At 42.2% G+C, this 61113-nt stretch overlaps 1 protein-coding gene across 2 annotated transcripts; it reads right to left on the bottom strand.

Moving 5' to 3' along the window:
• Positions 1-1997: 1997 nt before the first annotated feature.
• Positions 1998-56675, bottom strand: mastl (microtubule associated serine/threonine kinase-like). Of its 2 annotated transcripts, XM_078227687.1 has the most exons (13): positions 56582-56675; positions 56218-56466; positions 49952-50089; positions 49122-49261; positions 45825-45913; positions 45536-45642; positions 41544-41685; positions 40900-41066; positions 36348-37697; positions 21767-21905; positions 10120-10233; positions 8148-8249; positions 1998-3064 (listed from the first exon to the last, which is right to left on the bottom strand). In XM_078227687.1, the coding sequence occupies exons 2-13, from the start codon at positions 56386-56388 to the stop codon at positions 2907-2909; spliced, it is 2817 nt and encodes a 938-aa protein (XP_078083813.1). In that variant the 5' UTR covers positions 56389-56466; positions 56582-56675; the 3' UTR covers positions 1998-2906. The 2 variants fall into 2 exon arrangements, with proteins under 2 accessions (XP_078083813.1, XP_078083814.1); XM_078227688.1 differs by lacking the exons at positions 56218-56466; positions 56582-56675 and adding an exon at positions 49406-49466 and having other exon boundaries at positions 49952-50015.
• Between the last annotated feature and the right edge of the window lie 4438 nt (positions 56676-61113).

Below are 61113 nucleotides of genomic sequence, written 5' to 3'. Positions count from 1 at the left end.
ACATATCATCATTTCTAGGAGTAGCTACCTCCCTGTAGCTTCTATCTATAGCTGCCTCTGCCTCCCGAATGATCCCGAGTTCATCCAATTCCAGCTCCAGATCCCTAACACGGTCTTCAAGGAGCTGGAATTGGGTGCACTTCCTGCAGGTGTACTCAGCCGGGACACTGGTGTCCCTCACCTCAAACATCCCACAGGAGGAACATTGCACTGCCTGCACTGACATCCCTCTACTTCTCTTACTAAGAAATGAAAGAAAGAGAAAGAAAAAAAAGCTTACCTGCTCTCACTCCAAGTCTTTTTTTTAGGTTAGAGGAGGGGGGACTCTACAGGTGTAGAGTCTCGGGTTACCTCCCCGTTCAAATTTATTGGGCAAAAAAAAACCTTCCCAGGCCTCCCCGTGGCCTACTTCCGGTTTCCTGTTTAACTGAAAAAAAAAAACCTCTGCTAAAAGGTAAAACAAAAATCACTCCTACCCTCAGCCAGTAGACATGAATCGCTCACTCTCTACTTTGCTCCAGTGGAACAATGAGGTCGATCCTCTCAGGCAAGTAACTTTTTTTAAAAAACCTTCCCAGGCCTCCCCACGGCCTACAATGACTACTTAATGAAGTACTGGAAGTACTGTAGATACCTGTGGAACTACATGCATGATATCATGCGACAAAAGAAAATGGTCATACAAAAGGAAGATTGTGAAATCATAAATTACTAAAGAATCACACTAACGTAATGGTACAAGTCAACTACCCCTAAAGACTGGTGTAGCTGAATATTGCTGAAATTCTGCGTTGGAATGATAAATGGTAAGGAAGGATTTGTAGTTAAGGGTATTTATGAATAAACACTTGTTTTAAATGTTGGGAAAAGAATCATATCATAAAGCTCATCATAGCTGTGCTGTCAATAATTTTGAGCATCTCTATTACATCTCCCCATAAACTTCCCTGCCCTCAGGAAAACAATCAATCCTTTTCTTGTCTCTCCAAATAAATCAGCGGATCAATTTCTTGCATCATATATCATGTTCCTGTAAAGGAGCAGTAAACACTTCTATTTCTAAATCACAGTGAGGCATAAGTTCATACTGTTAAATGCATTCTTCCAAAAGTACTGTAGCACATCTTGTAGCTTATATAGAGCATACAGAATGCACATATCAATAAATTAGAAGTTACAATGAATGACCCATAGTTACTGAGGATCTTAAAAATATTGAGAGTTTTTTTTTACATTCAAGGACAATGACAATATCAGTTGTATCTGATTGTTAATACTCAAACACAATTAATTCATTACATCCTGTACAGCAGAGAATTCTACACTCCAGCCATAAAATCTATGAATGGCAAGCTAAATACATTCAAATCACAAAGATCAGGAGCAAACTCCTTTATAGTCTGCAGAAATCTAAAACACTCAACAATCCATGAATTAAAGATTTTTATTTAAGTCATCGTTGTACTTTGCACACAATTCATACAGATAGTCTGGCACAAAACAAAGTGTAAGAGTAGATTTTCCCTGATGCACCGGACTGTTAAGTTATTACTACATCACTCTTGAGAAGGCAGTGTCTGATCTGCAAATTCTTAATTAATAAATTGGACAAGGAAAACATTCAATGATACATATTTATAATCACTTTTGCTTGATATCAAAGAACTTAAGACAGGTTGACATGTCAAACAATGCAGTAACTGAGAACAGAAATTTGTAGCTTTCCTTTTAAATTCAGAGACCTCAAGCCAGCAGAAGCATGAGACAGTTAACTGCATCCTTTATGTATGTTCATACTGGTTGCTAGTAAGAGACCACAACCAGTAAGTAACACAAATTTCCATTCTGGCAGAGATAACAAAATGAGCAAATCAATATACAGAAATATACAGAAAGATAGGGACAGTAAAGTTTTAGGACTTGGTAATACAAGCAAAATTAAAACCAACTACATTACCAGTGATTAAAACCACTGCAGTATTTTGCTGTCCACTGTAGCTGTTAATTGTAAAAATAAAGTGCATTTAATTGAGGGAGGAGAGTATTCATTTTAGGGATAGCCTGCAAGTCTTTTGGTTTGTAACAAACTCCATTGTTCAAATACATGAAAAATGGGAAATTTCATAGAAAATGGTTAAGGAAAATCCAGAGGACAAGGCATCTTAGCCAACTTTTACAAAATGGCCAAAACAAATCCCAGGATCATTCCAATTAAGTAAAGAAATATGTTCCCAACTGAAAGGATATAATATTATTCCCAAGTCATGTTTGTAAAGTGCAGCAAAGACAGTTATGTCAAATTCTTAAAATGCAGTATTCTGCTTCTCGTTTAAAGAGTTAAAATACTTTAGGCAGTCTGCTACACAGGTGACTTTCCCAAAAGGGAGTTTGCTTGAATGCTCCATTCAGATATTAGTTGTCAAGTGTTTGAAGAATGTGCAATGTTCTAGCTACTATGCTTTCAATATAAATATTGGCGAAGTGTTCCAGCTTATTAAATTCACTCATTACAAGGTACTGTAAATGTTCTACCAACTAATTCAATATTCATGGAGGTATCAATTTATTTTTTCTGCCCTTTTTCACTGGGGCTGTGAAGTGCAGCCAATGGTGGTGGCCTTCCAGTGCCCTCCAAACTGGAGGAGGTGGAACAATAAAGCAGCTCAGAGATCCCAATTTTCTTTTGCCATTTTCTGCCAAGAATAAACAGGCCTTACTTCAGAAACATAATTTTGAGCTGGGAATTAAGAAGGCAATCATGAATATGGTAAAAGTAACAAAATATAGCTTTCACTGGCACCAGACACTAAGTACACATTCACGAGTCTAGTATTACTACAACATACAAGTTAGTGCATTTTTCCCTATCCTCCCTTATGGTGTTACCATTCAGCAAATTGTAGAAGCTACAAACTGAATCCTGAAATGATGAGGTTTTGAGCGTTATTTCTGGCTTCAAAATATGTTGTATCTGTTTCATCATCTGGCTGTGGTACAAAGGGCATAGGACAATTCTGCAGATTGTCCCAGTCCATATCCAGGAAGAGGGGATGCTTCTTGAGCTCTGAAAGATAAAACCCAAAATTTTGTTGCTTTTTCTGGGATGAAGCTGCCTCGCGATTGGAGTTAGGGAAGAAAAAGAGATATGTTGAATAATGGAAGCAAGGAAATGCTGGGACAGAGTACTTCCCTGTCCCTACAGAGTAATCTGCATTTTTATAATGAATACATATTTTAATAAAATGTCTATCAAGATTTATGTAAGAACATGAATTCACAGACAGGCTGCTTCACAATAGAAATAAGAGCCAAACCCAGGAAACAATGGTAATTGCTGTAAGGGTTTTAAACATGCTAATTCAAGTGGATCCAGAACCTGAACTTTTGAGTATTTCTTTTTATTTATTCTTTTGTGGGATGTGGGCATTGCTGCAAGACCCAACATTTGTTGCCTATCCCTAGACACGTTTCAACTAAGTGGTTTGGTAAGCCATTTCAAAAGGCAGGTGGGCATAGTGTTAATGTCACTGGACGAGTAATCCAGAGGCTCAAGCTGATGTTCTGGGGACATGGACTCAAAACCCACCACAACAGCTGGTGGAATTTGAATTCAACTACTAAATCTGGAATTAACAGCAGTCGAATGGTGACTACAAAACCGTATCAAAAAATCCAATCTGGTCCACTAATTAACACTAGGGAAGGAAATCTGATGTTTGTACCTGGACTGGCCGACATGTGACACTAGACCCACAGCAATGTGGTTTACTCTTAAAGGCCCTCTGAATTGGCAAGTAATTCATCAATGGCCTTCCTTCCAGAAGGTCGGAAGTGGTGATGTACACTGTTGACTGCACAACTTTCAGCACCATTCACAACTCCTCAGATACTGAAGCAGTTGATGTCCAAAAGACCTGGACAATATCCAGGCTTGGGTTGAAAGGAGGCAACTAACATTCGCGTCACACATGTGCGAGGCAATGACCATCTCCAACAAGAGAGGATCTAACCATCTCTTCATGGCATTCAATGGCATCACCGTCACTGAATCCCCCATCAACATGCTGGGGGAATTACCATTAATCAGAAACTGAACTGGGCTAGCCACATAAATACTGTGGCTGCAAGAACATGTCAGAGGCTGGGAATCCTGCAAAGAGTAACTCATCTCCTGACTCCCAACAGCTGGTCACCAACTACAAGGCACAAGTCAGGAATGTGCTGGAATACCCTCCACTTGCCTGGATGTGTGCAGCTCCAACAATACTCAAGGTGGTCAATACTATCCAGGACAATTCAGCTCACTCGATTGACAGCCCAAACACCTCAATAAACATTCACTCCCTCCACTATAGATGGATAGTGGCAGAAGTGTGTACCATCTACAAGATGCATTGCAGCAACTTGCCAAGGTGTCTTCAACAGCACCTTTCAAACTCATCACTGCTGAACCACCCAGAAAGACAAGGGCAAAATGCATGGGAACACCACCATCTTTAAGTTTCCCTCTAAGTGACCAGTGACCATAATTCCATTAGTTTTAAGATAGCTAAGAAGAATGACAGGTCTGGCCCAAAAGTTAAAATTCTAAATTGGGGCAAAGCCAATTTTGATGGTATTCGACAGGAATTTTCAAAAGTTGATTGAGGGAGTCTGTTGGCAGACAAAGGGATGGTTGGTAAGTGGGAGGCTTTCAAAAGTGTGTTAACCAGGGTTCAGGGTAAACACATTCCTCTTAGAGTGAAGGGCAAGACTGGTAGAAGTAGGAAACCCTGGATGACTCAGGATATAGAGGCCCTGGTCAAAAAGGAGGAGGCAAATGACATGCATAGGCAGCTGGGATCAAGTGGAACCCTTGAAGAGTGTAGAAGTTGTCGGAGTAGAATTAAGAGAGAAATCAGGAGGGCAAAAAGGGGACATGAGATTGCTTTGGCAGATAAGGCAAAGGAGAATCCAAAGAGCTACAAATATATAAAGGGCAAAAGAGTAACTAGGGAGAGAATAGGGCCTCTTAAGGATCAACAAGGTCATCTATGTGTGGATCCACAAGAGATGGGTGAGATCATAAATGAATATTTCTCATTGGTATTTACTGTTGAGAAAGGCATTGATGTTAGGGAACTTGGGGGAAAAAAATATAGTGATTCTTGTGCAGTGTACATATTTTAGTTTAAGTTTAATTTATTAGTGTCACAAGTAGGCTTACATTAACACTGCAATGAAGTTACTGTGAAAATCCCCAAGTCACTACTCTGGCGCCTGTTTGGGTACACTGAGGGAGAATTTAACATGGCCAATGCACCTAACCAGCACGTCTTTCGGACTGTGGGAGGAAACCGGAGCACCCAGAGGAAACCCACCCAGACACAGGGAGAACGTGCAAACTCCGCTCAGACAGTGACCCAAGCCGGGAATTGAACCCAGGTTCTTGGTGCTGTGAGGCAGCAGTGCTAACCACTGTGCTGGAAGTCTTAAAGCACATCAAGGCAGATAAATCCCTGGGACCTGATAAAATGTCCCTGGGAGGAAATTGTGGGTCCCCTAGCAGAGATATTTGACTCATCGACAGCCACAGGTGAGGTACCTGAAGATTGGAGGGTAGCAAATGTTGTGCTTCTATTTAAGAAGGGCTGCAGGGAAAAGCCTGGGAACTACAGACCATCTGTAGTGGGTAAGTTGTGAAAAGGTATTCTGAGAGACAGGATCTACAGGCATTTAGAGAGGCAATGTCTGATTAGGGATAGTCAGCATGGCTTTGTGAGTGGAAAATCATGTCTCATGAATTTGATTGGAGTTTTTTGAAGGGGTGACCAAGAAGGTAGATGAGGGCAGTGCAGTCGATGTTGTCTACGTGGACTTTAACAAGGTATCACATGGTAGGTTGTGGCAGAAGGTTAAAATCTCATGAGATCCAGGGTGAGGTAGCCAATCAGATACAAAATTGGCTTGATGACAGAAGATGGTTGTTTTTCAAACTGGAGGCCTGTGATCTGCACTGTGCCTCAGGGATCGGTCCTGAGTCCACTGTTATTTATATTAATGATTTGGATGAGTATTTAGGAGGCATGGTTAGTAAGTTTGCAGATGACACCAAAATTGGTGGCATAGGGATAGTGAAGAAGGTTATCTAGGATTGCAATGGGATCTTGATCAATTGGGCCGATGAATGGCAGATGGAGGTTAATTTAGATAAATGTGAGGCGATGCATTTTGGTAGATTGAACCAGGGCAGGACCTACTCAGTTAATGGTAGGACATTGGGGAGAGTTACAGAGCAAAAAGATCCAAGAGTACAGGTTCAAAACTCCTTGAAAGTGGAGTCACATGTGGACAAGGTGATGAAGAAGGCATTCGGCATGCCTGATTTCATCGGTCAGAACATTGACGTCTTGCTGAAGTTGTACAAGACATTGGCACGGCCACACTCGGAAAATTGTGTCCAGTTCTGGTCACCCTATTATAGAAAGTTTATTATTAAACTAGAAAAAATTTATTAGGATGCCACAGGGACTTGATGGTTTGAGTTACAAGGAGAGGCTGGATGGATTGGGACTTTTTTCCCTGCAGCGTAGGAGGCTTAGGAATGATCTTATAGAGGTCTATAAAATAATGAGGGGCATATATGAGGTAAATAGCTAACATCTTTCCCCAAAGATAGGGGAGTCTAAGACTAGAGGGCATTGGTTTAAGGTGAAAGGGGAGAGATAGAAAAGGGTCCAGAGGGGCAATTTTTTCACTGAGGGTGATGAGTGTCTGGAATGAGCTGCCAGAGGCAGTATTAGAGGTGGGTACAATTTTGTCTTTTAAAAAGCATTTAGACAGTTACATGGGTAAGATGGGTATAGAGGGATATGCATGGGTCAAATGCGGGCAATTGGGGCTAGCTGCGTGGTAAAAATTGGGTGGCATGGACAAGCTGGGCCGAAGGGCCTGTTTCCATGCTGTAAACCTCTATGACTCTAAGTCACTCACCACTTGGAAGCATATTACCATTCCTTCACTGCCACTGGGTCAAAATCCTCAAACTCCCTCCCAAATAGCACTGTGGATGTTCCTACAACACATGGACTGCAATGGTTCAAGAAAACAGCTCACCACCACCTTCTCAAGAGTAATTAATAATGAGCAATAAATGCTGGCCTAGCAACACACAGATCCCATGAACAAACATAAACCATTTTTTAAAAGTTTGGAGTCATCCACATGGCTGTGGGCCTGGAGTCACATGCATGCCAAACTCAGTAAGGACAACAGATTTCCTTCCCTAAAGGACACTAGTGAATCAATTGGGTTTTTGCGAGACTAGCATTATATTCCAGACTTTATTAATTGAATATTCGTTCAGTATTGAGTACACTTGTAGAAATCTCAAATGCTGGTATTACTATTTACAAGCAAGGGAAAATACAAGATTTCCCAACTTTTCATAGAAGGAGGCCATTCGGCCCATCAAGTCTGCACTGTGTCCTTGACAGAGCCTCTTATCCAGGTCCTGTCCCTGTAACCGCACGTATTTACCCTGCTAATCCCCCCATACCTATACATTTTGGGACACTAAGGGGCAATTTAGCATGTCCAATCAACTTAACCCGCACATCTTTCAACTGTGGGAGGAAACCGGAGCATCCGGAGGAAACCTACGTAGATACGGAAAGAATATGCAAACTCCACACATACAGCTACCCAAGGCCAGAATTGAACCCGGGTCCCTGGAACTGTGAGGCAGCAGTGCTAACCACTGTGCCACCATGCCGCCCATTTTCAACTTTTGAAAATGAATTAATATGCAATCACCTTTTATTGACATCTTAGTAATTCCCTACAGGACTTGGCTCTCACATTCAGTAACTTTAATTCAATCTATTCAATGCAATGAAATGCCATTTTCACAAAGTTACTAATTCAGACAGCATCATCTGGTTACTGTCATTTAACCATGCATTAGCACCTCATCTGAAGTACGTGTACCATTTCTACTGAAATAAAGGCAAATGCCATTAACCTCACCATTTTTTTGACAGCAAAATTGGAGTGTTTTTTTCTGCAGTATATAGCACCTCATTCAGATACTTATTCTTAAAGTATGAAATAATGCCACTTTCTCCAAATAAATTTCTTCAAATGTCCCAGTTTCAAAAAAGTCATACCTTTCAATCCAGCTCTCTTGAAGCATTCGATTGTCAGCAGAATATCAATTGCATTATGGGCATTTTTAGATAATTCTTCTTCACCCCCTGGCCAAGGTATATCTACAAAATAAAATGAAAGTTTTGAAAATTGACATCAGCAACAGTGTGTATTTATATAGCCCCTTTACTGTAGTAAAACACCCCAAGACACTTCAGAAGAGCAATATCAAAAAAATTTACCACTGAACCACATAAGTAACTATTAGGGCAGATAAAGGCATGTGTTGCAGATTGTTTAATAAGAATTTTTAAATTGAGACATTGTTCAAATGAGAATCAGTTTAGGTCAGCGAGCATAGGGGAGATAGGCAATCGGAACTTAGTGTTAGGGCACAGGCAGTGGCGTTTTAGATGACCTCAACATCACGACCGAAGGTGTACTCATGAAAACAATCATATAAACTATTAAATTGAGAGTAAGAAATGGCCAGTGGCAACAGAGCCATTAGTGAGCCATTGAGGCCTGTTGCCTCAAATAGCTACACTCTTAATCTCTGCAGTAATGACAAAGGGCTTCCAGCCTGAAACTTTAACTGTGTCTTTCCAGAAATGAACTCCTTACTGTGTTTATCCCAGTCCAATGCCGGCATCTCCACATCTTTCCAGAAATGCCTGTCTTGCTAAGTATTTTGAATATTTTCTGTTATATTTCAGATTTCTGGCCTCTGCAGCATTTTGCATCAGTTCAAAGCCTACTCCAGGATTTGAGCACAAATTTGAGGCTGAAATGCAGTACCCAAGGAGAGCCATACTTCAAACTAAGTGTTAGATAGAAGCTCCATCTGCCCATTCTAGTGTGATGGAGGGAGATGTTTAGAGTAGGAACTTCATTGTGCCCTCACTTAATAAGCCTGAGGCATCCCAGGCCCTCAGGTCTCATTAAATGAGCACCTGTTGAATATCACCAGCTAAGAGTGTTTAAATTTCAGGCAGTTGTGTCATCTGCAACAGCCCTCAGAAGAAGGAAAAACGATCAATGGGAATGGGGAAGGAAAAGAGATAGCTCTGTGAATTTAACATGAATTCAGAAAAGCAGTCCTGCTCTTCTTGGCCCCACATTATCATTTTATTGTTGGTTAGACCACGTGGTTTTACTGAATGCAGCTGGTTCTACTAAAGGCAACCTAATTTTGCATAGGGATGTCCATCAGCCATTTGGCCCTTTAGATGCATAGGCAGGCAGCTTAAAGCTGGCTTCAGGCATATATTTTAACATCGACACTAATATGATGGGTAACATATTGAGGCACCATTGAAACTGTTGGCCATTGACTCTTATTTCGTTCACTGAAATGCAGAGATATAGACAAACATTTTGTACGAAGCAAGATCCCACAAATAGCAAAGCACTTTTGAAGCTTTTAAGGGACATAATAATGCATTATAAAAGAGAAATTCTTCTGAACTTTCCAGCAGCTATATTCTGAATTTGCTAATACAGCTCGATATCCCCTTGCACCCTTTAGGGTAGACTGTTGGAACACTTGGCAGAACATAGTGAGATGGGGGCTAACCACTGCTCTCACCTAGTTCCATTCAGATTTATCCAATTGTGGCTAGATAATTGCCACCAAATGGCTTTTCTTCCCATGCAGTTATCTCGGTTGTCTCCAAAGGCTCGACTCCTGGACACCTACTTCTCATCTGCTTGCTGCCTCTCAGCGAGATCAGCCACAAAATGTCAGTTTCCACACCTACACTGATGATATCCAGCTTTACATCACCACCTCCACCTTTTTTTGATCTATCCACTATCTTTAGATTGTCAAACTGCTTATTTCGACATTATCAGGAAAACAGAGTTAGTTTTAAGGGATTTACATCTGCATGGACAAACATTACCCATGCCCGAGACCCTAGAGCTTTGGAATGCAGACTCTTGAGAATTGCCTAGCAACCTTTTAAAGAGAAATGCACCAAAAGTTTATACCTCTGTTCAAGATATTCTGAAAGACCTGTTGTGGTGTTTCATCATTGAAAGGGGGAATGCCAGTCAGAAACTCAAACAAGCACACACCAAGGGCCCACCAATCCACAGCAGGACCTAAGACATAATAAAAAACAGATTATACACAACTTTCAATTATATTAAAACTGAGCTTTACAAAAATGAATAGATATAGAAACTCCAATTATGCATCAGGTCAGTTGGAATTCATAAAGATATTGAGCATTTCACAAACTTGAACCCATCTTTTCTCTTTTTGGATGCCAATGGGCTTGCAATTTTTAAAGTTCCGTATTAAATGTTGTTTCCACACTGAGCTCATAGTAATTTTTGTATCAATAAAAATCATTGGGAGATGATTCAGTGCTTTCACTTATTATTTCTGCCCACAAACATAATGCACAAAAACCTTTTTCGCTGCAATTTGAAGAAACTGATTACATTGGTGTGGATATGGGCTGAGTCACAGAATAATGTGTACTTATTTTTAAAACCCGAGATAACGCCCCCCCCAATCTTTCAAGTCTTATTTTGTATAGTTTCTTTATTCCAAGGATGTGAGCATTGCTGGCACAGCCGGCATTTGTTGCCCATCTCTAATTATGCTTGAGAAGGTGGTGGTGAGGCACTTTCTTGGAATACTGCAGTTCATCTAGTCCACCCACAGTGTATTTTGGATAAAAGTTCTAGATTTTGGATTCGCTACTGTGAATTAATGGCAATATAATTCCAAGTCAGGATGATATGTGGCTTGAAGGAGAACTTCTAAGTGCTGGTATTTCCATGCACCTCTTGCCCTTCTACTTCAAGGTGACAAAGATTGCAGGTTTGTTGAAGGAGCCATGGGAAATCACTACAGTGTTTCTTGCACACTGCTGCCACTGTGTACAGACAATGGAGGGAATGAATGTTTAAGCTGGCAGATGGGGCTGGGGGAGAATGCAGATCAAGCAAGCTGCTTTGTCATGTCCTTGACATCCAAGTGAATCTGCACTCTAATCTAAAATAATAGCAAAATACTGCAGTTGCTAGACAGCTGAAATAAAAGCTAGGTGCTGGAAAAACTCATTTGTGGAGGGAGAAGCAGAGTTAACAAGACCTCAGGGGTAGTGATCTCCTGATTACTCCTAGTGTCATGTGCCAGTGAGGATAGAAATAGAAAGACCAGCCAGGTGACGGCATGGCTGGAAGGTTGATGCAAGAGTTAGGAATTTAGGTTCTTGGATCATTGGGATCTCTTCTGGGGTAGAAGTGACCTGTACAAGAGGGATGAGTTGCACTTGACCTGGAGGGGGTCCAATATCCTTGTGGGGAGGTTTGCTAGTGCTATCCAGGAGGGTTCAAACTAGTTTGGTGGGGAGAGGGAGATCTAAGCAAGAGGGGCCAATGGGAAGTCTGGGGAAAATACAGTAGCCAATGAGAGCAAGTTTAGTTATCAGGATAGCCAGGGGCACAGGAAAGGGAGAAAAAAAAAAAGACTTTTGGTTTAAACAGTATTTATTTTAATACACGAGGCTTAACAGGCAAGGTGGACAAGCTCAGAGTGTGGATTTGCTCTGGGGACTGGAATATTATCGCCATAACAGAAACATGGCTCCGAGATGGACGGGTGCACAGGTCAAGGTCCTAAACTGGAGCAGAGCCAATTTTGGGGGCATTAGGCAGGATCTAGCAGTGGTCGATTGGAGTCTGTTTGGAGGGAACAGAATGATGGGCAAATGGGAGGCTTTTAAAAGTGTAATATCAAGAGTCCAGGGGCGGCATATTCCTGTTAGGATGAAGGAAAAGGCTGGCAAGTTCAGGGATCCTTGGCTGATGAGGGACATTGAGGCTCTGGTCAGGAAAAAGAAGGAAGCATACATTGGATTTAAGCAATTGGGGAATCCCTCGATGGCTATAAAAAGTGTAAGAGAAACCACGAGGGCAAACAGAGTACAGATGGATTTGCCAGGTAAGGTTAAAGAAACTCCCAAGAGGTTCTATAGCTATATTAAGAGTAAAAGGGTGGCTAAAGAGAGAATAGGTCACCTTAAAGATCAGCATTGTCGCGTGTGAGTGGAGCCACAGGAGATGGGTGAGATTTTTAATGAATATTTCTCCTCGTTATTTACTTTAGCATCATGGGTGCTAAAGAAATAAGGGAAACAAGTGGTGATATCTTGGGCCACATGCATATTACTAAAGAGGAGTATCTGCAGCCTTAAAGCGCATTAAAGGTGGATAAATTCCCTGGGCCTGATCAAGTGCAACCTCAGCTCGGATCTTGCAGGAGTCTAGGGAATAAATTGCAGAGGCTCTTGCAAAGATATTTGCTTCATCTCTTTCCACTGGCGAAGTTCTGGGAGACTGGAGGGTGGCTAATGTTGTTCCGTTGTTTAAGAAGGGTAGCAAAGACAAGCCAGGGAATTACAGGCCAGTGAGCCTCACATCAGTGGTGGGAATGGTACTGGAGGGACAGGATCTACCAACATTTGGATAGTCAGGGTCTGATTAGCGATAGTCAGCACAGCTTTGTGCCTAGGAGGTCATGTTTGACTAATCTTTTAGAGTTTCTCGAAGAGGTAACCAAGAGGATGGACGAAGGTAGGACAGTAGATGTTGTTTATATGGATTCTAGCAAGGCCTTTGGCAAGGTCCCGCAAGGCAGGCTAGTCTGGAAGGTTAGGTCGCATGGAATCCAGGGAAAGCTAGCAAATTGGATTCAAAATTGGCTCAATGGTAGGAAGCAGAGGGTGATGGTCAAAGGTTGTTTCTCGGACTGGAGGGCTGTGACCAGTGGTGTGCCTCAGGGGTCGGTGTTGGGACCCTAGTTATTCGTTGTTTATATAAATGATTTGGATGTGAATGTACAAGGCATGGTTAATAAGTTTGCAGATGGTACTAACTTAGGAGGTATCGTTGATAGCGGAGAAACTTATCAAAAATTACAGGGGCATCTTGATCAGTTAGGAAAGTAGGCCAAGGATTGGCAAATGGATTTGAATACAGATAAGTGTGAGGTGTTGTACTTTGGAAAGTCAAACCAGGGTAGGGCTTATACAGTGAATGGTAGGGCTCTGGGGAGTATTGAGGAATAGAGGAACTAGGAGTACAAGTACATAGTTCATTGAAAGCAGCGTCACAGGTAGACAGAGTGGTGAATGTGTTTAGCACACTGGCCTTCATTAGCCAGGGCACCAAGTGTCGGATAAACACAAAATACTGCAGATGCAGGAATCTGGAACAAAAACAGAAAAACGCTGGAAAATCTCAGCAGGTCTGACAGCATCATACCAGCTCTGACAAAGAGTTTAGACTCGAAACATTGGCTCTACTCTTTCTCCACAAATGCTGTCAGACCTGCTGAGATTTTCCTGTTTTTGTTGCATTGAGTGTGGGAGTTGCGACATTATGCCACAGTTGTATAAGTTGTTGGTGAGGCTGCATTTAGAGTACTGTGTGCAGTTTTCGTCACCCTGTTATAGGAAAGACATTGATAAACTGGAAAGAGTGCAAAAAAGATTTGCCAAGACTAATGGGCCTGAGTTATAGGCAATGGTTGGCCAGGCTAGGGCTTTATTCCTTGGAACGCAGGAGAATGAGGAGTAACCTTATTGAGGTATACAAAATCATGAGAGGCATAGATAGGATGAACGCACAGTCTTTTTGTAGGGTAGGGGAATTGAAAACTAGAGGGCATAGGTTTAAGGTGAGGGGAAAGATCTAAAAGGGACCTGAAGGGCAACTTCTTCACGCAAATGTAGGGTAGTAGATGGAATGAGCTGTCAGAGAAAGTGATTGAGACAGGTCCAATAGCAACATTTAAAAAGCATTTGGACAAGTACATGGACGGAAAAGGATTAGAAAGATATGGGCCAAACACGGACAATTGGGACTAGGTGGGAGGGCACCATGGTCAGCTGGACTGGCTGGGGCCGGAGATCCTGTTTCCATGCTATATTGCTCTATAACATGGAGTCCAATAGAACTCTTCTTTGGAGATCTGTGTGTTGTGACCTCCTTCCTATAGCATGAAACCCAATACTGCACACAGTATTCAACAAAAGTGACACTAAGGTCTTATGTCGACTCGTTATCTACTTGACTTTTAGATTCTATACTTCATACAGAGCTAATGTTATACAAAGCCTGGCTCAGACTGTATGAGTACCACACATTTTACCAACAAGCCTCAGAAAAGATAGATTGGCTTTGGAAGGGGTAAGTGCAGAGTCACCAGAACAATACCAAGTGTTATATTAGGAGCACATGTTGCACAATGCACTTCCAGGCTGTTCCAGTAAAGCTCAACACTATCATCTAGCCAGCAATGTGGAATTTCCCAGGTATGTCTTGTACACAAAGCAGAATGAATCCAAGCTGGCCAGTTATCGCCCCATCAGTCTACTCTCAATCATCAGTAAAGTTATGGAAGGAGTCACCAAAGTGCTACCAAATGGCACTTGCTGAGCAATAACCTGCTCACTGAGTTTGGACTCCACCAGGGCCACTCAGCTCCTCACCTCATTATGGTCTTGGTTCAGACACGGACAAAAGAGCTGAACTCCAGACCAGAGATGAGGGTGACATATTTGACCAAGCGTCGCACCAAGGATGCCTGGCAAAATTGGAGTCAATGGGAATCGGGAAAGATCTCTACTAGTTGGAGTCATACCTAGCACAAGGGAAGATGGATTTCAGCTCCAAGAAACCACTGCTTCATCAATGACATTCCTTCCATCATACAGTCTGAAGTGGTTAAGTTTGTTGATGAGTGCAATGTTCAGCACCATTTGTGACTCCTCAAGATAATGAAGCAGTCATGTCCAAATGTAGCCCTGGATAGGCTTGGGCTGACAAGTGGCACATTCACATCACACAAGTGCCCAACAATGACTATTGCCAACAGGAGAAAGTTTAACCATTGGCCCTTGACAATTAATGGCATTACCATCACCGAATCTTCCACTAACAACATCTTAGGGGTTACCATTGACCAAAAACTGAACCAGCCATATAAATACTATAGCTACAAGAGCAAATCAGAGGCTAGTAATCCTGCAGTATGTAATTCCACTCTTTTCTCTACCAAAGCATGTCCGCTAATCTACATGGCACAAGTCAGGAGTGTGACAGAATACTTTCCTCTTGCCTGGATGACTGCAGCTCCAATAACACACAAGCTTGACACCATTCAGGACAAAGCAGCCTGCTTAAATGACATCCCCTTATCACAAACATTCACACTGTCCACCACTGATGCACACTAGCAGCAGAATATACCATCTACAAGATACACTGCAACATCTCAAGGCTCCTTAGACAGCACCTTGCAAACCCACGACCACTACCATCCAGAAGGACAAGGCATATCCACGCTAACACCCCCCAACACTCCCATTGAAGTTCCCCTCCAAATCACATGCTATCCTAACTTGGAAATACATCACCGTTTCTCACTGCCTCTGGGTTAAAAACCTGGGATTCCTTCCCTAACAGCACTGTGGGTCTACTTACAGCACATGAGACTGCAGCTGTCAAGAAGGCAGCTCATCACCATCTTTGCAAGGGCATTTAGAGATGGACAATGAATGCTGGCCTAGTCTGTGAAGCCCACATCCCTTGAATGAATAAAAAGGGCTGAAACATAAACTAAATCAACATTAAAGGGGATGCGATAGGGAACTGATGAAAAAAAAAATCCTCTGATGGGAGAATAAATAGCATGGGGCACAATCAAAATTAGAGTTCAGCCATTCAAAAGAGAGATTAGGTAGCACTTTTCCCACAAAGGGTAGTAGAAATCTGGAATTCATGCCCCAAGACTGTGAACATACGGTAAATTAAAAGTTTCAAGACTGAGTGTGACAGATTTTATGTGATAATGATATCAAGGTATGTGGGGCAAAGCTCCGAAGAGATAAAAAATTATGGTGTAAATCAGCTGTGGTATAACTGAATGTTGGAAAAAGTTCAAGGAATTTATCAACTGGGAGGTACTATTTTTACTATCCTGAGAATTTGAACCTCCAAATTCCCCTGCTCTTTCATAGCACAGAGCTTACAATCACGGAGAACACATCACTGCTGTTATTCAAAACGAGTATAATTTCACTTACTGGTGTTAAATTCCATTTGCTACTTTGGAGCCCATTTTATCAATATCACATTAAACTGTCTTCTAAATAACCAACCACAATTCATATTTTGGTATAATCTGAAAATTTCAACAACACTCATGAAACATCGGAATCCTGAACAGAAACTCGTGGGACTTCCCGAATACTTTGAAAAGCAGCCTTTAATTCTTACTGTTTTTGCCATTATCAAATTTTAATCTGGTTTGCTATGGTGCATATGTTTCTCCAGTAATCTCCCACCACAGAAATAATGAGCCAAAATGGTAGTGGGTTGTAAATGCCAATTTTAAACACAATGCATTTTTTTTGTTGAATACAGTTCTTATAGTAATGAAGCCAGCCTTGACACTTGAGGGGCTTTTTATTACCATAACGTTTGCAATTATTTCGTTAAAATGAATACCAAGGATCAATGCAAAGATTCCCAGCCACTGCCATTTAAACTACTGAAGCATTGAATGCATCTTAAAGCTGAAAAGATAAAGTATGAATGTTAAGCAATTTTAGACCCTATGATTGACAATTTACATAAGAAACATAAGAAATAGGAGCAGGAGTAGGCCATCTAGCCCCTCAAGCCTGCTCCGCCATTCAATAAGATCATGGCTGATCTGATGGTGGGTTCAATTCCACTTACCCGCCCGCTCCCCATAACCCTTAATTCCCTTAATGGTTAAAAATTTATCTATCTGTGACTTAAACACATTTAACGTGGTAGCCTCTACTGCTTCATTGGGCAGAGAATTCCAAAGATTCACTACCCTCTGGGAGAAGAAGTTCCTCCTCAACTCTGTTCTAAATTTACTCCCCCGTATTTTGAGGCTATGCCCCCTAGTTCTTGTTTCCATTGTAAGTGGAAATAACCTCGCTGTTTCTACCCTGTCTAACCCCTTCATTATCTTATATGTCTCTATAAGATCTCCCCTCAACCTTCTAAACTCCAATGAGTACAGGCCCAGACTACTCAATCTCTCCTCATAAACTAACTGGGGTTTGGAATGGACTGCCTGCAGTGATAGTGGAGTCAGACACTTTAGGAACATTTAAGCGGTTATTGGATAGGCACATGGAGCACACCAGGATGATAGGGAGTGGGATAGCTTGATCCTGGTTTCAGATAAAGCTCGGCACAACATCGTGGGCCGAAGGGCCTGTTCTGTGCTGTACTGTTCTAGGTCTATGTTAACCCCTCATCTCTGGAATCAACCTGGTGAACCTTCTCTGTACCCCCTCCAAAGCTAATATATCCTTTCTTAAATAAGGGGACCAAAATTGTACACAGTACTCTAGGTGCGGCCTCACCAGTACCCTGTACAGTTGCAGCATGACCTCCCTGCTTTTATACTCCATCCCTCTCGTGATAAAGGCCAACATTCCATTTGCCTTCTTGATTACCTGCTGCACCTGCAAACTGAGTTTTTGCGATTCATGCACAAGGACCCCCAGGTCCCTCTACACAGTAGCATGTTGTAATTTTTCACTGTTTAAATAATAGTCCATTTTACTATTATTCCTTCCAAAGTGGATAACCTCACACTTACCAACGTTATACTCCATCTGCCAGATCCTTGCCCACTCACTTAGCCTATCCAAATCTCTCTGCAGACTCTGTGTCCTCCACGCAATTTGCTTTCCCACTCATCTTTGTGTCATCCGCAAACTTTGTTACCCTACACTCGGTCCCCTCCTCCAGATCGTCTATGTATATACAGGGCATTGGTGAGGCCGCAGCTGGAATACTGTGTGCAGTGTTGGTCCCCTTATATGAGGAAGGATATATTGGCATTGGAGGGAGTGCAGAGAAGGTTCACCAGGTTGATCCGGAGATGAGGGGTTTGGATTATGAGGAGAGGCTGAGGAGATTGGGTTTGTACTCGTTGGAGTTTAGAAGGATGAGGGGGGATCTTATGGAGACTTATAAGATAATGCGGGGGCTGGATAGGGTGGAGGCGGAGAGATTCTTTCCACTTAGTAAGGAAGTTAAAACTAGAGGACACAGCCTCAAAATAAAGGGGGGTCGGTTTAAGAGTTGAGGAGGAACTTCTTCTCCCAGAGGGTGGCGAATCTCTGGAATTCTCTGCCCACTGAGGTGGTGGAGGCTACCTCGCCGAATATGTTTAAAGCGCGGATGGATGGATTCCTGATCGGTAAGGGAATTAAGGGTTATGGGGATCAGGCGGGTAAGTGGTACTGATCCACGTCAGGTCAGCCATGATCTTATTGAATGGCGGGGCAGGCTCGAGGGGCTAGATGGCCTACTCCTGCTCCTATTTCTTATGTTCTTATATGGTAAATAGTTGAGGCCCCAGCACCAATCCCTGCGGCATGCCACTAGTCACTGATTGCCAACCGGAAAAGCACCCATTTATTCCAACTCTCTGCTTTCTGTTAGATAGCCAATCCTCAATCCACGCTAACACTTTACCCCCAACTCTGTGTATCTTTATCTTATGCAGCAACCTTTTGTGAGGCACCTTATCGAATGCCTTCTGGAAATCTAAATACACCACATCCACCGGTTCCCCTCTGTCAACCGCACTCGTTATATCCTCAAAAAATTCCAGTAAATTAGTCAAACATGACTTTCCCTTCATGAATCCATGCTGCGTTGCGTCTGCTTGATTGAATTATTCTTTTCCAGGTGTCCTGCTATTTCTTCCTTAATGATAGATTCCAGCATTTTCCCAACTACGGATGTTAAGCTAACCGGCCTGTAGTTACCTGCCTTTTGTCTACCTTTTTTAAACAGTGGCATTACATTAGCTGTTTTCCAATCAGCTGGCGCCTCCCCAGAGTCCAGTGAATTTTGATAAATTACAACTTGCTATTTCTTCTGCCGTTTCTTTTAGTACCCTGGGATGCATTCCATACGGACCAGGGGACTTGTCTATCTTTAGTTCCATTAGCCTACCCAGCACTACCTCGTTAGTAATAGTGATCGTTTTAAGGTCCTCACCCCCTACAGTCCCATGACCGTCAATTATTGGTATGCTATTTGTGTCCTCCACTGTGAAGACCGACAAAAAACTTGTTTAAGGCCTCGGCCATTTCCTCGTTTCCTGTTATTAAATCCCCCTTCTCATCTTCTAAGGGACCAACATTTACTTTAGCCACTCTTTTCCGTTTTATATATTTGTAAAAACTTTTACTATCAGTTTTTATATTTTGTGCTAGTTTACTTTCATAATCTATCTTTCCTTTCTTTATTGCTTTCTTAGTAGTTCTTTGTTGTTTTTTTAAAGCCTTCCCAATCTTCTAGTTCCCCACTAATTTTGGCCACTCTGTATGCATTGGTTTTTAATTTGATATTCTCCTTTATTTCCTTAGTTATCCATGGCAGGTTATCCCTTTTCTTACATTCCTTCTTTTTCATTGGAATATATTTTTGCTGAGTACTGAGAAAAAATCTCCTTAAAAATCCTCCACTGTTCCTCAACAGTCCCACCAATTAGTCTGTGTTCCCAGTCTACATTAGCCATCTCCGCCCTCAGATAGAGTCAGATGCAAAGATATTAAAAGATTTGAGAAAAATCTATATATTTCGCCAAAATTAGTGAAAGAAAATTAACTTGTATGCTATAATGTATAATACTAATCACCTTGATAGTTCAAGTCAGAACAGGTGACTACTAAGCAACCTTGCCAATTCCAATGGGACAGATATATTGCAGCAAAATTTCACACCTTGAATCTTTTAATTGAAACATAATGGAACACGCTAAAACCAGGTTACTGGAGGCAAAGCACCGCAGCCAATAAACCCTAGAACGTGCATCACTCAACTGATTCTAATTTTGCACCTGCTCTACTTATTGCCACTTGCAATAATAAAAATGCTTAGATTGCAACAATCTTACCACATTGTAGAATTCCACAACCTGAAGTTTGAAATAGGAAATTTTTAAATTCAAAAATAATGTATAATCAGTGCTTGGCACTTTGTATATAGACGTAGTTAAATGAAGCAGCCTGCATAAATACTCTAATCCATACTTACTCCAAATAATTTTATTTCCCTAAATGGGTAACTGGTTTCAAGAATTTAACTTCATGTCTGTCAGTTTTTAATCTTTTAGACTTCCAGATTTTATTACTGCCAAGATTCCCCTAGTTTGAGTCATTCCTTTATTGTACATAATGTAAATCATACATGCCCAAACTCCTGCAGAAACATATCCTGCCCTACTCTTTCCCATCATCCTTGTCCTCATTGACCTAAAGTGGCACCCTCTACCCTCAGAGCAAATTTTAAATCCTTGTTGTTGTTGTTTTTAAATCCCTCCATAATCCTAACCTTTGTAGTTGCCTTCAACCCTATAAACCCTGTCCTGAAAACACTAATCCTCAGATTCTGGTCTTGTCTGAATACCCCAATCCTTTGATCCGCCGCTGTCAGTGGTAAATCTTTTAACTGCCTAAGTCCAACTCTGAATTTCCTTAAAACTTTTCTCTCTCTTAAAATTCTTCTCCAAAATCAATCTTTTCATGCAAATTTTTGGCCACACTTCTTGGCATGACGTCAGTTTTCCTGACACTGACTTACGGTATGTCTTGGGAAATTACTTATGTAAAAGGGACAATGTGAATGTGAAATATTGTAGTACATGATACTGGTTGATATGATAGTGGTTTGGTAACTGGTTGCTATTTTATACAGTGGGCAGTTGTCAATGGTAAACAGACTTAAGATGCCAGAGCAAGCACGTAGTCCTATGAGCTTAGCGGTTGGACCATTTTTGTAATTATTTTCATTAATGAACTATACACTAGTCTACAGAATACAAGATGGTATTGCACAGGGGTGAGTAATTAAGGCTAAATCAATGGTTTGCAGGGAATGGCGCCATATGTGGCATACATCTTTCATTGTGGATAAATTCAAGTTATGTATTTACACTGGGGGATACGGTGGCATAGTGATAATGTCATGGGACTAGTAATACAGAGGCCCAAGTCAATGCTCTGGAGACATGGTCGCACCATGACATCAGGTGGAATTAAAATATGGAATTGAAAACTAGTTTCAGCAATGGTAACCATGAAGCTATCATTGATTGTCATGAAAATCCATCTGGCTCACCAATGCCCTTTAGGGCTGGAAATCTGTCATTCTTATATGGTCTGGCTGGACGTGATTCCCGAGCCACAGCAATGTGGATGCCCACATCCCCACAACCCATGAAACAACAAAGAAAAAAAAAATTCAAAATGTTTATGCCTGGTTAGGGAACCTGCAACAGTAACAGATCAAGTGAAGGACGCAAATGATTTATCAACTATGAAGTGATGAGGCTATTGGGAAAGAGGTTCAGTTCTCGAAACTTGTCTCACTCAATTTCCACCCAACTGAAGGATTTGGTTACCTCAGTTCTCAGCTTGGAGGAAAGGTCTGCACCTGAAACGTCAACTCACCTTTTCCCTACAAATATTGACAGACTTGCTTGTTATTTCCAACATTTTCTGTTCATCAATCACATCTATTAAGCTGCTATAATGGTGGTTTCTCTTACCATGTGGCATTCTCAAGAGTAACTCAGGGGCCAAGTAATCCGGTGTTCCCAGAATTCTATCTCCTTCAGTTGGAGCTGGACCTCTCCGCACACTTTTCGGCGTTCTATAAGGAGTTTGCACAGTAGCCAGCAGTGGCGTCTGAATGTGTAAAAACCATTCAAGATAAGTATGATGAATATCCTCCCATGTCAACAGATCACAAGAATCACAATATTTGAAAAAGAAAACCACTGCTACACTTTAGATGCCTGCACATTTTAATTACAAGATTAAAACACTTTATTCTCACCAAGGCACAGCGAACCTTTAAAACCGATTTCCAATGTCAGTGATACAAGGGGGTGGGAGGGGTAAATATTAGTTTTTCAGCCTTGAATGGATGTCACTTGAGAGTATTTCACGAAGTTAGAAGACCAAAAATGGGGTGTAGAAAAAGTGGATCGGCAATATTTACTTTGAAGTTAAACTATGACAAAGGACAAAGTGCATGCATGGGTTCAAATTTTTAGTGTAAAACAGAATGGATATCAAAAAGTCCTTCTTTACAAAACATGGAATGGCAGTGGAAGACAACAAAAAAAACGATATTAATGTAGTCAGTTGCTACAATCAAGGCTGAAGAGTGGATGCGTGCTGGAAATTCTCCCTTGTAGACCAAGTGATAACGTGGTGACACGACTACAAAAGAAGTCACGGTGGAGGGATCATGGGAGTTTCTTTGGGATCTTGGTACTGTTTGTAGCTGTTGGGCCTAGCAATAAACTACTTTGACTGGAAGTCCTTGATGTCGGTGATTTAAGGAATACACAACATTGTATTTGGTGTCAGGAGTTGACAGTGTGGCACAAGGACTTCACCGCATCGACCTACTAGTCCTTGAAGAAAATTTTGCACATAGTTTTGGAAAGTTCCAGAAAGAATGGTGTTTTTATTGCAGTACTGCACTGTCAAGTTGAAGAAGGTACAAACATTTACCCTACTAAACCTCACAGGCCCAGAGGCCATCAAAAAATTTGAATGGTTTAGTTTCCAGACAGAGGAGGGAAAAGAAGACCCTAAGATAATCCTGAGACAATCTGAGAAGATTTGTCTCCTGGTAAAAAACCTAATCTTTGATAAATATTTGATTTTTTAAAAATTTGATTTATTATTGTCACATGTATCAACATACAGTGAAAAGTATTGTTTCTTGCGCGCTATACAGACAAAACATACCATTCATAGAGAAGGAAATGAGAGAGTGCAGAATGTAGTGTTACAGTCATAGCTAGGGTGTAGAGAAAGATCATCTTAATGCAAGGTACAAAGAACAAAGAACAATACAGCACAGGAACAGGCCCTTCGGCCCTCCAAGCCCGCACCGCTCCCCGGTCCAGGATTGAATCCTGAATCCAGGATCCCCGCCCAATTTTCCAGCCTATCTACATACCAATATCCTATCCACCGAGCTGTCCCTCACAGCTACGATGCTTTGTTCATTACAACCTATTAACTCACCCCCACCCCCCCATTCCTGACCATGTGATCTCCAGGGAGAGGCGAAAACCCAGAGTGAAAAACCCCAGGGCCAATATGGGGAAACAAAAATCTGGGAAATTCCTCTCCGACCCCCTGAGGCGATCGAAACGAGTCCAGGAGATCACAATGGCCCTGATCGGAAAATGCTTCCCAACCCTAGTCATTTCCACTTCCACGAACACCATATGAATTCCCTGCCCCCGAGACAGGTTCCCAACTATCCGCAGTCTCGCTCTGTACTGGCACCAGCAAGATGATCATAGAATGAAGCCTTGAAACGAGAAACCAGGAACAATTAGCCCGCGCCGCTCCCTGGTCCAAACTAGACCACTCTTTTGTATCCCTCCATTCCCACTCCGTTCATATAGCTGTCTAGATAAGTCTTAAATGTTCCCAGTGTGTCCGCCTCCACCACCTTGCCCGGCAACACATTCCAGGCCCCCACGACCCTCTGTGTGAAATATGTCCTTCTGATATCTGTGTTAAACCTCCCCCCCTTCACCTTGAACCTATGACCCCTCGTGAACGTCACCACCGACCCGGGGAAAAGCTTCCCACCGTTCACCCTATCTATGCCTTTCATAATTTTATACACCTCTATTAAGTCTCCCCTCATCCTCCGTCTTTCCAAGGAGAACAACCCCAGTTTCCCCAATCTCTCCTCATAACCAAGCCCCTCCATACCAGGCAACATCCTGGTAAACCTCCTCTGTACTCTCTCCAAAGCCTCCACGTCCTTCTGGTAGTGTGGCGGCCAGAACTGGACGCAGTATTCCAAATGCGGCTGAACCAACGTTCTATACATCTGCAACATCAGACCCCAACTCTTATACTCTATGCCCCGTCCTATAAAGGCAAGCATGCCATATGCCTTCTTCACCACCTTCTCCACCTGTGACGTCACCTTCAAAGATCTGTGGACTTGCACACCCAGGTCCCTCTGCGTCTCTACACCCTTTATGGTTCTTCCATTTATCGTGTAGCTCCTCCCTACATTATTCCCACCAAAATGCATCACTTCGCATTTATCAGGATTGAACTCCATCTGCCATTTCCTTGCCCAAATTTCCAGCCTATCTATATCCTTCTGTAGCCTCTGACAATGTTCCTCACTATCTGCAAGTCCTGCCAGTTTTGTGTCGTCCGCAAACTTACTGATCACCCCAGTTACTCCTTCTTCCAGATCATTTATATAAATCACAAACAGCAGAGGTCCCAATACAGAGCCCTGCGGTACACCACTAGTCACAGGCCTCCAGCCGGAAAAAGACCCTTCCACTACCACCCTCTGTCTTCTATGACCAAGCCAGTTCTCCACCCATCTAGCCACCTCCCCCTTTATCCCATGGGATCCAACCTTTTTCACTAGCCTACCATTCTGATTTTGAATGGACCAAGGTAGGTCCATTCAAAAGTCTGACAACAGCAGGGAAGAAGCTGTTCTGGAGTCGGTTGGTACGTGACCTCAGACTTTTGTATCTTTTTCCCAAAGGAAGAAAGTGGAAGAGAGAATGTCCGGAGTGCGTGGGGCCCTTAATTATGTTGGCTGCTTTGCCGAGGTAGCGGGAAGTGTAGACAGAGTCAATGGATGGGAGGCTGGTTTGCGTGATGGATTGGGCTACATTCACGACCTTTTGTAGTTCCTTGCGGTCTTGGGCAGAGCAGGAGCCATACCAAGCTGTGATACAACCAGAAAGAATGCTTTCTATGGTGCACCTGTAAAAGTTGGTGAGAGTCGTAGCTGACGTGCCAAATTTCCTTAGTCCTCTGAGAAAGTAGTGGTGTTGGTGGGCTTTCTTAACTATAGTGTCAGCGGGGGGGGGGGGGGGGGGGGGGAGAAGAGAGAGAGAGAAAGAGAGAGAGAGAGAGAAAGAGAGAGACTAGGATAGGTTGTTGGTGATCTGGACACCTAAAAACTTGAAGTTCTCGACCCTTTCAACTGTACATTCATTTCCACAAACTAAAACGCAAATGAGTCAATAAAATCCTACATGGTGACTGTCGTTAACAGGACTAGAAGCCATAAATACCTGTATGTTAAACGAACAATCTGAAAACAAAGCAGAGATTTTAGGCAGGAAACTGAGGTAATTCCAATCCAGGGCACCCTGCTCCAACAACATTGACCAACACCCTCCAAAAAGAACAGATCATTTTTGCATATGGTATAAAATGCAACAAATGCAAGAAATGGAACCACTTTGCTAAATGCTGCAGATCCAAACCATAGCAGCCCTCGTCTGCCGTCACAACATGGCAGCGACTGGATCTTCCAGCAGTAGGAGAGTCAATTAGGTGGATGTGTTGGAGTGCAACCAAAACAGTGGAGCTACAGAGCCTCCAAAAACACTACTGTGACAGTGTTGACAACCTTACAAAAAAGAGACCTTCACCAGTCAGACTGATACTGGAGCAAAGGTTAATGTACAATCCAGCCAAAGGTTACGGGAAGTGGACCCGAATGCAGCACCAGATCCCAGCACCCAGATGCACATTGTGGCTTTTGGCCGAGAAACAATCCACACTGAAGGCATAGCAACACTTCAATGCTAAGTTCCATATCATTGACCAGAACATAAAGCCTCTACTTGGGCTCATTCAACTTGGCTCAGAAGTGCATGCTCTACAAATTCAAGAGATGACAGCACAGAAAAACCTCTGCAACTGTAACATCAGTGGCAAGCTACCAGTTGTATGAGACTAGATGATTTGGTACCTCCAACGATCTGTGTTCCGAGTACCAATAGCCATGAAGCAGAAAGTTATTGATGAGCTGCATCAGATAATGCATGAAGTGTCATAACTCCTATAGAGGAGGCTGTGGATTAGGTTTCAACAACGGTGTCACAGTAAAGAAAGATGGCACAGTCAGGATATTCATTGACCTAGCGCATATGAACAAAGTGCTGCTCAGACTACATCACCCTAGCAGATCCCACTAGATGAAGAATCCTCAAAATTAAGCACATTCATGTTTCTGATGGGCAGATATCAGTTTTTTCACATGCCCTATGGGACTCCACTGGCAGCAAAGTCTTCCAGCAGTGCATGGAGCAACTCTTTGCAGGCCAATCTTGAGGGAGTATTGCTCATGCCATCCTTGTTTGGAGTCTTACTATGCAAGAACAGATGCATGTCTTTGTTTTTTCGTTGAAAGAATCAGGGTCATCCATCTAAAGCTGAACCTTGCGAAATGCAGAATCAGGGTCAACCAGGTGCCTTACATGGGGCGTTTACTCAGATGGTGGTGTAAAGCCCAATCCAGACTGGACAATGGCTATACGACAGTTGGCTATTCCCATGGACAACCTCGCTTTATAGCATTTTCTTAGTAAGATAATTTGTCGTACTAAGTTCATCCTGTGTTATAGTGAGGTCACTGAACCTCTACTTTTCCACCACAATGTCGAATGGTGCTGGCAAGAATACCACATAGCAGTCTTCAACAGACTCAAACAAGCACTCACAGCCCCACTCTTACAACAGTACTTCAATGATCGAGCACTCATACTTATATCAGCAGATGCCTTTCAGCATGAACTTGGTGCAATCTGTATCCAGAATAGCAAACCAATAGCTTTTTCTTCAAGGGGTTTGGGGAAAACATTGCGATTCAAAAATTCATAATTTCCTGAAAGTGCAATTGGAGGTAAATACAGCCAGAGAGGCTAATAGCATTTATAGTTTTATAAATAGAAATATAGAACACAAGAGGAAAAAAATACATTTATGCAAAGCAGACTGAACACTGCTTTTGGTTCCCCAAGTTGTAGTTCACCTAGTGGCTTAGCAAAGAGTAGGATGGAGGTTTTACAGAGGAAGATTCTAAATAGAAATGCAAAACCTCAAGGTTACTTAGCAACATGCTGGCCCACTCCAACAGCAACAAACTAGACATGTAAACTATGGCTTGCAAGATGACGTAGAAAGTTGCTATCAATTTTCAGAATTACTTCACAAAAAAGGTTTTCAGAATGTTTTTAAAAAATAGAACACAGAAAAGGCGAATTCATCTAGGTTTAAAAAGTGTAAGTGGAGCTCCAGATCAACAATGATGGTTTGAAGTGTTCAAAGGAAGGCATTGGAGATGACAATGAGAGTCAATTAACTCTTCCCAGGGGTTAATAAACAAGAATCGTCCCTATTCAATTTGAGAACAGAATATAGCTTCTTGAGCCCCACACAGCAAGTGAGAAAGAGTAGTAGCTGTTTTTATTAAGTAACTTTTATTATGTTACTAATTTGATGAATGAGTAAACAATTAGGGGAACAATCCTCACAAATGCTGGGAACACAAAGCCAAAGGAGGAAAAAAAATGACAGGCAGGGGATTCTAAACATTCTGAGAACTTTGGAACAATTTCTGCAGCGGCAGAGGAAAGCTGTTCAGATGAGATGGGCTTCAACTAAAACTGGTTAGAATTATAGGATCCCTCGTGCCCTATCCTCGTAACCCCATGCATTTACTCTTCTAATCCCCTTGACACTAGGGTCAATTGAGCATGACCAATCAACCTACCCCACACATCTTTGGACTGTGGGAGGAAACTTGAGCACCTGGAGGAAACCCACGCAGACACTGGGAGAACATGCAAACTCCACACACAGGGTCACCCAAGGCAGGAATTGAACCTGGGTCCCTGGTGCTATGAGACAGCAGTAATAGACACTGTGCCACCTTATGGATAGATGAATAAGGCAGTGTGGGAGGATTTAAACTAGTCAAAACCTACAAAGATCAAGCAAAAAATGCTGAAAGCTAGTTTTTTTGTACCAAATGCTTTTATTATTCTGTGTACATCTGAAACCCGACTGACTGCTGAGCAGTCTCCTTTTCTCAAATAGTGTAAATAAGATGGGAGTATAGGGGCAACTATTGAGCAGAGAGGAAATAAAACAAGCCAAAAAAGAGTAAATTGATAGGCTCTTAGACACTTGTATGTGAATGTTAGGAGCAATTGCAACAAGGTGATGAAACTCAAGACCAGCACAGCCCTTTGGAAGTATTTCAGAAACACAGTTAGGCTGCAGTTATGAAAGGAAAGCACAAATACCAGGTTTAGAGTATTCAGGAAGTATCCAAAGAAACTAGCAGGTGGAGTAGATCTACAAGGTATGAAATCTGGGAATGCAAGGGAGTAGAACAATGCAAGCCTGGCTGGACATAGAAGCCAAGAGAACAAAGGTAACTTCCAAGGTATCTACAGACCATTAGATTAATTAAAAAGAGGGATGCTGTACAAAGTGCTGAGGAAGATACTACAAACAGAAAGGTTTTAGCCAATATAATAAAACAGGGAATGCAGAAGTATTTTAGAATTTAAGCTAATGAAAATAGTGCAAGATTGCTGGCCGATTGTGCTTGGGATGCCATTAGAAGTAAATTGCATTTTCACCTGGTAATGACTAGGTAAATAGGTAGAAAACTAGGAACGGAAATCATCATACCCCTGACTGATAGCAACTATGTAAGAAGTCTCACAACACCAGGTTAAAGTCCAACAGGTTTATTTGGTAGCAAATACCATAAGCTTTCGGAGTGCTGCTCCTTCGTCAGATGGAGTGGAAATGTGCTCTCAAACAGTGCACAGAGACACAAAAAATCAAGTTACAGAATACTGATTAGAATGCGAATCCCTACAGCCAGCCAGATCTTAAAGGTACGGACAATGTGGGTGGAGGGAGCATTAAAGACAGGTTAAAGAGATGTGCACAGCGCAGAGTCACTGAGCAGAAACTGATAGCCAAGTTCCGCACACATGAGGACGGCCTAAACCGGGATGTTGGATTTATGTCACATTATCAGTAACCCCCACAGCTTGCCCCCTGGACTTGCAGAATCTCACTAGCTGTTCTGTCTGGAGACAATACACATCTCTTTAACCTGTGTTTAATGCTCCCTCCACCCACATTGTCTGTACCTTTAAGACCTGGCTGGCTGTAGGGATTCGCATTCTAATCAGTATTCTGTAACTTGATTTTTTGTGTCTCTGTGCACTGTTTGAGAGCACATTTCCACTCCATCTGACGAAGGAGCAGCGCTCCGAAAGCTTATGGTATTTGCTACCAAATAAACGTGTTGGACTTTAACCTGGTGTTGTGAGACTTCTTCCTGTGTTCACCCCAGTCCAACGCCGGCATCTGCACATCATGATAGCAACTATAACATGATTAAAATATGACAGGTCAGGGATAAATGAACTGTACAAACTAATATTCCAGAACTACATACAACTTTAAAAAGGTCCAAGTTTATATGAAGATAAGACAATGATTTAAATAAAATTAACTGAGGGGCGGGGATAGAAACCCTCAACACTGAGTAATGGTAATACATAGAGGATGTAACAACCAAATCCACAGGATATGCAAGTACTACGGATCAGCAAATATGAAGTTAAGAAACACAGCATGAAAATGCTTGATAATACAACATTTGAACATTAAAAAATATATACAAGAATATCCAAAAAAATATAGCAGAATCAACAGAACACCAGAAGTGAGCACAACTGGTGAAACTAGATGTAATGGCCCATAAAAGTCTTCCAGTATTAAAACAGAGAAAGGGTTTCCAAATAACAGATCCCAAATTGAAAAAGAAAACAAACTAAAAATAGGTAACACCGGAAACATGAACAAATTGACACTTCAAGAACCCCAAACGACTTGCATGGTAAAATATCCCAGAGACAATCTGAAATCACAAATGCTTGCAAATTACGATCCATTATCTTCAACGCGTCAAGCCCGAACCCAACTTAAAACACGGGACATGCAGGTCAGCAGTGGCTTTGGTAGAATGGGGAATTATATGCTTGCAGGATTCAATCCCATTGATAGAACAGCTCTGCTCTATGTCAGGTAAATAATTTCCCATTATATGCACTAAACATTTTCAGTACAATGAGTTTTAAAAATAAGGACACCTGCAAGTAAAAGACAGACCCCAGCGAGTCCATAATTTGCAGGTTTCAATGTATATCAGAAATGATTATTTCCTGGAGTAGTAACTAGAGGGAGCACTGAATCATGCAAGCCATCATAGCAATTTTGGCTTTTGAGGTCACTTACATGGATGCCTTGAACATGCCTTTAAAGGTGTTCAAAGTCTATAAGCACCAAAGACGTTAAGTGAGACAACAGGTGAAATATATCAAATTGCTGACAGGTAAAAGGTGGCCATCTGTAAATATAAAGGGAGGTCCACTGGATTAGAAACAAGTTATTGCAATCAACTCGGTATAGGCATATCTATTAATTTTAGGTAACAACTGACAAAGTAATGGCATTGGTCTTTAGGAAGTTGCAGTAAGTCGTCGCACAACACCAGGTTAAAGTCCAACAGGTTTATTTGGTAGCACGAGCTTTCGGAGCACTGCCCCTTCATCAGGTGAGGGGCACATTTAGGAGGTTTAAGAAGTCCTAATAAGTGATTGTAAACATTTTCAGAAGTATAGATCCTGCCTGACCAGCCTCCTCGACTTTAATGAGGAAGTGAGTTCTCAAATGGATGTTAGAGTGCCCTAATATATGTTTATCATAAGTATACTTGATTCAAACATACAAGATCCTGAGGGATCTTGACAGGGAGGATGTAGAAGTGATGTCTCCTCTTTTGGGAGTATCTAGAACTAGGGGTCACTGTTAAAACACAAGGGATCGCCCATTTAAGACAGAGATGAGGAGAATTCTTTTCTCCGAGGGTAGAGCTTTTGGAACTCCCTTCCTCAAAAGTCAGTGGAAGCAGGATCATTGAATATTTTTAAGGCAGAACTAGATAGATTCTTAATTAACAAGGAGGTGGAGATTACAATCAAATCAACCATGATCTTATGGAACAGGTTTAAGAGGCTGACTGGCCTACTCCCACTACGAATTCATATGTTTGTACATATGTCTAGACTTCCAGAATGCCCTTAATAAAATACGATGTTAAAGGCCCCTTAAGAGTCCAGATAGGAAAATATTAGGGAAGAAGCAAAAGAAACAGTAGTTAAGGAAATAAGTTCTGACCAGGGGTGGGATGGAGAGGAGGAAGAATGTAATGAGTAGAATGTCAGAAATCAGTGTTGGACACTACTGTAAGAGAACTTTACCCAGAAAATAAGCATGTCTCTTTTACTATCAAATTTCAATGGCAGAGGGACAAAATACTTCAGATGATCCATAAGTGGTGAAATTCTGCAGCAATACTGGCTTTTTCCACTAGATGGTGGTGTAATATTTACATGGTGGGTTGAAGCTGCTTCATGGTAGAAAGTAGATATTCCAAGATCGCAAAATCTGTAGCAGAAGTTAGCTGATCTCAGGGCAATAGCTAATGTACTACGATAAAAGAAGAAAAAAATATACAAATTCAGTTAGTTCTGCCAATAATCTTTATAGGTGCGGATGTCAAATGAGAGAAATAAGTAGCTGTAATAAAAGTTAACCTTTCCCCTCACCCCATCCACAGATTGCTGACACTGTGTCATGTGAAGAATGACTGCTTAGGAGAGGTACCAGAAATGCTTTGTATAACTGTACCATGGTAAGGTGACAATGCTTTCATTAAAAGTGAGGGTAAACAATGGAAAAAGAATGAGGAAAAAATATAAATATCTGATTAACAAATTTTAAAACCGTACCCAAGTGATGTGGCGCACCATTTAATACTGCGTCTTTTGGCAAGGGACTATTCAAAATATTAAACTATCCTGTTATGCATTTCTAGAATTCAGTTTAGATTCTCACTGTAAGTTTATTTTTAAAATCTCCATGTGTTGCAATGTGACAAAATGACCCTCCACAAAGTGAAATGTGACCAGGTTTCCTTTTACAATAATGAACAATTTTCTCAAATGGCAGTTCCCAGGACGATGGCAAAATTCGCCATCATAACACGTACTATATACTGGCAAGTAAACAAACGCCACAGATACAAAAATGAACAATGACACAAGTACAGATTTCATGGGCAGAATCTTCAGCTCCGAATTCAAAGTTTGGTGGCTGGCGGAGAAGTGAAGAGCAATTCCTGCTGGACAGTGGGATAGCTGAACACATGCGATCGTCTGCTGTTCAGCTCATTATTGATGCATCTCGGAGCACTGCGAATCTCATAGCGGGATGAACACCATTACCTCAAAAGGTCAACGGTCTTGGTGCCAGGTTTAAAGGGGCATGGACAGCCATCCACTCACTATAGGCCAGGAGTTCTGGATTGCGCTTAAACCAAAATGTCCAGAAGAAAGCAACTTCTGTTCCATGGCTTAGTGGTACCACTCTGGAGATTCTCCTCCAAGCCATCCAGGAAAGATAGGAGGTGCTGTTACCTTGGGATGGGAGCAGGAGTACTTCCCATCTGACCACAGTGGCCTGGAAGGAGATCACTGAGCTGATAAGCACCCATGGAGTCCAAAAAAGAACCAGCCTACTCTGAAAAAGGATGAATGATCTGCTCCACTCGGGTAATTGCACCTTCTATTCAATTCAAACTCGCACTCTCCTATAGGGCATAAGGCAGTCTGTGTTAGAGTGCACAGGGATATCACAGACAATCGGCAAATGGGACATCAGCACAGAATCTGGGCCAGCCACCATCTCTTATTAGTTCCAAGCAGCTTCTTAATCACTTGCTGGGGAGGGCTCAGCAGTGACAACAGGCAGGCATATTTCTGAAATGCTTATTCACTCAATGGTCTCACAATCAATAAATAGTTCGGTCTTTCTGCAGAACAAGATTGCACATAACAAGATGGGTGGGCCAAGACCAGAGGGGAAGGCAGAACTTTGCCCCTCAGAGCAGTGCTTGCCAGTGAGAAGCACAACTTTGCCTGTGCAGAAGGAGAGACCAGACTCTCCAAGCACCCAATTAGTATTCTTCCAGTCTGCAGCTCCATAATGTGTGCATTGACTGAGAGTGATCTTTAATGCACAAGCCTGCTTACTCAATCACTAAATCTCTCATCTCTATTCCAGGTACCTGCAAAAGGACAGGACAGGACATCCACCAGGACATGCTGCAGATCCAGCACCTCAGCCATTTCCAAGAAGTAAGCCTCAGTATTCTCAGAGGAAGCACTGTCACAACATTCACCTGCACCCTCAACCAATGCAGATGCATGCACCTTAGTGGGTTCTCATTCTGCAGCAGGCTTGTATTTACAAGCTGGTGAGAAAATCAGACATTGTCCAATAGCTGGCAGAAGCAGTGACAGCAATAGTTTCTGACGCTTGGGAGAGCTGCTGGAGACCAGACTCCCAATGGAACCCAATTCAGATTATAAACTTCTGAACTCCACCCCAAAAGACAATATAAGAACTGGAGAGACAGGCAGGGGAACATCAAGCAGAGTTGTGAGAGATCGTCTCCTGATTGGACCGAAGAATGGAGGAATCCATCCACCTTGTCTGCTGTCGTGGCTCTGGCATGTGAGCACTTGGCTGTCTCCATAAGGTTGGCAGCCACCTTGACCAGGTCCAGCAGAATGTGCAGTTTCTGCCAGATGTGCACTTGAGCTTGCACTCTCTCTAGCCATGGGTGCAGTGCAGCAGTGGCTAGGCAAGAGGATGGGGCACCTCAACTTCCCTCCAGGTGTCCATTCTCCTCATGAAGTCAAGGAGATACCATTGGCACTTCTGCTCCCTGAGGGTAGCCAATCATTCTCAGGCCATCTACCCAGGACACTCCAGGGATGCCTCCTTTCACTCCACCTCCTCTCTGCCAGTCAGGCTGAGGAGGGTGCACCTGCACCTGGGCAGAAGACCCATAGTTGGCCAAGGCCCTCAAGGTCTCAGGCCATCAGGAAATGCCCAAAGTCATCTCAGTCAACAGAACAAGGCAGTCAGTAGGCTGCCTCCACCTGGGTTCAATTGCAGCCTTGGGTGACCGTGTGAAGTTTTCATGTTCTCCCACTGTGTTTGTGGGATTCCTCCAGGTGCTCTGGTTTCCTCTGACAATCCAAAGATGTGTATGTTAGGTGGATTAGCCATGGTAAATGCACGGGGTAGTGCAGACTTGATGGGCCAGATGGCCTTTCTCTGCACTATAGGGATTTTATGGAAAGATCGATGCAGGAAACACTTCCATCTTGGACCCTGTCCAAATTTATTGCTCAGGGTCTTTCCCTAATTCAAAGGCCATCTAGGAAAAATAATTTAGGGTTGACCCTTGCAGGGTCCTGAGCGGTTGCACCTCATCAACTCAGTCCAGGCAAGACACTCAATTGAAGACACTACAAAGAAATCTGGAAACTTCACTGCATGATAAAGATGTCAATGGTTATGAACTTATGATGTGTGAATAGAAATCAGCATAATGCTTCATCTATCTGCATTGAGAAGCGATTGCAAGGGGCATATGGCATTCTTATGCTGCTGCTCCCTGTTGACCATTCATTTGGTTATGCCGTAAAGAGTGATCTGCTTGGTCAGGCCCCTTTGGGAGCAGTACAAGGAGTGCATCCTTGGCAAGTAGGAGTTCAAAGCACTGGTAATGTGCTTTGCACACAGACTTGAGGGCGTCATGGGTGAAATCACTATTCTAGTTAAAGTTGCTACGGGTGTGGGAGAAGAGAGTGTGTTGAGCTTCTACAGCAGCCATCTATCGCCAGGTGGAGGGACGTGCTGTTTGATACAGTCTGCCAGTTGTTGGGATGTACGGCCTTCATAGCTGGCATTAAACCGGCATTGAAATTAATATACGACATTACTCATTTGAGTATAGGTAAAACATCTTTTCAACTTGATCCTGTAAACGGAAAATATTATGTATCAGCAACACGAATGGTAACAGCTAGCTTCAACTATTGCTCAAATCCTTGAGACACCTCATACTTAGAGTAATGAGGTCAGCTGGGCACTTTTCAGGGCCTAAAGTGGCAGCCGAGGCCAATTCGAGAATTGCATCATATACAGTAAGCAATGATCTCATCATGGTAACCATTGTCCTGCAGGGTGGCTTTAATGTGCCCTATTTCAGGATCAAGCTTGCAGTGAGACTGCCAATAAGGCCAATTTTGTAGCATGTGGAACTGTGGGAACTCCAAGCTTACCTTCATTGGTCAATATACACATTGTAGCAGAGAACCTCATAAATAGATAAGGTACCTCCTGTGCCCAGCCTTAGCGCAACTTGTGTTACTGCACCCGATACGAAAGAGTGAGCAGTTAGCAGGAAGGCAAAAGCAGCATCTATTGACCTCAAAGCCATGGATGAAGTGGGCTCTCCACAAACTGAACATTCTAATTACCCACTGACAGAGAACTTACATTTGGAAGTGGAAAAAGTGATTCCAACAAGGTGGCCTTTTAATGAGCATTCACGGCATATTAATTAATACAAACAAACAGGGTTTCCAACATGGTTTGTTGAGAGGCTCGACCTGCCTTTAATCTACCTCAAAAGTCAAGAGAACAAATTCCAACAGTTTATCCCGCTTTTGGGAAACGGATTTGCCTCAGGTCAAATTAAGTACTCCTATCTGCCACGATTCCCACTGCAAAGAAGATGCTGTTTCATATGTGTGCTTTTATATATTTTATAGCTCCTGTCCAGATAAATTATTACTGAAATTGCAAAGTTAATAAAGAACATTTTGGGGTCTCAGTACCTGCACCTTGTATCTATGAAATTAGTGGTGTGTGTGTGCGCATCTGTTAAGTAGAAGAAATGTCTTTTTATTTTCACTGGATGGTGGTGCAGGGGTAGGAGTGTCTTTTATTTATTCCAAGCACCACTGCATTTATAACTGGAAAAACAAGCAACCTGGGCTCCAAACCCATAAACGGAGCTGATGGATGATTTTATTTCCATCTCAAGAGGCACTTGGTCTAATATGCTAACAGAGGAATAAATGTGGAGCATAAACAACAACGCAGTCCAGTTGGCCTGTGTAATCAGAATTCCAGGTTTGTTTTTCTCCACATCAGTGTGATGGAGTATGGGAGAAGTTTTTAAACCAGTTTTAAAATATAATTTTTTTTAAAAAATGATGATTTGTACCGTTTGTGTTTTTTCAAACAAGGTTTTCAGAGCTCATGTAACAGTCATTTATGCAATGCCAAAAGATAACTTACTTGAAATGATCCAGTTAGCCTGTACAGTTGGACTCTTGGCAGAGGTGTCATAGCTTGTGGGTAGCTCCCAGTGCAAAGGGATGTATCCATTTTCTCTACAGAATCTATACTCATCCTGGATTGCACAGACAAATCAGATTCACATATTGGACTGCAATAACTTCGGAATCCTACAATAGGCTTCTTTTGATATGAAGTCAAAGGATTGCTTGAGAATGATGGCTGGTCATAACTGATTTCTGCTGAGTGGGTGATGTACTGCTTACTATCACCACTTGCATTCTGATGCTTTGGAGCACTAAAGTGAGGAAAAGCAAGTGTTTTATGCAGAAGAGAAGACTGTGGGGTTACTTTGTCTTTAGCTGTGAACTCTTCAAATGAAGTGTCTTTGGTACTTGCAGCTAATGCTTTTTCAAAATGATCTATGAAAGATGCATCCTGAGTTGAAGAGACTGAATACAGGCTCAAATTTCTCTTCAGACTCCTGTCATTCTCATCAGTCTGAAAACTGCAATTAAAGTCATCTCTACGGTCCTCCTTTTCACATTGCTCATCCAGTTCACGCAACAGGTTTTTGGCTAAGCAAGTGACAGGTGTAGTCTCAGGTATTCTTTCTGAAATACTAGTGTTCTCCAAGTCCCCACTAGTCACATCAGAACATTTGCCGTTAATTATTGCAGAACCCAATTCCAGTGCCTGTATTTCCCTGGTTAAACCACTGCTAGCAACTGGCTGGAATTCTGGTATTTCACATCCACGTTTATACTCAAAATTAGATTTCTTCCTCCGGGAGCAGACTGAAAATGGGCTGCGATCCACCTGATCAAAGGTTCTCTTGGCTCTGTTTTGCTGATTTTGACTTTTCTCTTGAAATCCATTCTCATGATATTCTTGGGCAGCATTAGGCGAAGAACCCTTTAAACAGTCTGGGATGTGGGTATTTTCAGACAGAACCATCCCTTCTGGTATCGTGTGACATAGATCTTGGCTAAAATTCACAGAGTTTTCCATTACCTTGACTCCCCAAGGAGGTGAAGGGCTAGGGATACGAAGTCTGTGCACTGCGTCTTTGGTCACTTCAGCCGTAGGCAAAGTAAATTGTTGCTCTTCTTCCCGTCTCACGTTTTTGTAAAGACATTTTTTGACAAGGCCCTTTGCCGCTACATTGTTAAGAGGCGTGACCCGAATCTGATGATGTCCATTCAAACTGCTTTCTGAATCACTTTCATTCTCAGCTGGAGAAACAGTAACCCTCAAATTGTCTTCATAATTGCCATTCTTTCTAATGGAGTCCTCTGTGACAACAGTCCCAACAGTGTTCATCACTCCAACAGAAGGCTGTACAGCTTCCTGCAGAGATCACAGAAAAATTAAAATCCTGTGCAGAACAAAAACAACTGTCCTGCAAACTTCACTAGGTGCATCCAGTAATCAATTGAGCTACCTGACAATTGTAAACACACGGCAAGTTTTGGATTGACTCAAAATCTGCATGATTTCATGAGTTCAATTCAAAATGCTCTCCAATGTAAGCATTAATCTATCTGCAGATCCCCACCTCACTCCCAAAATTATGCATGATATTCTGAGCACATAAATCTTTGCATAAAACAACTTTTCTATGGTGTCATAATATCACTCAGTACGAGTTGCAATTATTTAAATCAGTCACTGAGTGCACTGTTTCACAGGATGTCTGCATTCTTATTGCTGCAGAGTGGGAGGAGGTGCGACAGGAAAATGTGTCAATTTCATGTCATACCAATTTTACGATTAGGTTCACAAATTCTGCCATCAGAGATGTTCAATATTCCACTTGCATTTGCCTTGATCCAGGTCATGTTCACATCTTGTCATCTTAATTCTCGTAGGAACACATCAAAATTAGATGTTTGTAGAGGGTAGAATTTTCAGTGAAATTTAAAGTTCAAAGCCTTGAAGGCATTTAACGCACTTGAATGAAATTCTTGTGTTAACTTAATAGATTTCAATGCCTCAATTAAAATAGTGTGCCAGTGTCAATAAAATATTATGGCAATATAGATTATAATCATAATGCTCAGTATTCAGTGGTTACACAGTATGATGCAACTTCAATCTTGCCAAATGCTGAACTGCAGAAAACCTATTTCATTAATGACTTGATGTCAGACAGGGAATCAGGTAGCATAGCATCCGCTAGTCATCGAGTCCACGGGTGTTAGTAGAAAGATAAATCATTGTCGCAGATAGGAATTCTGATCCCATGCTAATGGACAATAGAAACTTCAAGTCATATAACTAGGGCAGTAGAGAGGGCTTTAAACTAAATAGTGGGGGTGAGGAAAGATGTGATAAACTAGAGAGGAGACACAGCAGCATAGCAATAAGGGAAATGGTTACCAAAATGTGGCAGGACAGAACAGAGTGTACCAGCCCAAGGATGCGCCAGGGTTCAAAGATAGAAATTGCAAAAATAATAATACCCAAGAATTAAAGGCACTCTGAACGCATTCAGTATTCATAACAAGATAGATGGATTAATGGCACAAATAGTAAACAGATATGACCCAATTGCCATTAGAGACGTGGTTGCCATTAAGACATGGCTGCAGTGTGATCAAGGTTGGGAGAGTAAAGTTCAAGACTATTCAGCATTTAGGAAGGATAGGCAAAAAAGGAAGCGAATTAAAATCACCCTGTTAATAAAGGATGGGATCAGTACATGAGTAAAAGAGGATCTTAGATAAGATGATAAAATCTAGGATCAATTTGGGTAGAGCTAAGAGGGGGCAGCAAACGTCGAGGCAATTGTTTAGAAGTCACCAAACAGTAGTGGTAATCTAGAGCATGGTATGAATCAGGAAATTAGAGGTGCATGTAACTGGGGTAACACAGTAGCTACTTCAATGTATGGTAAACCAAACTAGCACTAACGCCAAGGGAGACAAATTCCTGGAATGCATACTTGATGGTTTTCTAGAACAGTGGATCCAGACTAAAGAACGGGCTATTTTAGATTGAGCATTGTGAAAGAGAAAGGGCTAATAATTATGTTGTGGACGAGTGACTATAACGTGATGGAATTTTACACCAAGTTTGAAAATGATGTAGTTCAATCGGAAACTAGGGTCTTTAATCTAAACAAAAGAAACTAAGTTGTCTGAGGTAGATTGGGAACTATATGTGATTCAATCATACTTAACAAGTTAAAGATTCTATTTGATCAAAGGAAGAAGCATGTAAAGCTGCCAAAAAAACAAACTAGCATGCCTGAGGATTGGGAGCATTTTAAAATTCAGCAGAGGAGAAACAAGGAATTGATAAATAAAGAGATAATAGAATGAAAGTAAACTAATGAGGAACATAAACCAACTGTAAGATCTTCTATATGTATGAAAAAAAGAAAAAAGGTTAGTAAATACAAATGTGGAACCACTGCAGGCAGATAATGGAGAATTTATGATGGCAGGCAGAGAAACTAAACAAATACTTTGCATCTGTCTTCAGAGGATGACACAAAATAAAACCTTGAAATATTGGGGATCCAAGGAGTAACAGGTTGAGTAACCTTCATTCTAAATCCTCGGGGACAATTGCACTTTGGATTTTAGCTAATTTTGGTTTTGGATCACGCATATGAACTTACATTATAATAGCCCAAATCTGGGCTAGTTAAAGTAAATAAAGTGACTAGAAAAGAAAGATATATTAAATAATAAATAAAGTACCTGCAACAAGTTTCTTTTTGACACATTTACCACAAAAATCGCAAGCTAAACAGTGCAGACTAAACAGACTTATTGTGCTAAAGGTTGAGGAGGAGCAAAAAAAAACGTTTTCGGACATTTTCGGATTTATGGATAAAGAATACTCTACCTGTGGTGAGATTGAGGACCTGAAAAAAATTGGTACCAGTAAAAATGTACTGGAGAAATTAAAATGGGACTGAAAGCTGATATGTTCTCTTGACCTGACGATCTACATCCCAGAGTACTTACTGAAAGGGGTGGCTGTAGAGATAGCAGACACATTGGTGATCAGTTTTCAAAGTTCTATAGATTCTGGAATGATGTCTCCAGATTAGAAAGTAGTACCATTTAAGAAAGGGTGGGCAGAAAGACAAAAAAAAAAAGAGATGAAACAGGGAACTACAGACCATTAGCAAGGAAAATGCTAGAAGCTATTATAGAGGATGTGATAACTGGGCATATAGAAAATAATGGTAGGATTGAGTCAATGTAGAATTATGACAGGGAAATCATCTTTGGCAAACCTGTTGGGATATGGATCAACAGCTGGTACATGAAGTAAAATTACAGATCAATTATCATCTGATTGAATGCTGGTGCAGACTTGAGCAACTGAATTTTTTGAACCGTCAGAGAACTACAAATTTAGATGCACATGATGATCCATAAAAAAATTGATCACAAATGACCCAAATAGTGATCAACCTCAAATTTACATGTGAAAGATCATATTTCAATAGTCACATTATATGCGGCACTTGTATGTCCTGAAATACTGAAAACGTAATTATTAATAGGTAATAAAAGTTCACAAAGCTAACCTCTTTTTCCCACGGTGGGCTATTTAAGCACCCTGACTCTCTGCTGGAAGCTAATGGGTGTGATTGACTGCTGGCACTTGAAATTTCAGACTTGTTATTTGACTGGATAAAATCTGGAGCCAGATACCTGACTGGCATACAGGGACTGCAAGATGAGCTGTCAGCACCTGGAGGAGGAAAATGTACAGTTCACCACTCATCATCAGGACAATCAGAGAAATTAACTGAAAAATACAAAAATGCATTCAAATGGGCGAAGTTAAAAACATTCAGAAGTGATTTTCAATAATAATGAGATGAGAAGTAGATAATTATTGCTTTTGCGAGAATTAAATAACCTTTACATTTAATATTAAATGTAAATGAACGTATTCAGTTTATTACTTTTCCCATTGTTTTCTTAAATGCCAGCTTACACATATAATTGGTAACTCCAATGCTAAAAAGTCTTCGTCTTGTGATACTTTATAGTTAGTAGTCAGTTTCAGATCTACTTATGGATAAGTACAAAGTCTACTCCTGAGCTAAGAACTTACAGCTGTCATCTCACAAAACTGCTGACTACAAAATTTCAAAAGCAAGCAATTTACAAGGGCCAATATATTGACATCTGTCAGCAATGCATTCATTTGTGTTCATCAAACCTTTTGTCTTAAGCTTCTCGTCACATGCTTTGGCACTCTGAGGTAAAGGAGAACAAAGTGATCCAAGGGAGAGGCTGGCGTTACAAATCATGGGGCTCAATATTGGCGATTGATCTTTAATCTTCCCTCCCACAGGAGTGTTCTAAATAGAAAGTCAAAATGCATGAGCACTTAACTCTACAGAAGAGAAAACCTATACATATTAGGGCTTAAATTCTTAACTTTTGCAGGAACTGATATCAATTGACAACTTAAAAAATGGTAAAAATCACATTTTAATAAGTGCTGGTTAAATTTTGCAGCAGCTCTGAGGTCTACAATTCAGCCAAATCAGACAGAATTTACAGCTAATTGAGAGTGGCTCACAAATTCTTGCAACCAAATGCTAAAGCAGTAAATGCAATTCACATTTTCTATTCATTTGCACTTAGCTATATTAATTCAGTGAAATATAAAACACCTATCCAACGAATTTTAAACATTTACTGCTAATCCTGGAAGTGAACTCCATACCTTCATGGGTAATTTAAATTTACGCATAGATTGGATGAATCAGATCAAAGGTAGCCTGGAATATCAATTTACAGAGCATTTTCGGAATAATCTTTTAGAGGAACACACCTTAGAGCCAACTAAAGAACAGGCTATTCTATATCTGGTAGTGTGCAATAAGGTAAGATTAATTAATGATCTCGTAGTAAAGGAGCCTTTAAGTTGCAGTGACCATAAACTAAGTGCGAAATTTAATCAGGTGAAGGAAAAGTGGGTCTAAGGTTAGTGTTTTAAGACTTAAATAAAGGCAACTACAAAAAGGCATGAAGACAGAGCTGGCTAAAGTGAACTGGGAAAATAAGTTAAGGAGTTGGTCAGTAAAGATGCAGTGGCAGACATTTAAGGAGATATTTCAGAATGTTCAAAGAAGCACTCCGGTGAGGAAAAAATGACTAGGATACAAATGCATCATCCGTGGCTAGGTAAGAAAGTTAAAGATAGTATCCAATTGAAAACAAAAGTATACAGTTCTGTGAGCATGAGAGAGAGAGTGCATGAGCGTGCGCACCCGCCCGCGCAAGTGCTGAAGAGATATTTTGGGGACAATTGTCCTTCAGAATAGCCTGCTCTTTAGTTGGCTCTAGAGTGTGCTGCACAGCAGGAGTCTCACCGTGTCCGGCTGATTGCGAATCTCCCAGGCAATGTTTTTCAATGTTATCAGCCTTGCGTCGGAAATCAGCGCAAGGCTGATTACCATATTGAAATCTGAATTTCAATATGATTAGTGAGCCCGGGACAGTATTCTCCAGGCTCACTAGTGTCTCTCCCCCCTCCACTAGGAGGGGTCCCCACCAGCAGGGATTAAAGCTGGTTCCCATCAAGTGGGACCAACTGTGATCACCCCACTGGTGGGCACAAAGACCACTGAGACCCCCCTGGGAGGTTAAGGGCAGGGTGGTGTCTCTTGGGCAATGCCAGCCTGGCACTGCCCTTCAGGCAGTAAAGAAGAAAAATGGTATATTGGCCTTTATAGTGAGAGGATTCGAGTACAGGAGCAGGGGTGTCTTGGTGCAATTATACAGGACCTTGGCAAGGCCACACCTGGAATATTGTGTGCAGTTTTGGTCTCCTTATCTGAGGAAGGATTTCCTTGCTATAGAGGGAGTGCAGAGAAGGTTTACCATACTGATTTCTGAGATAGTGGGACTGACTTTCAAGGAGAGCTCGAGTCCATTAGAATTATATTCGCTGGAATGAGGGGGAGGATCTCACCGAACTATAAACTAGACAGGAGAGATGCAAGATGGATGTTCCCAATTGTGGGGATGTTCAGAATCAAGGGTCAAAGTCTAAAGATACGGGGCAAACCTTTTAGGACTCAGATGCAGAGAAATCTCTTCACCCAGAGATTTGTAAGCCTGTGAAATTCACTACCACAGAAAACATTTGAGGCAAAACATTGTATGTTTTCAAGAAGGAGTTAGATTTAATTCTTGAGACAAAGGGGACCAAAAGATATGGTTGGGCGGGGCAGGATCAGGCCATGATAATAATGAATGGTAGAGCAGGTTCGAAGGGCCAAATGGTCTATTCCTGTTCCAAGAGCAATGCACGCATGATCATTGAATATTTTTAAGGTTGAGTTGAACGGACTGATTATCAAGGGAGTCAAAGAGTATGGGGGTTGACAAGAAAGTGGAGTTGAGACCATGATCAGATTGGCCATGATCTTATCAAATGGCAGAACAGGCTCAAGGAATAAAATGGCCCACTCCTGCTCCTAATTCATATATTCTTATGTATCTTAAGGTAGCTGTATCCTCTCCAAAGCACCAATATTCTTCTTGTAATATGAAAGCCAATACTGTACAGATTGCTCAATCTGAAATATTTTATAAGCTCATGTCTTTTATTTCTATAAAGCTAGAATTTCATTGCATTTAAGAAAACCCTCAATTGCATAACATGCTGCCTTTAGCCTTTACCCGCAAATCCATCCGTGCTGTCTACAACCAGTCCTGCAATCAAGCTCCCCTCTCACACCACCCCAATCTAACAGATTTAAATAGCTCCCCGTCTCCCAAAACATTTAAGTCTTGGTCCCAATCTGCAAATAGTTCAATCGCTTCATTATATCCAAAAGACAGTGCAAAACAAATGCGCCATCACATTCCTGGCTACATGGTAGGAACCAGATTAACCTGTACTCTATATTATAATCTTATACTATAACTTTTACTCTCTGTTGACAGAGGAAAAACAAAGATCAAAAAAAGAGGAAATATGTAGTAGGTAGGTGCTCAAGAGAAACTAGGACCAGTTGCTTGCTCGGTTATGGCTTGAAGAGGTCAAGAGTCAGCAAGACATCAACAGATTAATGGGAAATTGGTAGGATATCAGAGAGTGTAAAACATTGGGCCAATGCAATCTCCATGTATCAGATTAACTCCGAACTAGTAGATTTATTCTTCATGTAAATAGCAGGTGCACTGGAGTCGATGGTGGTCAGAGATTGAGCAACATGGTCATGTATTGGAATCGAGGCAAAAAGAAAATTGGGATTAATTATTACACATCCAGTTATGATTAAGGGGGACTATGTGTCATTCTTTAGTCTCACTTCAAAGTAGTGAGATACTTTTAAAGGGAATGTTACACTTTCAGAAAGTATTTGCGATGCACAAAACTATTAAAATAAAACATTACATGAGTATTGGGACTGTGGATTGCAGTCAATCTTATTTTAGTTCTGAAATTAACTATAATTTTGGTAAATTAAACACTTGGAAAAAGCAAACGAACATGCATTTTTAGAGTATTTTAAAACCTCAGAACCTCCCAATCTACTTCAGTCAATGAAGCACTTGGGAAACATGATCACTCTTGGAATGGAGGGAAATATAGCAGCTGATGTGCACTCAGTAATGCCCTAGAAGTAGCAATTAGATAATGAAAAGATCTGTTTTATTGATGTTGGTTCAGGGATAAATATAGGCCGAACACCTCCCTTGTTCCTTTGCAAACAGTGACAGAACTTTTTACATCCATTTGAGAAAGACGACCGCAACTCAGTTTAACATCTCATCTGAAGGAAAAAGCTGCTGACAGACCAGCACCCTCTCAGCATTGCACTATTAGAAAAGCTGGAAATTACACTTTAATCTCTCCATACGACTGGAATTTTGCAGGAGTTGACAAAAATCAATGAGGTGTTTTATTCCACAGGGTCACAAAGTGACCAGAAAGGAATAATGTAAAATAATGGTTTAGAAAGTTCTAGTGCAGTTATAAACACCAAGTCTTAATCCACTTCTCTCCAGATGTTAACTATGAATTCCCAGGTGTTTTGTTTCCATTTTAGCAGAAAAAGCTGTTAAAATATCACCGATTAGCAAGAATTAGGTCTGTGAACTTTTATAAAAAGAACATTGACTGGAATATCACAATTAAAATAAGATTCAACTTCTCTTACAGTAAATCACAGCAGATTTAGTACTTACAAAGCTCAGAGAAGTGATGAGAGACAGGATCTGACCAGGAGTACGATAGTAATCCAGTTTGGGATTAATCATGGATGGTGTGTTCAGAATATCCATTATATTTATCTCTGGAGACAAAGATGCAGAGTTAGAAATTCTTAGTGATCAAATTGGCCTTAACTGGAATATGGGGTTTGATTGTTTAACAAAACATATTTTAAAATGAACAATTTCAGCATTGCAGTTAAATTGGACTATCCTACTGGTTACTCAACAATGTATCTGGATTTAAATTATATAAATTTATTACCTCGGTTCAGAGTAACTCTAGAGAGACCAAAGTCAGTTAATTTGATGTGGCCCAGGTTAGAAATCAACATGTTGTCCGGCTTTAGATCTCTAAAAGATCAGAAAATCAAGTTATATTACAATTCGAAAGGACAGACAGAACATCGCTCCTTACAATCTTCTTTTCATGCTGTGCAATGACAGCCATAAAACTTCCAAGTTTGATCCTTCAACTTTGCTGATCTCAACTGAGGTAACAGGCCCGATTCTCCCGTTGCAACCCACAACTTTTCTGGCGGGTCTGGTCAGGAGAATCGTGTCTTCGGCCTTTTTCCTGGATTTGCGCACGCGCCAGGAACGCATGCGCATCTCCCAGAGCCGCAGAACAGCTGCAGTCGAGACCGTGCTGGAAACCGGTGAGAAGAGAGGTTAAGTCATTTGAATCTTTTTTTAATGTAGTTTAAATATGTTTTGCATGTCATTAATCAGGAACTTGCCGGTCCCGATAGCATCTCCCATCCTGCCAGGAGTACTTCATTCCGGCGGGGTTTAGAGTAGCTCCCCACATTTGGGGAACTAGCGGGAGAACCCGCCGGAATGAAGGGGGGGGGCAATCAGGGCCCCCCCCCAGGGGGTCGGGCAGCAGAGGGGGTGGTGCCCCCTGGGCATGGGCACCTTGGCAGTACCAGCCTGTGCATGGACTGGGCTGGAGGGAGGCCAGCGATTGGGGCAGGGTATCAGGGCGCTCCGGGGCTTGGGGGGGGGGCGTCAGGTCTGGCCCGGGGATTTCTGTGGGGGCCGCAATCAGGCTGTGGGGGGTGCTGGAGGGGCAGCACTGCGGGGGGTCCAGGACTGGCCAGCAAATGGGGAGACTGACAGAATGGGACCGCTGCGCATGCAGAGTTCCAGAGCTGTCAGCCTCCAGTGAATAGGCCCCACCCCCTGTGTTTTTAATGAGATTCCCGATTGTGACCTCTGCATTGCACAGAATGGGGAGGTTCAGGTCTGAAGTTGCACTGAAAAAACAATCGTGATCTAGACCAGTTTTCCCACCAATGCAGTGCTTTTGGGAGAATCGCACCCAACATTTCTTGTTTTGGGGGCCTTTTGTCTGAAGTGGGGGTGCAGGAGGATACAGAAATTGCTGGCCAGAATTTGTGCCTAATCATCTTTACTTTTCTCTTCACACCAGCTAAAAGCCATTCAATAACAGCTGCAGGCTTCTTCCCAAGTGACCTGTGCTAAAATCAGAGAGACATACATTGGGGAGCATAGGAGCACAAGATTATTCAGCCCTTTGTGACTTTACTCTATGGTTAAACATAATCTTGCGAGAGATACTGAATGTGACAGGTTAATATTCTGTTGAATAAGCTATGTTCAATCCTGGCACAAGATCATATAGCTTACCAGGACTAATTGTCTATGCTCACACATGAAGAATGATCAGAGGATGGGCTATTCAAGAGTAGCTGGCACCTACAGACCCACACCCCAGTTGAGTTTCAGGAGAGCAACAAATTATTCAGTTAGATGAAGCAGATTACAGCTTCAACCTTAAAATTATATAAAAGATATACATCACCAATTAGCAGCAAACTAAAGGCAAAGATATCTGACATTTAAATAAAAGTTATTTGATGCTGCAAAAGTTATTTCATATAACAGTATTGAAATAATAATATGCACACCAACTGCTTAGTTCTTGATGTGTCTTATTACAACAACTACTTGCATTTATAAAGCACCTTTAATGTAGAGATAAATCACATGGCACTCTAGAGAGGTATAGTCAATGGAAAAAAGACAGCAAGCCATGAAAGATAAAATTAGGAGGGGTTGGGGGGGGATTGTGACTAAAAGTTTGTATAAAGGATGGGTTTTAAAGAGGAACAGTAATTAAAGCATGCAGCTTAGGTGACAGCAAATAGCGGGGTAAAGGGATAGGGGTGCACAAGACACCAGAGTCAGTGGAATAAAAGTGACATGGGAGAGGACTTGCAGGGCAAGAGAAGATTAGATTTATGGAGGTTATCAAGGAAGCATTGAAAGTTTTGAAGCAAGCACAGCAGTGTGGTGCTAGTTAGTCTCAAGACATTACGAAATATAAGCTTTGAACCAGTTGGTGGTCCAACTGCCTCTCAAGACCCAGTGGCAAGGTGGCAAGCACTGCTGCCTCACAGCACCAGGAAACCATGTTCAATTCCGGCCTTTAGGTGACTGTGCAAACTCCACACATTCTCCCTGTGACTGCATGGGTTTCCTCCGGGTGCTCCGGTTTCTTCCCACAGTCCAAAGATGTGTAGGCTAGATAGATTGGCCATGCTAAATGCTCAGGGTGACTGGGGTAGGGCAGGGGGATGGGCCTGGGTGAGGTGTTCTTTTAGAGTCGGTGTAGACTTGATGGGCCAAAATGGCCTCCTTTTGCACTGTAGGGATTCTACAGTTCTATGGCTTAGAGCAAAAATCAATGGGTTGCATAAAAGCAGCAAAAAAAAGGCTTGCATTTGTATAGTCCCTATCATGACCACTGGACATCTTAATATTATCCAGTGCAAGGGGGCATAACTATAGGGTTCATGGTGGGAGATATAGGAAGGATATCAGAGGTAGGTTCTTTACGCAGAGAGTGGTTGGGGTGTGGAATGGACTGCCTGCAGTGATAGTGGAGTCAGACACTTTAGGAACATTTAAGTGGTTATTGGATAGGCACATGGAGCACACCAGGATGATAGGGAGTGGGATAGCTTGATCTTGGTTTCAGATAAAGCTCGGCACAACATCGTGGGCCGAAGGGCCTGTTCTGTGCTGTACTGTTCTATGTTCTATGCTTTTTGAAGTATAATCACTGTAGCAATGTAGGAAACACAGCAAGCTTCCACAAACAGCAATTTTGATAATGACCAGATAGTTTTTTTTGTGATGTTGATGGAGGGATTAACATTGGCCCCAGAAAACTGAGAATTCCCCTGCTCTTCCTCAAAATAGTACTATGGTATCTGTTACGTCCACTTGACAGGATAGATGGGGCCTCTGTTTTAACATCTCATTCAAAAGGTGGCACCGCAAACATAATTTGCACTGGAGTGTTAGCCTAGTTTTTTTGCTCAAATCCTGAGTGGGATTTGATTCCAAAACCCAGAAACAGATCTGACCTTCATGATTGTCTAGGCTCAGGTTTGAACAAAGCCCAATTAGGCAAATACCAAAGGAACAAACTATCTCCCATCACAACAATGATTTATATTGGAGGAGAAAAAGACAATGAATATGCACGGTCACATTTTATATATATACATTTAGTTCAGTCTTACTGTACCTATGAATAATACCATGTCTGTGTAAATAATCCAAAGCAACAGCAGCCTCAGAGATGTACTTTACAGCCATGTCTTCATCAAAATAGCCATAAATGTGAAGCAGAGACTTCACATCCCCACCAATAAGATACTCCATCACCTGAGGGGAAGGAAAAGATTGATCTATTTTATCTTTGCCTAAGAAGTCAGTAAATTGCATTTAGCTTTAGAAGCATAAAGTATGGCCTAGCAATCATACAGATCATTTTTAAACCATATTTTAAAATCAGTATGTTTTACTCACCAGACTATTCTCTCAAAGCCCAGATGCATGCCTGCGACAAATTCCAAGGGTTTCTCTCCAGCTATTAGCAAGTCAATAATCATTTTGATTCTCATAATCTAACCTCTTGTGAGTCTCTACAATCCCTTTGGCCCCAACCATTAGCAGCCATACTTTAAATCACTCAAGACTCAGCTCTCTGGAAATCCCTTAATAGAACTCATCCCTCCCTTGCTTCCTTTAAAGACTTTCTTAAAAATTAACATTTTAAATATTACGCCATCACTCCTAAAGTTGACCATCCATTTTATCATCATGTGTTTGTGAAGCAACTTGGGCCATTTTTTGTTTAAGTTAAAGACATAACGGGCAGGATTTTCCAGCCGTGCTCACCCCAAAACTGGAAAATCGCACCCGACGTCACGATTCCCGTGGCGGGCAGGACGGTAAAAATTCACCCCACAAGTGCTTTCATTTATAAAGAAAAAACCTCCTTTAAGCACTTCTATTTTATTAGCTATTTCCTGCAATGATCTGCACCTGAACAAAAATGTAGCATATACTTACAAGGTAAACATTGTTGGCAGACTGCAGTGAATAGTACAAGTGCACGATGAAAGGGCTTTTACTCAGAGCTAGTGCAGCTCTCTCTGCCTGCAATTGGTGCACCATGTTTTTATGTATCAGATCAGCTTTCTTGACAACCTTGGGTGAAGAGAGATCAAAAATATGACAACTTCTAGTTTAAGTATTTAATCATTTCTGCATGCAAATATTAAAAGTTGAGAATTTTTATTGCCTGCACTTGACAGCAACTCAGTATTTTATTTTCAATTTAAAATTTTTATTTAACTGTTTCATACACTAAATATTTTCCAAAAGAAATGGGGCATTCAGATAATTTCCCCCACCATTTTCTTCTCCCAGTTAAAGTAGTTGGTGGAAAAATACCAAACACATTTGCATTGCAGTTTTCCATTAACATTACAGAGAAACGTGTATTCATTCCTATTACATTTGTCTTGATATGATACCTGTCCATTCATGCCCTCCCACACCACACTCTGACACTCCACTCTTTCCATACGAGACAGACTTCCATGCATTTTCTCTAAACCAGTTTACTAATCCAAAAACAACTTGTATTTGTTGCCTAAAATGTGGTTTCCTCAACACTGAGGGAGGCAACCAAACAAAAGTGACAATGTTGCTGAAAATTCTGACTGCCAATGTGGTCCTGATCTCTGTGGGTTCTCCCCTTTAAATTTCCCTTTTTATTCCAATTCTGATCCATCACTTTGGTCTCTTGAACTGCTCCAATGAAGCTGAATGCAAGTTTCAAAAACAGCATTTCATCTCTCTGCTGGGCACTTTGCAACCATCTGGTCTGGACACTTGACTTTAGTAATAAAAATAGAATAAAAAGTTTAGTAATAAAAAGGTTGGAAATTTTAGGTTAGGCAGCACAGTTATATTTTCAAGTTGATGATCTTTCATAAGAATTGTGTGTAGAATTGTGAATAGAGCTGTGAAGAAGGCATATAGTGTGTTAGCTTTTATTAACAGGGGGTTGGAGTTTAAGAGCCGTGGGGTTATGCTGCAACTGTACAGGACCTTGGTGAGACCGCATTTGGAATATTGCGTGCAGTTCTGGTCACCTCACTATAAGAAGGATGTGGAAGCGCTGGAAAGAGTGCAGAGGAGATTTACCAGGATGCTGCCTGGTTTGGAGTGTCGGTCTTATGAGGAAAGGTTGAGGGAGCTGGGGCTGTTCTCTCTGGAGCGGAGGAGATTGAGGGGAGACTTAATAGAGGTTTATAAAATGATGAAGGGGATAGATCGAGTGAACGTTCAAAGACTATTTCCTCGGGTGGATGGAGCTATTACGAGGGGGCATAACTATAGGGTTCATGGTGGGAGATATAGGAAGGATATCAGAGGTAGGTTCTTCACGCAGAGAGTGGTTGGGGTGTGGAATGGACTGCCTGCAGTGATAGTGGAGTCAGACACTTTAGGAACATTTAAGCGGTTATTGGATAGGCACATGGAGCACACCAGGATGGTAGGGAGTGGGATAGCTTGATCTTGGTTTCAGATGAAGGTCGGCACAACATCGTGGGCCGAAGGGCCTGTTCTGTGCTGTACTGTTCTATGTTCTATAATTGGAAAAGATTCGAAATATAACAGTTTTATGCAAGTGCAGAGCACTGAAAAGGGGCCGTTAGGAAAACAAATATAGTTAAGGGATTTATATTGGTAAATATTAGAAATAAAGTACAGTATCAAATGGGTTCAATTTAGTGTTTGTGTAAGGAAAGGACCAAATAACCAGGGAACTGAGATAGGGAATGTGGCCAAATGGGCCATCTAAAATGGCGATTTGTAAAGCACTCTGGGACAATTGGGCAAGAACTAAAACGACAGGCTGCAGCCTAAAAGATAGAGATAAACAGGCTGCAACCCAGACGAGTGAATACACAGGATATGGGTCATCTCCAGGACAAAAGAGACTCTCTGGTCAAACTGGGGTGGTTACCAGACATAAGGGCGCCGTAACCCCTTATTTAGGAGGGAGGTGTGAACCCTACGTGCCCCCAGCACCTGCAGACATGGCCGTTGGGACACACCCAGAGACTGGTGTGGCAGCACCCGATTGGACTTTAGCGATCAGGGTGATCAAGTCCTGATCGATTGATTGGCAATGGCCAAAAGGAGCACAAAACCCAACGAAGTATAAAGGGTGCTGCACAACCAAGAATCTCTCTCTCTCTCTCTGACCCCTCGAACGAGCTACAACACCAGTGACCATCGTCAGCGACGATCAGCACGAGGAGAGCCACCACACCCGGGAAGAAAGGAAGACCAGAGCGCCAGACCAGACTACGCAGAGGATGACCGAGACCAACGCACAGATAAAGGCCAATATCTGCTTGGGTACGTGCCAGTCACGCAAAGTTAAGTCAAGGTCTTGTATTGGACTTGAACTCTAGTATTTTTCTGTAAGATTAAGTTATTGTTGGTTGGGTGGGTGATTATTGATAGTGTGTCTTAAATAAATATTGATTGAACTAACCAGACGTCTACTCGCAATTATTTGTCCACCGTATAAGGGTCAAAACGGACTGTGCGGCAGGCACAACAGGAACGTCTTAAGAAGACGGAGGTTAAAGATACTAGCACTGAGAACTGTTCATTAAAGACAGGTAAAGCTGAGATGGTTAACTTAGAGACAACTACAGTAACCAGTTTTAAAAAGGGGAAGCAGACTTCAGAGGTAAAAGTTTGATGCCATTTTAAAACAGTCTAGGAATCGATAGTTAAGCAACTATGAAGACAAAGAAATTCTGAAGAGGAAGGTGTAAAACCTGTAAGCAAATCCACAACTGAAAGAAAGCACTATTTAAAAGAAGATTTGAAAGTGTGCCTTTTTGAAAACAGAATTTGAATCACTTGTGTGGAAGTTGGAGTTCAGTAGGACAAGATGGTTCAAGGTATAAAAATCATTTGGGAAGAATTCTGAGGAGAAATCCACAGATATTTGGTTTCACAGCAAAAAGTGTGTATTGCTACAACCAGCTTGGGTGTTTAAAAGACTGTTACCGAGACCATTGTAGCTTAAGATATACTTTGTAATCAGCGTTAATCTTAAAATCTGTGTATTTGTTAAGCTGAAGGGGAGGTAAAAGAGTCATCCAATGTTTCATGTTTAAATACATTTTTTTCATGTTGCTAAGACTAATTAGTGGCCCTATGACTCTCTTCCTTCACATTTTCTAAAATAGTAAGCCCAGGATCTTCCCATCCAGTTATAACGCAGCTGGGATCATAACAAGGCAAAGTGAAGAAAACAACAAAAAAAGGGAAGATCTGTGCTAGGGTGGAAAGCAGGAGAAATTAAATAACAAAAGGTATAATGGCACAAGGTAACAGGACAAGTAAACAAACAAAATATGTGTATGGAGGAGGTGCAAAAGGGAATTAGTACCAACAGCTGCTATCTGAATTGTAAAAAAGGATCAAAAACGTTAATTCCACAAATTTGGTTCATACCCAAGCAAAAGCATAGGTGTTGTTATTTGGGCTTACATTGAACAATGCAGAAAACTGAGGGCAAGGGATCAGAGTGCGAGTAATATGGAGAATTAAACTGACACTAGGAATCACTATCTAACAGTCCTGTGGAACACCTTTTCAATAACCCCCATTTGAAGATGTGGGTGCCAGTGACTAGGCCAACATTTACTGCCCATCCCTAATTGCCCTCGAGGAGGACGAGTGAGCCGCCTTCTTGAATGTCTGCTGTCCGTGTGGTGTAGGCACACCCACAGTGCTGCTAGGGAGGGAGTTTCAAGATTTTGACCAGCTACAGTAAAGGAACAGCGATATAGTTTCAAGTCAGGATCGTATGTGGTTTGGAAGTGAACTTCCAGCTGGTGGTGATCCCATGCATCTGTTTGCCCTTGGAGGTGGTAGTGGTCGTGAGATTGGAAGATGCATTGCTTCAGTGAATCTTATATATGGTACACATTGTATGTCAGTAGTTGAGAGGGGGGGGGGGGAGAATATCAAAGTGGTGTATATCAAATGGGTTGCTCTGTGCTGGATGGTGTTGACCTCAGATTGCTGTTGGAGCTGCATTCATCCAGGCAAGTGGAGAGTATTCCATCACATTTCTGACATGCGTCTTTTTGATAGTGGACAGGGAGTCAAGAGGTGGATTACTCTTTAACTCCTAGCCTCTAACTATTTCTTGTAGCCACAATATTTACGAGTGGTTCAGTGTCTGGTCAATGATAACCCCGCAGGATGTTGGTAGTAGGGGAGTTGAAGTGATTGAATGCCATAGTAGGTGGTTGAATTCTCTCTTTTTGGAGATGGTCATTAGCTGGCAGGAATTTACTTGCCATTTATCAGTCCAACCCTGAATGTTGGTGCCAGTCTTGCTGCATATGGACACGGACAGTTTCAGTATCTGAGGAGTTGAGAGTGGCAATAAACATCACACAAATCAGCAAGCATTCCCACTTAAATTCTGATCTTGTGACAAAGGGAAAGTCAAAATGACAGGCCTTACACTACCCCAAGGAGCGCATACAGCAATGCCCTAGGGCCAAGACAATTGATCTCCAACAACCATCAACTTTTGTGCTGGGCATGACTCCAAATTGTCATCCCCCCCCCCCCCCCCCCCCCCCGCCCGCCCCACTCCCATTAACATCAATTTTGATAGGGCTCTGTGATAACACACTTGGCCAAATGTTTCCTTGATGCCAAGGGCAGTCACTCTCATTTCATGTTCACCTCTTGAGTTCATGTTTCAACCAAGGCTATAATGAGGTCTGGAGCCCTGGAAGAACTCAAACTAAGCATCAGTAAGCCAGCTATTCCTCAGAAACTGCTGCTCAATAGCATGGTTGAAGACAACTTCCAACTGGGAAGTAAAAGCAAGGAAGTTTGTAATAAATCATGGGTCCGAGTAAAACTTGAACCCACCCAAACCCAGTTCTGCTCCAGTCTCAGGAAACAAGCCCAGATATGACTAAATGTTATGAGAGAAATACCCATGAATACATTTAACCATGAACATTGTGTGTGGGTAACATTGGGGCATTACAGTAGTACAGTTGTTAGCATTGCTGCCTCACAGCTCCAAGGATCCAATTCAATGTCGGCCTCAGTTTTAATAAAATTTATTTATTAGCGTCACAAGTAGGCTTACATTAACACTCCAGTGAAGTTACTGTGAAAATCCCCTAGTCGCCACAGTCCAGCACCTGAGGGAGAATTTAGCATGGCCAATCCACTTAATCCGCATGTCTTTCAGACTGTGGGAGGAAACCCATGACGTGGAGATGCCGGCGTTGGACTGGGGTAAACACAGTAAGAGTTTTAACAACACCAGGTTAAAGTCCAACAGGTTTATTTGGTAGCAAATGCCATTAGCTTTTGGAGCGCTGCTCCTTCGTCAGATGGATTGACAATCTGCTCTCCCATGGAGAGTCACCACACTCCGGCACCCATTCAGGTACACTGAGGGAGAATTTAGGATGGCCAATGCACCCAACTAGCACGTCTTTCAGACTGTGGCAGTGTACTCCCAGGCAATGACCTATTGGTATTATTGTTAGACTATTAATCCAGAAACTCAGCTAATGTTCTGGGGACCCGGGTTCAAATCAGGTAACGGCAAATGGTGGAATTTGAATTAATAATAAAAAATATCTGGAATTAAGAATCTATCTTGAAAACAGGGCATCATGATCGGCCATGATCTCCCATGGAGAGCAGATTTCCACTCCATCTGACGAAGGAGCAGCGCTCCGAAAGCTAATGGCATTTGCTATCAAATAAACCTGTTGGACTTTAACCTGGTGTTGTTAAAACTCTTACGGAGGAAACCCATGCAGACATGGGGAGAATGTGCAAACTCCATACAGAGTCACCCAAGCCGGGAATTGAACCCCAATCCCTGGCATTGTGAGGCAGCAGTGCCAACTATTGTGTCACCCCTATGATGACAATCTGCATAATCGCCCCATGTCTGCATGGGTTTCCTGATGTGGAGATGCCGGCGTTGGACTGGGGTGTCCTCCCACAGTCCAAGGATGTGCAAATTAGGTGGATTGGCCGTGATCAATACACTGGGATAGGAGAGGGGAGTAGACCAAGGTAAAGTGCTTTTTCAGAGGGTCAGTGCAGACACAATGGGCTGAATGGCCTCCTTCTGCACTGTAGGGATTCTATGGGACTTGAAATGTCACAATTAGATTTGCTTAAAGATAACAGCTGGTCGTTTGGACCCCCCCCCACCCATCATATCCATCTGTGCTTGCCTTGACAGCGTACAGCTTCTTTTGATCATGTTTCTTCCGAGCCAGGTACACTTTCCCGAAAGCCCCGCGGCTGATGGGCTTGATGATGGCAAAGTCCTCGATACTGGGGGCTGCCGGCACCTTGATCACCTTCACATCGCTGTACAAGCCGGCAGGACTCGGAACCTCCATCTTCCGACTGCAGGAACCCAGAGACCATTCCTCCCGATTCCAATGGGAGTCACCGATTGCAGGCAGCGCCGATACCCCCTCAGGCTGCGCCGTTCAAGCGCCGATACCCCCTCAGGCTGCGCCGTTCCAGCGCCGATACCCCCCTCAGGCTGAGCCGCTCCAGCGCCGATACCCCCTCAGGCTGCGCCGATACCCCCTCAGGCTGCGCCGCTCCAGCGCCGATACCCCCTCAGGCTGAGCCGCTACCCCCGCCGCGCGCTCCTGTTTTCAAAGTCCCGCTCAGGTCCTCCGCCAAACGGTTCAATCCCAATAGGTGTCTAACACGAAGCTGGAATCATTACCAACATCGATTGAATCATCCGATTGGAGAGCGGTTCCACTTGTTGGTTTTATTTTGTTTTTATACTAGCTTTTCGAACTGAATTTATTCTTAAATCCACTGTTTAATCCGTGTGTTGAGTAGGCACTGAGGAAGCTTCACTGATGGGTCCTAGAAGGCTGGTGGCGTGACGCAGTTTGTAATGGGCGATTTATTTCTTGATATGATTGTTTGTTATGATTTTTTTAAAGTTTATTTATTAGTGTCACAAGTAGGCTTACATTAACACTGCAATGAAGTTACTGTGAAAATCCCGTAGTCGCCACACTCCGGCGCCCATTCAGGTACACTGAGGGAGAATTTAGGATGGCCAATGCACCTAACCAGCACATCTTTCAGACTGTGGCAGTGTACTCCTAGGCAATGACCTATTGGTATTATTGTTAGACTATTAATCCAGAAACTCAGCTAATGTTTTGGGGACCCGGGTTCAAATCAGGTAACTGCAAATGGTGGAATTTGAATTAATAATAAAAAATATCTGGAATTAAGAATCTATCTTGAAAACAGGGCATCATGATCAGTCGTCCAAGCCCGTGCCGATCATGATGCCCTAACTAAAACTACAAAAACAAAAAACCTTTGGGGCGACATGGTAGCAGAGTAGTTAGCACTGCTGCCTCACAGTGCCAGGGACCCGGGTTCGATTCCCGGCTTGGGTCACTGTGCGGAGTCTGTATGTTCTCCCTGTGTCTGCATGCATTTCCTCTGGGTGCCCCGGTTTCCTCCCACAGTACAAAGATGTGTGGGGTTAGGTGGATTGGCCATGCTAAAGTGCCCTTCAGTGTCAGGGGGATTAGCTAGGATAAATGCCTGGGGTTACAGGGTGGGATTGTGGTCAGTGGGGACTCGATGGGCCGAGTGGCCGCCTTCCGCAATTTAGGATTCTATGAAACCGGAGGAACCCCATGCAGACATGGGGAGAAAATGTACACTCCTCACAGACAGTGCAATTAAATATTGGAAATATTGTTTTGGTCCTTCAAACTCTATTCCCTGGTTATCAACTCCATCCCTCTCCCTTACAACAGTCTTGAGATTAAGCCAGTCTATTCACAACTATTTGATTCCAAGATGAGATTCCAACCTCCTATTTGTACCATTACTGAGACCATCTGTTTCCACCACTGTAACAATGCCTGACTTTGCCCACCCCAGCTCATCTGTTGCTGAATCTCTCAATTATACCTATGTAACCTACAGACTAGGCTATTCCAATGCACTCCTGGCTGTTCTCCCACATTCTACCCTCTGCAAACTTGTGGTAATCCAAAACTTTGATGCGTGTGTATTAACACTCAAAGTCCCACTCTTTTTTCACACCTAATTTGACAACATAAATGTTCATCAAACTGCAGGGAGGAGTCTTAAGGACGACAGCAACGGGTTAGAAGAATGGGGAGAATGATAAATGTAAACTGCTGTAGATGAATGTGAGGTGAATATGTTTTGCAATTGAAACAAGAAATGGGAGATTACACTTAAATAGATGAGGGGTATGGAGTGGAGGAAGTTTAGGCATGTAAAAAGTGCAATTGGGAGCTAGCAGAACAATTGTAAAGCAGTTATTTTGGGTTTATATAAAGGGGCTTAGGGTCCAAGTGTGAAGAGGTAATGATAAATTTGTACACGGCCAAGGTATTTTTAGTTGTCAGCATGGGGCCATGAGACATCATATTTGGTTCAGTTGTACCACACTGAGGACTCTGTGGGTGGAATTTTCCCGTCCCGCCTGCCACAGGATTCATAGTGGGCGGCACATGACTATGCAAAGGTCCATTAGCCTTGGGTGGGATTTTCCTGTCTTGGGCCGAGCACAGCCAGAAAATCCCGCCCTATAAATCAGAAGATTGTTGTTTCAAAGTCCCACCCTAGGACTTTGAGTGCATAATCTAGGTTGACACTTCTGTGCAGTACTGAAAGAATGCTATCTTTTGGTTGAGACATTAACCTGAGGCTCTGTGCTGATCAAGCAGACATAAAAGCCCCTATGGCACTATTTGAAGAGGAGCCCATTGATTCCTTAACCAACATCACAAAAAACAGATTATCTAATCAAGTATCTCATTGATGTTTGTGATATCTTGCTGTGCTTAAATTGGCTCAGTAAGAAGTTTAACAACACCAGGTTAAAGTCCAACAGGTTTATTTGGTAGCCAAGTTCCGCACACATGAGGACGGCCTCAACCGGGATATTGGGTTCATGTCACACTATCTGTAATCCCCACAGCTTGCCTGGACCTGCAGAGTCTCACTGGCTGTCCTGTCTGGAGACAATACAGATCTCTTTAGCCTGTCTTGATGCTCTCTCCACTCACATTGTTTGTATCTTAAGAACTTGATTAGCTGGAAGTATTCGCATTCCAACCATTATTCATGTAAATTGAGTTTGTGTCTTTTTATGCCCTGTTTGTGAACAGAATTCCCACTCACCTGAAGAAGGGGCTTAAGGCTCCGAAAGCTTGCTACCAAATAAGAACATAAGAAATAGGAGCAGGAGTAGGCCATCTAGCCCCTCGAGCCTGCCCCGCCATTCAATAAGATCATAGCTGATCTGAAGTGAATCAGTTCCACTTACCCGCCTGCTCCCCATAACCCTTAATTCCCCTACCGATCAGAAATCCATCTATCCGTGACTTAAACATATTCAACGAAGTAGCCTCCACCACTTCAGTGGGCAGAGAATGCCAGAGATTCACCACCCCCTGAGAGAAGAAGTTCCTCCTCAACTCTGTCCTAAACTGACCCCCCTTTATTTTGAGGCTGTGCCCTCTAGTTCTGGTTTCCTTTCTAAGTGGAAAGAATCTCTCCACTTCTACCCTATCCTGCCCCTTCATTATCTTATATACCTCTATAAGATCACCCCTCAGCCTTCTAAACTCCAACGAGTACAAACCTAATCTGCTCAATCTCTCCTCATAATCTCCACCCCTCATCTCCGGTATCAACCTGGTGAACCTTCTCTGCACTCCCTCCAAGGCCAAAATATCCTTTCGCAAGTAAGGGGACCAAAACTGCACACAGTATTCCAGCTGCGGCCTCACCAATGCCTTGTACAGATGCAGCAAGACTTCTCTGCTTTTATATTCTATCTCCCTCGCGATAAATGCCAACATCCCATTTGCCTTCTTGATCACCTGTTGTACTTGCAGACTGAGTTTTTGCGACTCATGCACAAGGACCCCCAGGTCCCTTTGCACAGTAGCATGTTGTAATTTTTTTCCATTTAAATAATAATCCAATTTGCTATTATTTCTTCCAAAGTGAATAACCTCGCATTTGCCAACGTTATACTCCATCTGCCAGATCCTCGCCCACTCACTCAGCCTATTCACATCTCTCTGCAGACCTTCCGCTTCCTCCACGCAATTCACTTTCCCACTTATCTTCGTGTCGTCAGCAAACTTTATTACCCTACACTCAGTCCCCTCCTCCAGATCATCTATGTAAATAGTAAACAGTTGAGGCCCCAGTACTGATCCCTGCGGCACGCCACTAGTCACCATCTGCCAACCAGAAAAGCACCCATTTATTCCAACTCTCTGCTTCCTGTTGGATGGCCAATCCCCAATCCACGCTAACACCCTACCCCCAACTCCGTGTGCCCCAATCTTCTGCAGCAACCTTTTGTGAGGCACCTTATCGAATGTCTTTTGGAAATCCAAAAACACCACATCTACCGGTTCCCCTCCGTCAACCGCACTAGTCACAGCTTCATAAAAATCCAGTAAGTTCGTCAAACAGGACTTTCCTCTCATGGATCCATGCTATGTCTGCTTGATCGAACCATTCTTATCCAGGTGGCCCGCTATTTCTTCTTTAATGATGGATTCCAGCATTTTCCCAACTACAGACACTAAGCCACCCGGCCTGTAGTTACCCGCCTTTTGTCTACTTCCTTTTTTAATTAGCGGCGTAACAGTAGCCGTTTTCCAATCAGCTGGCACTACCCCAGAGTCCAGTGAATTTTGATAAATAACCACTAACGCATCCGCTATTACCTCTGACATTTCTTTCAGTACCCTGGGATGCATTCCACCCGGGCCCGGGGACTTGTCCCCCTTCAGTCCCATTAGTCTACCAAGCACTGCCTCTCTAGTAACAATAATTGTATTGAGTACCTCTCCTCCTACCAACACTCGATCGTTAATATTTGGTAAACTATTTGTGTCTTCCACCGTGAAGACCGACACAAAAAACCTATTTAAAGTCTCAGCCATTTCCTCGTTTTCCACTATTAAATCCCCCCTCTCGTCCTCCAAGAGTCCAACATTCACTCTTGCCACTCTATTCCTTTTTATATATTTGTAAAAACTTTTACTATTATTTTTTATGTTTAGAGCTAG

This window comes from Mustelus asterias, chromosome 2, assembly GCF_964213995.1.
Source record: "Mustelus asterias chromosome 2, sMusAst1.hap1.1, whole genome shotgun sequence".
Lineage (NCBI taxonomy): Eukaryota > Metazoa > Chordata > Chondrichthyes > Carcharhiniformes > Triakidae > Mustelus > Mustelus asterias.
The sequence above is the reverse complement of the archived record's forward strand: the minus strand, read 5'-3'. Positions and strand labels throughout refer to the sequence as shown.

What these genes read in the sequence shown, in the direction of transcription:
- mastl (XM_078227687.1), bottom strand. Translation starts at nt 56,388, where the DNA reads ATGGAGGTTCCGAGTCCTGCCGGCTTGTACAGCGATGTGAAGGTGATC. An exon ending in CGAGAAGCTTAAGACAAAAG is followed by an intron (nt 41,067 to 41,543) that starts GTTTGATGAACA and finishes TTCCTCCTCCAG; the next exon opens with GTGCTGACAGCTCATCTTGC. An exon ending in TCAGAATATCTTGAACAGAG is followed by an intron (nt 8,250 to 10,119) that starts GTATAAACTTTT and finishes TTTATTTTGTAG; the next exon opens with ATATACCTTGGCCAGGGGGT.